Below are 71,772 nucleotides of genomic sequence, written 5' to 3'. Positions count from 1 at the left end.
AGGTAGGACTACAGCTGAATCTTACGAAGACAATGTTTATGAGAAACAGCCTTGTTCCTGACGCCCCATTCGCTCTCAATGGAACGACCATCTCCGAATGCAACAGCTATGTGTACCTAGGTCGAGAGGTCAACATGACAAATGACCTGGCACCCGAGCTGCGCAGGAGGAAGAGAGCGGCTTGGAATGCCTTCAAGAACGTTGAAGAAATAGCTAAGAGGACGAAGAACCTCCGGCTCCGGGCACATCTCTTTGATTCCACTGTTCTTCCTGCATTAACATACGCCTCAGAGACCTGGGCCCTATGCAAACAGGATGAGAACGCCATTCAGGTCTCCCAAAGAAGAATAGAAAGAGCTATGCTTGGAATATCACGTTTCACTCAAATGAGAGAAAGAATCCGGAGTTCTGACATCCGTTGACGATCAAGAATCAGGGACGCTGTCTCATTTGCCAAGGTGTCGAAAATCAGATGGGCTGGTCACGTAATGAGATTTAAAGATGACCGCTGGACTAGAGCTGTTACTGACTGGATTCCACGGGATGTCAAAAGACTGCGTGGCTGCCCACCTACCAGATGGTCAGACTTCTTCGTCAAGATCATGAACGATGGGTTTGAGGCCCTTCATGTTCCCGGAGCGAACAGATACCATTGGGCTACACTAGCACGCGACGGGGGCAAATGGAGACGTTACTGGCGCCCGCTCGAGCAAATCGCCGACTAACGGGAAGTTAAGTGATTAAGTGAACGGCAGACTACCTACTAGGTTGTCAGAACCCTGCTAGGCTGCCAGAGTTAGGGTCTGCTGGGTTCTTTAGCTCAACTTGTGGCTTTGATCAGTGCTCACACTCAAAGCTCTTCATACTTCCTTGGACCAAACTTAGCATAGAAGAATTGTCTTGGTTTAGATAAGTTTAGTGATTTTAGAAATTTTTCGTGTGGCTTTTGGGTTACCTGTGCTCAGGGATTGTTCCTGACTCTGGGCTCAAGAATCACACTTCTAGAAGGGCTATAGCTGGTGCCGTGGATGAACCCAGGGCATCTGCATGCAAGAGAAGTGTTTTACTCTCTGCACCATCTCTCCCGACCATAGGCATTTCCCGTCCACTTATTTATTTATTTTTATATTTTTGGTTTGGGGTCTCCTGTATACAAAGCATAGGTTCAGTCCTTTGAGAAATCTTCCTGTCCTCTTCCTGTCCCTATGCTCCCCATGTGTTAGGGATTAATTTCTTTCTTTTATTTTATTTTTTTTTTTTGCTTTTTTGGGTCACGCCCAGCGATGTTCAGGGGTTACTCCTGGCTCATGCACTCAGGAATTGCTCCTGGCGGTGCTCCGGGGACCATATGGGATGTTAGGAATCCAACCCGGATTGGCTGCGTGCAAGGCAAACGCCCTACCCACTGTGCTATCGCTCCAACCCCTAGGGATTAATTTCTTCCTTATCCCTAAACTACTCCAGGAAGGAGTTGGCTCATCGGCCATTTACCCATACTGCAGGTGTTGAGTAGTTTGTCTCTCAGAAGGCAGCATCGCGCAGTGGTTAGTGTTCAGGACCAGTGTTTCTCAACCATTTTCTGACTGTGGACCCCTTCTGACCTTGTTTTTTTCCCGTGGACCCCCATCCTACCAGTTGGATTGCCTTATCTCATGTTGTGGCCCCACTATTTACGTGATTTTAACTGTGGCCTCCTTGGAATACCCTAGGATCCCATTGGGGGGTCACAAAGCCCTTCACCCTCCAAGCCCCAGGAAACATGGCATCAAAGCCAGACTGTCGAATCCAATTTAACTCATAGGAATACATCCACGGCAGCAGCTTTTCTGTACTTGTTACTCTTTGTACCTCGCTTTCAACTTCTTACTATATTTAATAGTGGTACCAGTAGAATGCCCCGGGTCCCGGGGCTGAGATCTCCAAGCCTACTCAGATCGGGGCTGAGCATCCTCCACCCAGATCCTCCGAATTCCAGTAGGCGGGGGGTCACACCCACCAACTGGCCCCCTGGCGCCGTGTAATCCCATCAGCGGCCAAGACTCAGAGACTATAAAAACCAGCTCCCGGACATCTTATTATGACATCTCATTCCTACTTTGGACAAACTGGCAGGCTACCGAATGTAGCCTGCCCACACGGCAGAGTCTGGCAAACTCCCCATGGCGTACCAAATATGCCAAACACCAGTAACAATGATGGGTCTCATTCTCCTAAAGAGCCTTGAATATAATCTCAGGGCTAGGATGAAGGAGACATTACTGGGGCCTGCTCGAGGTACTCGACCAGCAGAATGTTTGTGCCGAGAGTTTCGCATTCTTGTGGGTTAGTTTATTTCATTTCTATTGGATTGAAGCAGGCAGGCAGATAAGGAAAAGGGACTCCCCCACCCCAAAGCAATGAGTTCTTGGGAAGTAATAAAACCAACAGCCACCCAAGACCCAAGGGCTGGGGGTGAGGATGTACCTTACCTTGTGGACACAGGAACTAAGGCTTCATAAGATCTTTACCTGGCACCACTGCAGGCCCAGAAAAGGCTGGATTTACTACAAGAGAAGCCCCAGCAGGAACAAATCCAGGAAAGGAATATCAAAGAAGGTCATCAATTGTTCCCAACTCTTCCCCTTGGCAACCACCCTAGCAACAGACTCTTACTAGGTAGAAAGCCCCACCTGGGGCAGGTTGGGAGAAACACTATATAAACCAACTTGGAACACACAAGCTGCCCAGGTGTGCTGCCCACACCCATGTGCCGAGAGCACGTGATGCCTGGGTACATCATGCCTGCATGCACATCTCCCCTCTTGAAATGTGCAAACTTCCACACTGGGATGTGTACTGGGGCTCTCTCTCCTCTTTGGAGAAGTCCACGCTCTCTCTTACCTCCCGCTTATTTCCGTTTATTTCTCAATAAACTTGTGATACTTCACTCCTCATCTCCTACTAACTATTTTCCAAGAAGCAAATACGACAGCTCTGAAAGGCATGGGTAGGGGCTAGGACTGACTTTCCTGCATAGAGCAAGGCTCACAGCAGACTCTTTTTATTATTATTATTATTAGTGAAACACCATGAGGTACAGTTGTAGACTTACAAATTTTTGTGCTTGGGTTTCAGTTATACAATGATCAAGTACCCATGCCTCCACCAGCGCCCATCCTCCACCACCACGGGTCCCAGTATCCCTCCCACCCCCCATCCCACCCTGCCTCTGTGGCAGGGATTCCCTTTTGTTCTCTCTCTCTCCTTTTGGGTGTTTTGGTTTTCAAGAGAGGCATTGAGTGAGGTACAGTTGTAGACTTACAAATTTTTGTGCTTGGGTTTCAGTTATACAATGATCAAACACCCATCCCTCCACCAGCGCCCATCCTCCACCACCACGGGTCCCAGCATCCCTCCTACCCCCCATCCACCAAATCCCACCCTGCCTCTGTAGCAGAGCATTCCCTATTGTTCTCTCTCTCTCCTTTTGGGTGCTGTGGTTTGCAAGAGAGGCAATGAGTGGCAAACATGTTTGATCTATAGTCTACTTTCAGCATACTTTTCCCATCCTGGGAGGATCCTCCCAACGCCCTTTATTTGGTGCTCCCTTCTCTATCTGAACTCCCTTTTCCCCCTAGCATGTGTGACTGGCCTCCAAGCCATGGAGCAAAATTCCTGGTACTAATCTCCGCTATTCTTGGATGTTAGTCTCCTATTTTGTTATTTTATGTTCCCCAGATGAATGCAATCTTTCTATGTCAATCCCTCTCTTTCTGACTCATTTCGCTTAGCATGATACTTTCCATGTAGTACCACTTGTATGAAAATTTCACGACTTCATCTTTTCTAACAGCTACATAGTACTCCATTGTGTAGATGAACCAAAGTTCCTTTAACCAGTCATCTGTTCTCGGGCACTCAGGTTTTTTCCAGATTCTGGCTATTGTAAAGAGTGCTGCAATGAACAAACAAGTGCAGATGTCACATACTTTTTTGCGTTTCTGGGATATATTACCAGGAGTGGTGTTGCTGGGTCAAATGGGAGCTCAATTTCTGATTTTTTGAGAATCGTCCATACTGTTTTCCAAAGGGGCTGGACCATTTGGCATTCCCACCAGCAGTGGAGGAGGGTCCCTTTCTCACCACATCCACACCAGCACCGGTTGCTTTTGTTCTTGTGGATGTGGGCCAGTCTCTGTGGTGTCACAGCCGACTCTTATCGGTCCTAGATCTTCCCCTAGATTTTTTCCAGGGTGGCAGTGGTGGACAGAGAAAGTGGCAGATTCCCTTCTCCAGACTGCTGCTCTCTCCTCCCCATTTCACTAAAGTCACCGGGAAACCCCCTAAGGCATGAGGATGGAAATCCCCTCTCCCCCCCACCCTCCCCACCCCCCACCCTGGCATGACGCCTTCAGTCGAAGCATCACTGATTGATGCCTTTAGCCCTAGCTAGGGCTAAAGGCATCACTCCAAGCCCCGTCACTGTGTGATCTTGACAGGGTGCTCTAAATCTCAGTGCTTGCTTCTTCATGTAGAAAGTGGAATTGGAATAATAATACTTTCTTTACAGGCTTTTATGACCACTGCGTGGATGACTGTATGTAAAACACCTGGAATGGCATTGATGTATTAGATTATATTCCTTAATTCTTATCATCTATGCTAGAAATATGCCCTATTTTTTTATTATTGAGGCAACATGGTTGACAATAGTGTTCAGTGCAAAGTTACTGCACCTCTACCATCATCACCAAAATGCCAAAATCCTCCACCAAGGGTCTCTAATCCCTCTGTTCTGCCCTCCCCTTTCCTCCCACTCTTCACTTCTGTCGCTGGCCCTGGGCAAGTTCCTTGTTTTGTTTCTTTATATCCCACTGATGAGTGAGATTATCCAGTATTTGTCCCTTTTCATTTTTTTTTCCTGCTTAACATGACCCCTAGAGAGTTCTACTCAAGTTTAAGCCAAAGGTAAGATTTCATCTTTTATTATTCCATTGTGTACCATGCACAGCGCAGTTTCTTCACGCATGCCTCTGTCTCGAAGCAATTGGGATGTTTCTAGATCTTGGCTATTAGTTTAATATGCTGAGTGAGCCAGTGTGTGCAGACATTATTTCAAACCTTACCTTTAACTGTGAAACAGAGTTATCCCCGGTTGAAAAAAGATCTTAGGTTTTAGGGACAAGCAGAAAATTGCCTTTGTCTTTTGGGGGCCACCCTGGGGTGCTCAGGGCTTATTCCCGACTTTGTGTTTAGGAGTGATGCAGGTCTCTGGGTTGGTCCATAGCTCCCAAGTTCTTTAATACTCTTTTTTTCTTTTCTTTTCTTTTCTTTTCTTTTCTTTTCTTTTCTTTCCTTTCCTTTCCTTTCCTTTTCTTCTCTTCTCTTCTCTTTTCCCTTTCTTTCTTTCTTTCTTTCTTTCTTTCTTTCTTTCTTTCTTTCTTCTTTTTCTTTTTAATTGTTGGGTCTCTCCTAGCTGTGTGCAGGGCTCAGTTCTGCCTCTGCACTCAGGACTCACTCCTCGCTGTGCTTGGAAGACCAAAAGGGGTGCTGGGAATCGAACTTGGGTCGACCACATACAAGGCAAGTACCTTACCCACTGTACTATCATTCCACTCCAGACAGTCCTTTTTACAGAAATTTCATTACCTAATGATTTGGGAATGAAATACATGCCTATGGTTTATAGGCATGATTTTCCTAGATTTAAAGGGAAAACATCCAAATATATACTCTGTTACTTATCATTAGAATTTGACAAATATCTAAATATCTTAATTGAAGTCCCCAATTTTGGGGGGCTTACTTCTGGCTCTGCACCCAGGGATCACTCCTGGTGGGCTCAGGGGACCATGTAGTATGCCAGGGATCGAACCCTAGTCAGATGCATGCAAGGCAAGAGCCCTACCAGGGCTGTACTGTCTCTCCAGCTCCTGAAAGCCTATCTCTAATCTTGCCAGATTCACAAGATCCTATTTGGCTGATAACATAAAATGACTTTTGTTATCTTGTGAGGTAAATAATGCTATCTCAGTATTTAAAATTTCACAGTGAAGTGTTTTTCTATACTTTTTTCTATTTCTGTTTATTTTTAAATTCTATTCATTTCTGTTTTCATTTTAACTTTTATCAAATTATTAACCCTTTATCCTGTTTGCTAAAAATATTTTCCCAGATTCCTTCCTTCCTTCCTTCCTTCCTTCCTTCCTTCCTTCCTTCCTTCCTTCCTTCCTCCCTTCCTTTCTCTCCTTCCTTCCTTCCTCCCTCCCTTCCTTCCTTCCTTCCTTCCTTCCTTCCTTCCTTCCTTCCTTCCTTCCCTCCCTCCCTCCCTCCCTCCCTCCCTCCTCCCTCCCTTCCCTCCCTCCCTCCTTCCCTCCCTCCCTCCCTCCCTCCTCTCTTCCTTCCTTCCTTCCTTCCTTCCTTCCTTCCTTCCTTCCCTCCCTCCCTCCCTCCCTCCCTTCCTTCCTTCCTTCCTTCCTTCCTTCCTTCCTTCCTTCCTTCTTTCCCTCCCTCCCTTCCTCCCCCCTCCCTCCCTCCCTCCCTCCCTTCCTTCTTTCCTTCCTTCCTAGTTCTTATGATAAGGGAGTCAGTTTTGTTGATCTAATAACAGAAGTCAGCAGGTGAGATAACAGAGGAAAGCTGCTCTAGTTTATGTTACTGACTGGTTTACACCTCACTCCTCACTCTGTGTTTAGGGCATCCCCCCCACCCCAGTAACAAGAGTTCACAACATGAAGGAAAACATATAATTTCAACATTTCAGGCAACGTGCCTTGCCCCATGCGATTTAGGAACCAGCAGGCAGAAGAGCGTGAGGGACGCAGGCAAGATGAGCAGCTGGCTTGCTTGCCACAGCGGGCAAGAGAATTTCCTATTAAAATACCTTGGAAAGAACAACCACTTCCGCAGTGAGTGCTGTGGAAAGAGGAAGGAGGGCCTGAGCGTTTCTTAAACTCTGGCTGGCTGGCAGGCATTTAGGGGTTAGCTGGAGCATCTGTGGATGGTAGGGACGTCTATGGTGGCACAGGAGTGCAAATGCATAGCATGAAAGGAGAGAAATTAGCTCTGGAAAGAAGAGGGAGCCATCAGCCAGGTCTTTTTTAGTTGTGTATCTGCAGATAAGAATATGGAAGTTCCAAGAAATCTGGTCAGATCAGCAGGGCCAGCCTCCCTGGGGTTTCCCGCCTGGAATTTCAATCTCTCCTATTTCCCAGGGCCGTTGTGTCCAGAACTGGGCTGGTGCTGGTTGTTGAATAACCATGTGTCCTAACTCACCAATCCTGGGAACTATTGTGCAGGCAGTTCACGTGGGAATCGGGACCATACTAGTTCTCTTACTCAGGGGGCGAGTCCTGTTTTCCTCGTGTTGTTTCAGAAAAACCTGCCATTGCCCTTTCTATGGCCTTATTCCAGGAGCTCTGGTGTGATGTACTTTAGTGCCCCCCAATTACTGCATGGACTAGCATCATTGATCCACAAAGACACTCAGACCCTGTGAGCTGCATCTCCCCTTTCGGTTATGCAGCGAACACCTCGGGCTGAGAGCAGCTACTAATTGTGCAAACAGTCACTGTCACTGTCGCACTGTCCTCCCATTCTTCATCGATTTGCTCGAGCGGGACCAGTAACATTGTGAGACTTGTTGTTACTGTGTTTGGCATATCGAATATATCACGGGTGGCTTGCCAGGCTTTGCCATGTGGGATACTCCGGTAGCTTGCCGGGCTCTCTGAGAGGGGCAGAGGAATTGAACTCAGGTAGACCGGGTGGGCCGTGTGCAAGGCAAACGCCCTACCGCTGTGCTATTGCTCCAGCCGGTGCCAACAGTAATATCAGAAATTAAGAAATTGCTTCCGTGCTCCTATTGGGGCCACATCCGGTAGTGTTCAGAGCTTAATTCTGGCTCTTTGCTCGGGGGATCGCTCCTGTTCTTGTTTGGGGGACCATATGGGGGAAGGGGGATGGAATCTGGTTTGGCTATACGCAAAGTAAGTGCGGTGCTTACGGTACTCTCTGGTCCTGAGAAGTTGCTTACTTTTGAGCTGTTTGAGTGTAGTGTAAAACTCAAAACGGGATAGGAATGCAGAGTTCATGCACAGCAGGCTCTGTGCTATATCCTCTTTGAACCAAGCAGGGTTAATGCCCCATCAGACCTTTCTTACCAATAAAGACCATTTGCCACCCCTGCACACAAGCCGTCAACAGAAAACAACACAGAAGCTGGAGAGACAGTGCAGGGAGAGACACGTGCCTTGCATGTGGCCGACTCCAGTTAGATTCCCGGCATTGCCTGTGGTCCCCCAGTCCCGCCAGGAGTGATGCCTGAGCACAGAGCTAGTGGTCTCTGAGCACTGTTGGAGGGGGCACCCAAAAGAGCAAACAAGCAAACAAACTCAAGCAAGCCTGAATGCCCCATGAAAGGGCAGCGTCAAGGATATTATTGTCAATGTTCCTTTAGGGTGGCAAGCTGGAGAAATAATCCTCCTTTGATTCCTGCCTCTACTTATTTAGTTGTTCTTGATGTGGAGACCACCAAGGTGACTCCCGTTGTTCATTAGGGGATGCTGAGGTGCCAGGAGTGATACCCAGGGCCTGGCACACGCAAGACATGTGTTGTCCTGCTTGAGCTATCAGCTCAACCTGGTTCTTCTCTTTTCAGAGGATGTGTGACTCAGTGCCCCTTGAGTTTCATCTCTCTGAGAGCATCACAGCAGACACTCACGCAGGGTCGCTTTTGAACAGAGGAGTGAAGGCAGCCGTAGAGAGAGAGAGTGGACATGTGCCTTATTTGCTGGTTGCCAAGGTTCTTCTTAGACCCCCAAAAGTCTTTCTGATCCAGCATATTCGCTTAGTAAAGGCTTGGGGTCTTCATTCAAAGATCTTGGCTCCTACCTCTTCACATGGACAATAAAAAAAACATCTATTATCTAATGAACCATTAAATAATAATGGATGCAAACAATTTATGCATCATCGTGAAGGTTGATGGGGCATGGTTCTCCCAATGGGCATCTGGTTCAGATTCATATCATCACCACCTGGGAAAAGATTAGAAACGCCAAGTAGGGCCTGACCAGAAACTATTCTACATGGTCATTCTCGGGGCCTGAGACCTGCCAAATCAGAAATTGTTGAAGTGAGGCCTCGCCATCCACGTTTCCATGTTCTAAGCTGTGTAGGTGATCTGGACACACAAGGAAGTTTCAGATCACACATCCCTGTGGGGTCGGACCTTGTAAAGAAAGGTCTCCAAGGGCTGGAGAGGCGGTGCAGCAGGGGAGGTGATTACATTACATGCGGCCAACCTGGGTTCGAGCCCCGGCATCCCATAGGGTCCCCCAAGCACTGCCAGGAGTAAGTCCTGAGTGCAAAGTCAGGAGTCACTCCTGAGCATCGCTGGGTGTGGCCCCCAAATTAAAAGGAAGAAAGAAAAGTCTTTATTTGGGGTCTGGGCTTGTGACTCAGGTGCAGAGCCGGCCGGCAGAAGGCTGAGAGTTCAATGCTATGTTCTGTCTCCTGTGCTCCGGGCAGCACTAACAGGTGAGCCCTGCCACGACAAAAACACAGTCAGAGGGGGGAGGAAGCCGTGGAAAGAAGCCTCTGTTGTCTATACTAGGATAGAGGCCTGGGAATTCATCCCAGGTCCCATAGGCACAGAGCTGCCCTTTTGGGCCAGGCAGGATGGATTAGAACCCAGAACTTAAGCTCTGCATTGAGATATGAACCAATAGTCCAGAGCAGGGGAGAACGAGAATGAGGTATACGAATGATTTAAACATTTCAAAATTGGGGCTGGAGCGATAGCACAGCGGGTAGGGCATTTGCTTTGCACGCGGCTGACCTGGGTTCGATCCCTGGCATCCCATATGGTCCCCCAAGTACCGCCAGGAGTAATTCTTGAGTGCAGAGCCAGGAGGAAACCCTGAGCATCGCTGGGTGTGACCCAAAAAGCAAAAATAAATAAATAAATAAATAAACATTTCAAAATGGATTTCTGACGAATTTCTTTATTGAATAATCCTAGTTTACAGTACAAGTGAAGTTATGAGCCTGCAGTTGCCAGGTCATAAAATGCATTTTTCATGGATTTTGTTTTTTTCAAGTCAAAAGTTTTTTTTTTTCCTAGGGTCACACCCATTCATGCTCGGGGGACCGTGTGTTGCCTGGAATCATATGCAAAGCATGTGCCTTACCCCCCTGTGCTGTCTCTCTGGCCCCATAAATGTGATCTTCTTTTATTTTAATTCAGATGTGTTTATCCAGCTTGAAACAGTGCCCTGGAGTCTGTTTCTGCCTGCCTGTGAGAATCAGTCGGGAGCGTCTCTTCCCAACTCTGTGCTGTGATGCCGGGTTGGAAGCTTGAAATAGGTGATGGTGGGAATGTTTACACCACAGAGACGCTCAAGCACGCAAATCTGGGATTACCCTTCTCCCTGGCCAGTTGTTACACATTTCTCAGCACCCTACTCCCTACATGTGTGTTTATATTATCTATTGTTAACGGATATTTCATACCAGTTACACAGGCAATTAAAGCCAAGTAGCAGTCATGGACACATTCAAATTTTGCCACACTTGTATAGCTTCTCAAGTCTACAAATTGCTATGACAACATGAATTTCAAATAGAGAAGGAAGCAATTTTTTCTTCTTGAAGTCATCTGGGTTAAAAATATATATATATATATATGCACTAAAAATATACAGGGGAAAGTCAACTCAAACAAAAATAACAGCTTGACTCGCAGTAAACAGCTTAACAAATTCTTAGACAAGGACCTAACAATCTTATGATCAGATATAAGTTTTCACACAAAATTAATTTTTATACATATTAATTTTAACATTGGAACTTTTTCTTCTAATCAGTTTCAACTCTAAAATCGTATTAGCACTGTGGTTTTTGTCTACCTTAAAATAATTTTTAAAAATTTCCTTTAGGGGGGCTGGAGAGATAGCACAGCGGGTAGGGCGTTTGCCTTGCACGCAGCTGACCCAGGTTTGATTCCCAGCATCCCATATGGTCCTCTGAGCACCGCCAGGAGTAACTCCTGAGTGCAGAGCCAGGAATAATCTCTGAGCATAGCCGGGTGTGGCCCAAAAAGCAAAAAAAAAAAAATTCCTGTAAAGGACAGGAGAAACTTCCCATCATAAGGCACTCAGTATGGCACGATGGTACATATGGTTGTCCACTACTAGATTAAGAAAGGTTAAAAACATAGCAAGTATCACAAACCAACCTTTTATTGATTTATTTTCTGATAATTTTATTTGTCATTCTTCTAAGTTTTATGGGACCAAGTAATATGAAATAAATTTGCTATCTGCCTACCAAGGGGACAGGGTGGGAGTTGGTGGGCAGCTGGGGATATTGATGTAGGGAGAGGGATAGTGGTGGAGGGATTGGTGTTGGAACATTGTATTTCTGAAACAACTGGATTACGAACAACTCTGCAAATCAACGTGTCTCAATAAACATTTGTAAAAGAGTGCGCGTGTGTGTGCGTGTGCGTGTGTGTGTGTGTGTGTGTGTGTGTGTGTGTGTAGATCAGTAATAGCCATCTGCCTTGAAGGAACTCCAGTATTCAGACACTGTTGGCACCGTGTTGATGAGTATACTTCGGGCTGAGGTGGGGGTAGAGATCTGGTGGGAAAGTGGGTGAGGTGGAGGGTAGGTTGGGGGTCCCCACCTCTGGGACCTGGCGAGGGTGCGGGAGCGGTGAGGTGGGGGTCTCCCTGCTCCTGGAACAAGGTAATGAATTGAATTGTCAACACAGAGCCTTCCCGGCTGGGTCCCAGAGGGATTCTTGTTGGAACAACTGAGGATTTAAGATTTCAGGCTTCCCAGGCAGGGGAGGGGGGCCTGGGGCTCTCTGTCGTTTCCACACCAGCCCCTAATTCCCTCGCTGTGTTCCACCGCTCACAGGCCGACGGGGTGTCCCTGTCCCAGACGGTATCAGGAATGAATTAGTCCGTTTCCCTCTTGTAAGCGATCTTCCTTTTTCTGAGTAAACATCCCCTGGGTTTCTGGGCTGTGTAACTAATGGAGTGCTAAACTCTCAGGGCTGGTTTAAGACTCAGAGTGCACACGTGTTGCCAATCCATCATGCTCCTAATACTAATTAACATAGCAGGGACACAATAAAGCCACAGATCCTACACACATTACCCGGCTCGGGTTACCCTCTCATAACAATCTTGCTTTTGACCCACCGAGAGCCCACTTTGGGGAAAGGAGCTCCAGCCGCTTCTTCCTGGCCAGATCTGCTGCCCCGAATTACAACCTGCCCCTTGCGTCATCACCGCCCTGGTACCGGCTGTCCACGCAGGGATGCAGCCCAGGGCAGCGCCTGAGTTCACAGAGTTGGGTGGTGGGGACTCCCGGTGTCTGACCTGGGCGGGGCTGGGGGAGGTGGGGGAGGAGGGGCTCAGGAGGGTTGGGGGTTGGAAATCTGTCCCAACACCCGGGCAATACTGTTCTCATGGGGTTTCAGGCCCCATCACTTTCCGCAAACCTCTCAAGAAGGTTGTCTGACTAACACCCAAGAATGGCCAAGATTAGTACCAGGAATTTTACTCCATGGCTTGGAGGCCAGCCACACACGCTAGGGGAAAAGGGAGCTCAGATAGTGAAGGGAGCACCAAATAAAGGGTGTTGGGAGGATCCTCCCAGGATGGGAGAAGCATGCTGAAAGTAGACTATAGACCAAACATGATTGCCACTCAATGCCTCTCTTGCAAACCACAGGACCCAAAAAGAGAGAGAACAAAAGGGAATGCCCTTCGACAGAGGCAGGGTGAGATGGGGGGGATGGGGGTGGGAGGGATACTGGGATCCGTGGTGGTGGGAAATGGGCGCTGGTGTAGGGATGGGTATTTGATCATCGTATAATTGAAACCCAAGCACAAAAATTTTTAAGTCTACAACTGTCCCTCATGATGTCTCACTAATAAAAATTAAAAAAAAAAACAAAGAAAAAAATAACCAGTTGTATCCCCCAAAATAGAAGATTGTCTGAGAACTGACTCATTTGATGTTATTTTTTGATTTGGAGGCCACTCCTGGTGGTACTCAGGGCTAATTCCCGGCTCTATGCTCAGGGAATCACTCCTGGCAGGTACTGGGGATTTAACCGGGGTCTGTTGCATGCAAGGCAAGCGCCCCTAACCTCTGTAAGGCTGTCTCTAACCCCAGAGTGAACTCATTTGCTTCTCTGCAAGAGCACCCCTCTCATCCCAAAGCCAGCTGAACCGGAAAGCATCTATCTATTTTGATTGGACGTTGGTTACACGGGTAAACACATCTATGGAAAAAGTCACTGAATTATTATTGAATCACACACTTTATATCTTTCACTATCTATAAATTTTATCCCAATTAAAGAGTTTTTTTTTAAGGGAACAGAGTGATAGTACAGTGGTTGGGGCACTTACCTTGCTCATGGCTTATCCAGGTTTGATCCCCAGAACCACATGTTTTTTCTCAAACCCACCAGGAGTGATCCCTGATGACAGAGCCAGGAATAAGCCCTGAGTACTGCTGAGTGTGGCTCCTAAAACCAACCCCCCCAAAAAAAATAAAAAATGAAACCATCAAAAAATGGCCCCTTGTAGCTGAAGGAACTGGACCTTCCTTCCTTCCTTCCTTCCTTCCTTCCTTCCTTCCTTCCTTCCTTCCTTTCCTCTCTCACTTCCTTCCTTCCCTCGCTCCTTCCCTCTCTCCCTCCTTCCTTCCTTCCTTCCTTCCTTCCTTCCTTCCTTCCTTCCCTCCTTCTTCCCTTCCCTTCCCTTCCCTTCCCTTCCCTTCCCTTCCCTTCCCTTTCCCTCCTCCCTCCCTTCCTCCCTCCCTCCCTCCCTCCCTTCCTTCCTTCCTTCCTTCCTTCCTTCCTTCCTTCCCTCTCTCCTTCCCTCTCTCCTTCCTTCCTTCCTTCCTTCCTTCCTTCCTTCCTTCCTTGCTTCCTTCCTTCCTTCCTTCCTTCTTCCCTTCCCCCTCCCTCCCTCCCTCCCTCCCTTCCTTCCTTCCTTCCTTCCTTCCTTCCTTCCTTCCTTTCCTTCCCTTCCTTCCCTCCTTTCCCTTCCCTTCCTTCCTTCCTTCCTTCCTTTCCTTCCCTTCCCTCCTTTCCCTTCCCTTTCCCTCCTTCCCTCCCTCCCTCCCTCCCTCCCTCCCTTCCTTCCTTCCTTCCTTCCTTCCTTCCTTCTTTTCCTTCCTTCCCTCCTTTCCCTTCCTTCCTTCCTTCCTTCCTTCCTTCCTTCCTTCTTCCCTTCCCTTTCCCTCCCTCCCTTCCTTCCTTCCTTCCTTCCTTCCTTCCTTCCTTCCTTTCCTTCCTTCCCTCCTTTCCCTTCCTTCCTTCCTTCCTTCCTTCCTTCCTTCCTTCCTTCCTTCCTTCCTTCTTCCCTTCCCTTTCCCTCCCTCCCTCCCTCCCTTCCTTCCTTCCTTCCTTCCTTCCTTCCTTCCTTCCTTCCTTCCTTCCTTCCTTTCCTTCCCTTCCTTCCCTCCTTTCCCTTCCCTTCCTTCCTTCCTTCCTTCCTTCCTTCCTTCCTTTCCTTCCCTTCCCTCCTTTCCCTTCCCTTTCCCTCCCCCCCTCCCTCCCTCCCTCCCTCCCTCCCTCCCTTCCTTCCTTCCTTCCTTCCTTCCTTCCTTTCCTTCCTTCCCTCCTTTCCCTTCCTTCCTTCCTTCCTTCCTTCCTTCCTTCCTTCCTTTCCTTCCCTTCCCTCCTTTCCCTTCCCTCTCCCTCCCTCCCTCCCTTCCTTCCTTCCTTCCTTCCTTCCTTCCTTTCCTTCCCTTCCCTTTCCCTCCCTCCCTCCCTCCCTCCCTTCCTTCCTTCCTTCCTTTCCCTCCCTTCCCTCCTTTCCCTTCCCTTTCCCTCCTTCCCTCCCTCCCTCCCTCCCTCCCTTCCTTCCTTCCTTCCTTCCTTCCTTTCCTTCCTTCCCTCCTTTCCCTCCCTTCCTTCCTTCCTTCCTTCCTTCCTTCCTTTCCTTCCCTTCCCTCCTTTCCCTTCCCTCTCCCTCCCTCCCTCCCTCCCTTCCTTCCTTCCTTCCTTCCTTCCTTCCTTCCTTCCTTCCTTTCCTTCCCTTCCCTTTCCCTCCCTCCCTCCCTCCCTCCCTCCCTCCCTCCCTCCCTCCCTCCCTTCCTTCCTTCCTTCCTTCCTTCCTTCCTTCCTTCCTTCCTTCCCTCCCTTTCTTCTTTTTTTTTTTGCCATACCTACACCTGGCAGTACTCAGGTCTTCCTGCTGGCTCTGCCCTCAGGGATCACTCCTGGCAGGACCCAGGGACCATATATGGTGCTTGGATCTAACCCGGGTTAGAAGGGTGCAAGGCAAGCTCCTTACCCCTTGTACTATCTCTCCGGCCCAGGAGTTTCCTGAACGTTTTACTGTCAAAGCAAGATGTATAAACAGATACTCAGGCTCATGAAAGTAGGTACCAAATGACCTCGACTTCCAAATCTGTACTTGTTATTCTCTAATGACAAGAGCTGCTTTAATGATTACAGATGAAACTTACAAAGTAAATTATTCTCCACTTCCTCCCCCCCACAGAAAAAGCATGATCAAACCCATGAGTGATGAAAATTTTTGCTCCAGAAGCATTAGTGTATAAAGTATTAAAAATTCCTCCTTTCAGACGTCTCGTGAAGGAGTGATCCAAAAGGATTATAAAGCGCCTCTGTTTCGGTGTTGAAATGCTCAGCAAACAAATCCTGCCTCATGTGGTCTCCAGCTAAGCTTCCCTCTTCTCAGAGTCCATGATTTAGTGCCCAGCACTGTGCAAAACTGAGCAGGATGTAGAGAAGTTGACAGGTCCAAAGTGCTTACTCCTGTTTCAATCAAAGTGGCTCAGGATTGAGCTATTTCATATTCAGGTCTTTGAGGATGCTTTCTTGAGTTCGATCACAATCACGATCACGACCATCCTGTTGTTCGTCAATTGCCTCGAGCAGGCCCCAGTAACGTCTCCTTTGTCCTAGCCCTGAGATTTTTTAAAAAGTGCCACATTCAGGGCTCTTTCAGGGTTAGGAGAATGAGACCCATCATTGTTACTGGTATTTGGCATATTGGGTACTCTACAGGGAATTTGCCAGACTCTGCCGTGTGGGCAGGCTACATTTGGTAGCCTGCCAGTTTGTCCAAAGTAAGAATGAGATATTAAGATGTCTCACAGCCGCAAATGCTTTCTTGAGTAGGACAGGTTATTAAGCTACAAGATACCTAACAATCAGTTAGTAAATAATCTCCAAGGTGTCTCCTAGCTCTCAAACAGAATGTTTCTCTCTATCATTCTATAGCATGATTAGGAGATATTTACGTGCATACATATCATCATGTGAGAGGTTTTTAAAAATTATCTTTTCATAATCCTTAAAAATCACTTCCTGTTGAAGTATGCCTAACATGGAATGAAGACAAAATATTCATCATGCACAATCTGCAGCGACGCAACTTTTTTTCTTTGGGTGTTTGTTTTGGGGCCACACCTGGCAATGCTCAGGAGTCCCTCCTGGCTCTGCACTAAGGAATCAATCTTGGTGGTTGCTTGGGGGACCATATGGGATGCCAGGGATTGAATCTGGGCCAGCCGTGTGCTAGTGCCTTCCTTAAATGCTGTACTGATCGCTCCAGATGTGATGTAATATTTAACTATAATATATACTTAGTAGTTCTATGACTCTAGTTCTATGACTCCAGTAGGGCTGGAGCGATAGCACAGTGGTAGGGCATTTGCCTTGCGTGCAGCCAGCCCAGCCGAGCCAGGTTGGATTCCTCTGCCCCTCTCGGAGAGCCCGACAAGCTACCGAGAGTATCTTCCCAAATATACCGAGAGTATACTCAATATGCCAAACACAGTAACACCAAGTCTCACAATGGAGACATTACTGGGCCTGCTTGAGCAAATCGATGAACAACGGGAGGACAGTGCTACAGTTCTATGAAACAAGAAAAGATACACAATCTAGAATATCATACTATTTAAAAAATTTTGAATGACAAATGGTTACATAATAAAGGAGAAAAATAGCGTGAAATTTTATAGAGAGAAAGGTGACCTAGAATGGTTATCCCGCCCCTCCCCCGCAGATATAAACCCAGTGCTGTGCTCAGGCTGTGCTCCTGGGTTTGTGCTCAGAGGCCACACCTGGTGGTGTTTGGGGAACTGAACATTTGCAGGCTCAGCTGCTTGCCAGGCAAATGCCTTATCCAATGTACCATCTCCCTGGCCCAACTTATTTCTTTCACGATGTGGGAGAAGATTGTTTTGTTCACTGTTGTGACTTCTGAGTTTAGAAATGAGCTCAACATACAGTAATTACTGAATTAGTGTCTGGCGACATTGACTCTGGTGTGTACCACTGGTGGCTCACACTTGACTGTGACTTAAAACAGATTTCAGTGCTGGGGCTGGAGAGATAGCACAGTAGGTAGGGCGTTTGCCTTGCACGCAGCCAACATGGCCAACCCTGGTTCGATTCCCAGCATCCCATATGGTCCCCCGAGCACTGCCAGGAGTAATTCCTGAATGCATGAACCAGGAGTAACCCCTGAGAATCGCTGGGTGTGACCCAAAAAGAAAAAAAAAACAGATTTCAGTGCTAGAATCAGCATGTTAAATTAATGAAAAAATGCCATTTATTGGCCACTTGTAAATCAATAGTTTGATCATTTAAACAACATATGTGTAACTAGCCACACATTTCCCTTTAGGCCTAGTTCTATAGAGAGGAATGTAGTTTTTTTTTTAATTAATTTTTTTTTTATTAGTGAAACACCATGAGGTACAGTTGTAGATTTACAATTTTTTGTGCTTGGGTTTCGATTATACAATGATCAAATGCCCATCCCTCCACCAGTGCCCATGTTCCACCACCATGGATAATATCCCTCCCACCCCCATCCCTCCCATCTCACCCTGCCTCTGTGGCAGGGCAATCCCTTGTGTTCTCTCTCTCCTCTTGGATGTTGTGGTCTGCAAAAGAGGCATCGAGTGGCAAACATGTTCAGTCCATAGTCCACTTTCGACATGCATCTCCCCTCCTGGGAGGATCCTCCAAACACCCTTTCTTTGGTGTTCCCTTCTCTATCTGAGCTGCCCTTTGAGAGGAATGTAGTTTCAAGATATGGCCCTTACTCCCAAAGGACCTTAGAGCCTGGAATTGGAAAATAACATGGACCAAATTTATTTAGAAATAAGACAATAGAGGGGCTGGAGCAACAGCACAGCGGGTAGGGTGTTTGCCTTGCACGCGGCCAACACGGGTTCGATTCCCAGCATCCCATATGGTCCCCTGAGCACCGCCAGGGGTAATTCCTGAGAGAAGAGCCAGGAGTAACCCCTGTGCATTACCGGGTGTGATCCAAAAAGCAAAAATAAATAAATAAATAAATAAAGCAATATAGAATGAAATAAAAATACAAGGTTGGGCCAGGGCAGTATACAGTGGGTAGGATGCTTGCCTTGCATGTAGCTGACCGGGTTCAATCCCTGCATTTCATAGAGTCCCTCTGAGCACTGCCAGAAGTAAGCTGTAAGAGCAGAGCCAGAAACAACCCCTGAGCCTCATCGGCCATGCCTCTACCACAATTAAAGAAACACAAGGTGGTGGTGCTGGACAGAGCAGGGATTATTAAGGTGTTCGCTGTGCATGTTTGACTGATCTGGATTTGGTCCCTGGAATCACGTGGTTCCCAAGCAACATTGGGAAAGGTCGGGCTGCCCCGTCCCCCGGCAGCACATTGGGGCACCTTGTATTCCCTGAATTTCAGGACCAGTGAGGCATCACATCCGAGAGGCCTTGCAGGGAGTCAGCCAGGTTGGATGAGAACTGCTGTGGGTGGCCCCTGGGCTTCCTGAACACCACTAGGGAGCACCCACCCCCTCCCCTCCCCCACTGTGCCAATATAAAGTGGTAGCTCGTAAAGAGAATAGACATTGAGACAAATCAAAAGTCAAAAGAGAAAGGACACTCTTTTTTTTTCTTTTTAAACTTTTTTTTATCGAATTACTGTGAGATAGACCCTTACAAAGGTGTTCGTGATTGGATTTCAGTCATACAGAAGTCCAACACCCACCCTCCGCCAGTGCCCATTTCCCAGCACCAGTGTCCCCAGTTGTAGACTTACAGATTTTCGTGCTTGGGTTTCGATTATACAATCATCCAATACCCATCCCTCCACCAGTGCCCATTTCCCAACACCACGGATCCCAGTATCCCTCCCACCCCCCATCCCACCCCAGCCCACCCTGCCTCTGTGGCAGGGCAAGGATTATCCCTTTACCTACTTTTAACACTCAGTTCTTGTTCAGCATGATCACGCCCAGCTATTATAGGAGAAAGGATATTCTTTTTTTTTTTAATTTTCTCTTTTTATTGAACCACTGTGGGATACAGTCACAAAGTTTCCATGATTGAATTTCAGTCTTACAATAATCAAACACCTATCCCTCCACCAGTGTATATTTTCCACCACCAATGTCCCCAGGCTGGAGCGAAAGCACAGCGGGTAGGGCGTCTGCCTTGCACGCAGCCAACATGGCCGACCCGAGTTCGATTCCTCCGCCCCTCTCGGAGAGCCCGGCAAGCTACCGAGAGTATTCGATATGCCAGACACAGTAACAACAAAGTCTCCAATGGAGACGTTACTGGGCCCGCTCGAGCAAATCGATGATCAACGGGAGGGCCTTTACTTACTTACTTTAATGTCCCCAGGAGCCCTCCTGCCCCCCCACCTCACCCCTCCCCCTGCCTCCATGGCAGACAATTCTTTTTTTAAAACTAAAAAAAAATTTATTGAATCACCATGATAGTTACAAGCTTTCATGTTTGGATTGCAATCACACAATGATCAAACACCCATCCCTCCACCAGTGCACGTTCCCCACCACCAATATCCCCGGTATACCCCCCTCCCAACCTCCCTCCCCTGCCTCCATGGCAGACAATATTCTCCATATTCTCTCTCTACGTTTGGGCATTATGGTTGTGAAACAGATACTGACAGGCTATCACGTTTGGTCCTTGATCTACTTTCAGCACACATCTCCCATCCCGACCGATTCCTCCAAACATCATTTTCTTAGTGATCCCTTCTCTATTCCAGCTGCCTTCTCCCCTCTGCTCATGAGGCAGGCTTCCAGCTATGGAGCAATCTTCCTGTCCCCTGTATCTACTATCCTTCGGTGACAGCCTCATGTTATGTTGTTTTATACTCCACAAATGAGTGCAATTCTTCTAGGTCTGCCCCTCTCTTTCTGACTCATTTCACTTAGCTTGATCCTCTCCAAGACAATCCTTCTGACTCTCTCTCTACTTTGGAGTATTGCGGTTTGTAATACAGATAGTGAGAGGCCATCATGTTTGTTCCTTTATCTACTTTCAGCACACATCTCCCATCTGAAGCACTCCCTCTAACCATCATTAACTAAGTGATCCTTCCTCTATTCCATCCGCCTTCTCCCCCAGCTCATGAGGCAGGCTTCCAATAGTGGAGCAATCTTCCTGGCCCTTGTCTCTACTGACCTTGGGTGTTAGACACATATTGAATTATTTTATATTGAAAGGACACCCTTGAATGGGCACGGGAAGAAAATATTTTTCTTTTTCTTTCCTTCTAGTTTTATTTTGGGTGAGGCTGGGGACTGGAACCCATGTCTTCTGAAATGCAAACACTCTAACCTCAAGGAATTTTGTTTGCTTGGGGGCCACACCCAGTGATGCTCAGGGGTTAAGCCTGCCTCTGCACTTGTGAACTTGAATTGGCAGTGCTTGGGAGACCATATGGGGTGGTCTGGGGCTTGAACCTGAGTTAGCCGTGTGCAAGTAGCCTGCTGGACTATTGCTTCACCCACCATAAGACATTTTTTCAGAGAGTTCCTGAACAATCTAGAGTAGCTGGTGGATGTGATCTGAGGTGCTGGTTGGTTACAGAAGATATGTCAATAAAAACCTGTTGGCGAGGTATGGGTGAGAGGGCCTGGGGTGGCCCAGCATGGGGATCCCCACAGGTCATAATGGGAACTGAGGTTGGGGATGGCTTTGCAGTATGTACAGAAATTGGAGCTTGGAACCGGAGTGATAGTGCAGTGGGTAGGGCATGTGGCTGGCCCGAGTTCAATCCCGGCACCTTGTATGGTCCCCTGAGCCCTGTATGGTCACCTGAGCCAGGAGTAAGCCCTGAGCACCTCTGGGTGGGGCCCATCCACACCCTGTCCCTTCCCCCCTTCCAAAAAGCAAAAGAGAGAAAGAAATTGGGGCTGTGATGGAACTGAGGAGTGGGGTGAGAGTGAAGGGGGAACCCCAGAGATGTCTTTAGCTTCTGCTGCATCGTGGGGGAGAAAGGGATTCAGGGCAGCTTGTCCACAGATAAGGCTCTGGGCAGGAAAGTAGAAGCCTTATACCAGAGACAAAGGCTGGCCTTTAAGAATAAACCCTTAGGGGCTGGATCGATAGCACAGCAGGTAGGGCGTCTGCCTTGCACGCGGCCAACCGGGGCTTGATTCCCAGCATCCCATATTGTCCCTCGAGCACTGCCAGGAGTAATTCCTGAGTGCAGAGCCAGGAGTAACCCCTGTGCATCGCAGGGTGTGACCCCCCCGCAAAAAAGCAAAATTAAAAAAAAAGAATAAACCCTTAAACGGCTAGAGAGATAGTACAGCAGGTAGAGCACTTTCCTTGCATGCTACCAACCTGGGGTTCAATCCCCAGCACCCCATATCCTCCCCCAGGCGCCACCAGGAGTGGTCTCTAAGTGTAATTGTAACCATAGTAACCAGGAGTAAGTACTGAGCACCATGAAATGTAACAGCCCCCCTCCCCCTCCCTGCAAATAGAAAGAGGAGGAGGAGGAGGAGGAGGAGGAGGAGGAGGAGGAGAGGAAGAAGAAGAAGAAGAAGAAGAAGAAGAAGAAGAAGAAGAAGAAGAAGAAGAAGAAGAAGAGGAAGAGGAAGAAGAAGAAGAAGAAGAAGAAGAAGAAGAAGAAGAAGAAGAAGAAGAAGAAGAAGAAGAAGAAGAAGAAGAAGAAGAAGAAATGAAATCTTGAGTGTTCAGGAACTTGCTAGAGATTTTGAGAATTCTGAGGCTTGTTTTTGCTTTTTATCTTTCTTAGTTAGGGTTTTGGGGATCATTTTATAGGCCATTACCTTCCTTAGCCAGATAAGTCTTTTTGTATATTTGGGTCTGGATTCGTGTAAACATTTAACAAGTAAACAATATCGCTGTCTGGTTCAGACTCTGTGGGAAACAGTGTGGAGATTTCTCAAAAAAAATGTAAGAATAGGGGGACCAGAGTGACAGTACAGTGGGAAGGGTGCTTGCCTTGCACATGGTTGACCTGGGTTCGATTCCCTGCATCCCATATATTCCCCTGAGCCTCTCTACAAGTGATTCCTGAGTGCAGAGCCAAGAATAAGCCCTGAGAACAGCTGGGTTTGGCCTAAAACACAAACACAGACCAAAACAGAAAAAGGAGTGTTAGAACCAGGCCAGAGACATAGTATTAGGGATAAAGTGCTTGCCTTGCAAGTGGCCTAAAGATTTGATCCCTGTCCTGCAACTGTATATGGTCCCCTGAGCAGCAGCAGGTGTGATCTCTGAGCACAGAGCCAGGAGTAAGCCCTGAGAGCCTCTAGGGATGGCCAAAAATCATAAATAAATAAAATCATATGTACACACACACACATGCACTCATGCACACAATGGAATACTATGCCGCTATAAGAGAAAATTGAAATTTTGCAATTCACTGCAAGAGTGGAGGGCATCATTTAAAGTGAAATGAGTCAGATGGCGAGGGCAAATACTAGATGATCCTACTCATCTGTGGTACACAGAGGACCAAAACAAGGGCCTGAAAGTATTGAGTGGCGACACACCCTTGACCTTGGGTTAGAAACTAGATCACCAAGCAGTGGGGCGAGTTGAGTGGAGGGAATAAAGAGATGGACTAGAGGTGACATGGGACATTGATAAAGGTCTTCAGCACTTTGTTGGTAAAGGTCCCATAATTCTGTACATTGAAACCTTAAACATTGACATTATGTAACTATGTTACCTAAACAATAATATAATTAAAAAATAAAGATGACTGGATTAAAAAAAATGTGTCGTATATACCAAATGGAATACTACTCAGCTATAAAAAAGATGAAATGAAAACGTTTGCAATGGCACAGAAGAGGAGAGGGCATTAGGCTTAATGAAATAAAAAGCCAGAGGAGAAAAATAAAAATTTAAAGTAACTTGAATGTGTTATAACATTTCATAATGTTTTATTATTTATTTTAAGTTTTTGGGCCACAGCCAGTGAGTGATTCTCAGGGGCTCCTCTTGGCTCTGTGCTCAGGAATTACTCCTGGTGCGCTTGGGAGACCATGTGGAATACCAGGAATCGAACCCCGGTCAGCTGTGCAAGGCAATCGCCCTACCGGCTGTACTGTCTCTCCAGCTCCTCATAATGTTTTAGTTATACCTGGCTGCAGGTTTAGCAGAGTAAGCTCCTCTCCTGCCCATCCGTGCCCCAAGTGCTCAGAGGTGAAGATGAAGGTTTCTTCCGTGAAGTCTCAGCCGTGTGACAGCAGTGCTTACAAGTATGTTTTGCTTAAGGCGTAACAATGGTGTTTAAACAAACGCTTTGCTGGTCTCTGAGGCCCTATCATGTCAACGGACTACTGTGTATGCCTGTTAGAATGTGTTCACATCTGTTTGGAGCCATGACTTACTCTCTAAAACCCAAACGATAGGGACAGAGTACTTGGAGTCTATGAATTCTATCCCTGCTGCCTCTCTTGTTTTCTGTGTGATCTTTTGAAGCAGCTTTTAGTGATGGATGAGAGTTCAATTTCTCAAACACCTGTTCTAATTCTAGTTCCAGTTAGGACTTGAAATTTCATCTTAACTATGATTTGTAAATATCTTTCCATGTTATGCACAGTTGAATTTTTGAAATTCATTGTGAACAAAGAAAGGACCTTCTTTCAAGGTTTTTCTCTCTTTAATAGACTGAGGTAGGAAGAACACAAGAAGAAATGGGAAAAATGTGCTCCGAGGTGAGTCTTCTCAGTCCACTCAAGTCTGCTTTCACAAAAGCAGTGAATGCTAGTTTACAATGAGAGATTCCCCTGCCCACCGCCACCCTGTCTTTCTGGAAGCAGCTACTTCAGTTTCAACATGACGTTGCTACTGGAACTTAGGAGGCCTGACTGGATGGAGATGAATGACTTCTGCATCGGATGAGACTCCCATGAAGACGGAGAAGGGAACCAGTTGACAACTGTGGAAGTTTATCAAATAACACAGCACCACTTAAGCAAGTGCTTCATGTGCACTCTCTCTCATCTGTCACTACTGAACATTGGAGTGTACTTGATTAATGATTCGCTAAGGTCCTTTGCTAAAATTTTGGAATTATTGAATAAGTGTTTGATTATTTTGGACCAGGGACCAGGGATAACTCAGTGATAGAATATTTGTCTTGCATGTGTGAGGACATATGTTCCATGCCTGGCACACACACAATATTTATAATATTAATATCAAATATTATTATATTATAATATTATTATATTATATTATATTATATTATATTATTAAGGGCTGGAGTGATAGCACAGTGGTAGGGCGTTTGCCTTGCACACAGCCAGCCCTGCTGAGCCGGGTTCGGTCTTCCGCCCCTCTCAGAGAGTATCTCGCCCACTTGGCAAAGCCTGGCAAGCTCCCCGTGATGTATTCGATATGCCAAACACAGTAACAACAAAGTCTCCAATGGAGACGTTACTGGGCCCGCTCGAGCAAATCGATGAACAACGGGAGGACATCCTTATTATATTATTATATAATATAAAGTATATATTATTTTAATATAAATAAAAACACATACATGTATATTATATATGTGTGTATATAATATACGTCAGGGGCTGAATATAGAATTCAACAGGGTGGAGCACTTACTGTGCGTGCAAGGGCCTCAGCTTGATCCTTGGCATCTTATGGTCCTCTGAGCACCACCAGAACCTGGGCACAAGACCATGATAGACCCTGAACACTACTGGGTATGGTCCTAATTTTATCTATCTATCTATCTATCTATCTATCTATCTATCTATCTATCTATTTTCATCTCACCCGGTGATGCTCAGGGGTTCCTCCTGGCTCTGCACTCAGGAATCACTCCTGGCGGTGCTCAGGGGACCATATGGGATGCTGGGGATCGAACCTGGGTCGGCCCTGTGCAAGGCAAAGGCCCTACCCGCTGTGCTATCGCTCCAGCTCCGCAAATTTTATTTTTAAAGATGTCATTTTGGGGCAGAAAAAAAATTGTATAGCAGATGGGGCATTTGTCTTGCATGGAGCTGACCTGGGTTCGATCCTCGAGATTCCATATGGTCCCCCGAGGACAGCCAGGAATAATTCCTGAGTGCAGAGCCAGGAGTAATCCCTGAATATTGCTTGGTGTGACCCCCTCTCCAAAAACATTTTTCAGAGAAAGAGGTCATTTTGCTATTTTCATTAAAATAATTGCAAACATTAGTTAAGAAGAGAAGTGGATAAAAAAAAATAAAAAATAAAAAAATAAAAAAAAATTAAATTAAATTAAAAAAAATTTAAAAAAAAGAAGAGAAGTGGAAACTAACTAGATGTCTTCCTGGCCACAAACTTTGTATTTTTTTTGTATCAATTCGATTCCTTGGGGAAAACTATTATTACAACAAAAGTAAAATTTAATTATGCTTTTATCAGATTAAGTATGAAAATGTTATTAATAAAACTTTAATGCTATACAAACATCATATAAATTTATAGAAATACAGAAATAAAATTTAACATTTAGGAATAAAATCTTTTCACAAAGTATCCTTTAGACAAAATGTGACTGTTTAAGCGAGTGGTCTAAAATTTCCTGATTTTTATTTGTTTTTCTGTGCATAGTACATTATAATTACTTTCTTTTACTCCTGTGCTTAAAAAAAAATAGAGGATTTGTTTTGTTTCGTTTTTCTTTTTGGGTCACACCCAGCGATGCATAGGGGTTAGTCCTGGCTCTGCACTCAGGAATTATCCCTGGCGGTGCTCAGGGGACCATATGGGATGCTGGGAATCGAACCCGGGTCGGCTGCATGCGAGACAAATGCCCTACCCGCTGTATTATCGCTCTAGCCCAGGATTTTTTTATAAATAATAGCGGCAAGTTTTTCTGTAGTAGTTGTAACAAAATTTGTTATTTACTTAGCCTGCTTAATATGTATGCCTCTGAAGCAGAATGCTTATAATTCTGGAAGCTTAGAAAAACGAACTTCTATTTTCGCAAACATTTATTAATGTTGTAGAATCTATAGCCTAAAATATTTTCAAGCCACGTCTGCTCTGGCTAAAACTTGGTAGCGTCCAAAAACACTCAAGAATATTTTACTGGTTTTCCTCTTCTTCCAATTTTTCAATTATCAACATGCTTAAATCTGGGTTTAAAAAGAATGCATTGTTATCTCCCTCAAATAACTAAGAATTAGTTTTCTCAAATTTTCTTTTTTAAAAAAAAGTCACGCATTGAGCTAGATTTATGCGTGAAAAATTTCACCCCGAAGAATAATATTTTTGGAAAGGAGTGAAAACAAAACTTTGAATAGAGGCGGGGGTGTCACTGTAAGTGAAGGCAAAATGGTTGTAATTGCCAGATCTCTTCTGTGGAGCCAAAGTCACCGTTACACTCAATTAGGCAGCCCCTTTTCTGGTGTCTTCACTTGAATAATATCAGAAATTCAGAAACCGGATCCTGTAGCCAGAAAGGAAAACTAAAACACGTGTAAAGCAAGGACATTCAATGTTAAAAAAAAGTTTTATCTTCAGTCAGGAACAGATATCTTTGAATGGCTTTCTTAAAAAATGTTTTTAAAAACACCAACAATCCACTGGGACAAATTAAAAATAAGGGAGGAGGTGTGTGGGAACACTGAAATGAAACATTACATCTGGTTGACATTTAAATGAAGCTGCCAGAGTACAAACGAATTTTAGGATGACAACGCTAGCGACATGTCTTTAAACGAAAGTGAGGCGGAAGAAATTGGCCAAGCAAATCTTCACACCATATGGAAGGGAATCATCAATATTTATTGCATTATAGGTTTGCCAAGTGACGCAGAACATTTGGGAATCCCACAGGGAATGCCATAACTGGAACATGATTTTGTGCTTTCATATAGTGGATGTGTACCAAAGCCAGATATAGTTCTTTTGGAAGTAAACAAACTAAATCTACTGACTTTGTAAGTTTAAGTAGATGAAAGTTTAAATGTGCACATGTGCATGTCCCGGGCAAACTGGGACAGAGAAACACTGCAGAAAACAAAACTAAACTTAAGAGCAGCACTCTTCCGTGAGCGACTAGGAAGACATCTGTTGATAGGTGCAGTGAAGAAGTCGGAGGCTGGGCTCATTGTGTGATTTTATTTCAGGTCAACGAATAAAATTCTGTGAGTGGGAGGAACTTTACCAATAGGTTAGACCCAGGGCTGAGGCAAGGTCTTTGCTCCAAGAAATAATTCCAGGTCCCTATAGTATATCAATCCTAAACCGTGCAACAAGAGAATAGATAATATCTAACGGAAACAGAGTCTCAACAGAACTGACTTTCCAAGGTGCGGGATGAGAACAGGGAAGGATTTTAGGGACTGTGATTTAAATATTGGCACATTGATGGTGGGTGTGGTGTGGCCATGTGGTATCCCTAAACATTTAAAGATTTACACTCTTGTAAAACAAGGAGACCTCAATTGAAGAAAGATTTTTAAAAACACAACGTTAAATTGTGCATTAGAGGAAGTTTCCCAAGTTGGGTGGAAAAGCAGGTAACAACCTAGAACCGTGGTTCACTTCTGCCTCCTGCGTCCAATTCACTGGCATTAAGAGAAGTAACCAAATAATGAGTGTTTTGTCGAGATGATCTAGCACAAGGTTTGAACTCTAGGAATCATCAGATCTGAGCCTCAGAAATCCCATTCCGTTGACATAATACAATCTTAGCAACTTGGTTAATGTGCAAATTATAAGAATTACAATTTTTTGATGCGTTCTTATGAACGGGAAGGGCCAGAAAGAATGGCCAAGACAGCAGTTGAATCTGGCTAATAGACCAGAGCTAATATTAGAAAAGTGGACAATATACTAGTTAACCCACTTTTGTATACTATAAAAATTTTGCATTGTTTAATGTGTAAATAAAAGAAAATTGGTTGAGTGCAGGGGACACTGGTTGAGGGTATGGTGTTGGAATTTTATATGTGTGAAAATTTATCACCAACTGTAAATCACAGTGCCTACATTTTTAAAAAGGAAAAAAAAAAGAAAGAAAATAAGCTTTTTAAGTGGAAAACCATCCTTCATCAACTGAGACAAGAGAACTCATCATGATCCTGTCCTTTCCAGCCCAGTAAGTTTCTCTGGAAGTGAATGAAAAACATTTGGATGAATCTATTTGTTTAGCAAGATTTTATTACCTTTCTACATCTCTCTTTTTCAAAGTGACAGTAATCTTTTTTTTTTTTCGTGAGGTTTCCTTAGAAATCAATAAGAAATCTCTGTAAACATGCTGAGCTCTGTTCCCTGATAGCTACAAGGGCTATTACACACTAGATCTTTTTTATTTACGAAGGAACGTAATGACACGGCATTTGAGAGAAAGGCATTGCTTGAACAATCATTAACAGAAACCAGTATTTCCCTCTGTGACTGCTGGCAAGGATCAGCTTACTAGATTTTATAAACTTGCTATTCAGTGCATGATGTTCCCAATTTGAAAGTTAACAAAATAAGCTAAAAGGGACTTGATACCATATGTTCAAAATGATTAGTGATTATTCAAAGAATTCTTTCAAATTTTACCTTGAGGAGCTGCAGCAGGTAAGGTGCTGGTCTTCCTCGGAGGCCGACCTGATTTAGACCCCTGGCATCCCATGTGGTCCCCTGAGAACTGGCAGGAGTAATCCCTGAGCACCCCTGGGTATGAATAAAAATACATATATATGTATGTTTTGAATTTGGAATGTTACTGGTATAAACAATGAATAATATCTGCTACTTCTACTTTACAGACGACCTACTGAGGCTTGGAGAGGCGGAGTTGTCCAAATTTTTTCAGGGACCCCAGAAATAATTTGGGAGTCTTCTGTGTTTTCAGAGCCCAGGATGGATAGTCTGTGTGACTTTCGGAGATCTCTGTATTATGTGGGTTTCCCGTTGGGTCATTTCCCTATAGTCTTACCGGCTACAAAGTGAAATTGTGAAAATCTGTTCCCCAGTGAAGGTGGCCTTCATTAAAATAATTGCAAACATTAGTTAAGAAGAGAAGCGGGTAAAAAAAAATAATAAAAAAATAAAAATAAAAATAAAAAATGCTCCTCTGGGCGTGGTGTGCGTGCAGAGACCCGCCAAGGAGAGACTGCAGTGGGGAGTCTGCACGTGGACCCGGAACAGAGGGCAGGACCAAGTATGGATGTGAAGAGTTTGGCCCGGGCAGATCCACAGAGTTCCTTGGGGTAGTGAAACTTCAAGTCTTGGGACAGTCCTCAGCTTTTTTCCCTGCAGCAGGGTCCCAGCTCCGCGGTGGCATGTGGGAAACGCGCTGGAATGACTTCCCATTCAGAACCCCTAATGGTCCCAAGGTCCTGTGCCCTGAGCTGGGCAGTCTCTGGGAACGTGCTGCTTTAATCGTGCAATGGCCAAAGGCCAAGTTGGAAGCAGCTGGCACCGAATGTGACAAACGGTGAGTAGGTCGGTAATAACTGTGGCCCCCCCATCTCCTCCCCATCAACCCTGACACAGTCAACCCTGGAAAGGACCCTTCTCCTTGCAAGGAGAAACTTTTTTGTTTTGTTTTGGTTTTGTGGGTCACACCTGGCGATGCACAGGGGTTACGCCTGGCACTGCACTCAGGAGTTACTTTTTGGGTCACACCTGGCGATGTACAGGAGTTACTCCTGGCTTTGCACTCAGGAGTTACTCCTTGCGGTGCTCAGGGGACCATATAGGATGCTGGGAATCGAACCCTTACCCGCTGTGCTCCAGCCCCACAAGGAGAAACTTCAAAGGCTGGGCGGGAGCAAGAGCCACGGGTTCTGCCCCCAAAGCAGCGGACCCCCAACAATTCCTCTTTCTGGCGCCAGCCCGAGGGCTCTGCAAACTTCTAAGTCATTGCATTCTTCAGAGCGGCGATTCTGGGTGCAGAAGCGGGTCCCGGGAGGGGGCCAAGACTCAAGACCTCGGGTACCGCTGGGTCCCTTAGTCCCGGGATGGGGGTCTCGGTGGTCCCAGGCTGAGCTGCCCCACAGCGCCCCCGCGCGGCCTGTACTCGAAGGGCGGGCGCACCCGCAGTGCGTTCCCGGGGGTCCAGGCTTGTGACCGCTGCTGCGACCCCCGCCCGGGCTGTTGCTGGCTGGACGCAAGGCACGCGGCTGCGGACCACTGGGCACTGGAGGAGGATCAAAGCATTCTTGCGCAGCCTGAAGCGTCCAGGGTTGCAGTTTTGTTAGCCTGGCCTCACCTCGCCAATAAATTTTCTGGGCAAGACGGGGCTAGGGTGGAAGGCTAAGGGATTTGGTAGCCAGAGGAGGAGGAGTCGGGGGAGAAGAGGAGGAAGGAGAGGAGGAGGAGGAGGAGGAGGACGCGAGTTCCCCGCACCTGCGCTCCCGCCGCGTTCAATTGGCGTGAAACAAGGGACATCTCCCCCCTGGCTTGCCCTCAAATTTGTATGATGATTTGGTTTCACTGAAAGTCCATTTTGCGGAGTGGTCCCTCGAAGCCCCAAAGAGTGACTGATCGTGAGTCAAGGGGTTCAAGGTCAAAGTTCCTTTAGTTGGCAGAAAACAGTGATAGAACCTAGAGGGAAAAAAAAAATTCCCTAGAGTCGTACTATTTTGTCCACTGCTTATTTAATAGAGTGAAAGAACTCCAGAATTCTGTCTTGCACAGGTCAACTACTTTGGAGGGGTGGCTGTTTATCTGCCAACTGGTTTCAGGGTGCAAGATCACATCCAGTCACTTAGATATATGGGTAGTGGCTCTTTCTCCATGTGAAAGTAAAGACAGAGCCAAGTACAGTTTGAGCCTCTTTCCCCTACTCCCTGCCTACCCCTGATCCATCTAAACTCTCCTCTGTGCTTTGTATCTCCTTCGTGGAGCCTTCTCTCAAGCTAGGGTAAAACTTGAATATAGGATGCTCCTGGTGAAAAAAAAAAAAGAGAGACCAATCCCTTGGGCTAGGAAGGATCTTTTCAGAAAGATTTCCTAGGGCTCACAGGAGAGGACAAATTTTGGTCTTTTAAATGTTTGAGAACTCAAGGTCTGACCCCAAGGGAGCATCTCATACAGGACAGGCGGCCCCAAGGAGGTGTGTTGAAATGACCGGGTAAATTTTAGCTTAGAAATCTTCGCCAGAGGGGCCAGAGTGATAGTACTTTGAATAGAAGATTTGTCTTGCACAGAGCTAACTTGAGTTCCCATATCCCTGGACTCCCATATGGTCCCCTGAGCATCAGCATCAAAAAAAAAAAAATCTATCTAGAATGCACCTAATTTAGAAGTCACTGGATTATGGAAATGTTGTGAATGTTCTTTGACACCTGAATGACTCCCTACTGACTCTGAACTGTCCAGTGAAGTGACTCCATGTTCTCCTCTTTCAATAGTTCACAGTGTTTTGGGCTTTGTTTTCACACTATAACAGGCTCAATCTCAGAGGCAGGAGAAAAGTTTAAAAAAAAAAAAGAAAGAAGGGCTGGAGCAATAGCACAGTGGGTAGGGCATTTACCTTGCACGTGGCTGACCCAGGTTCGATTCCCAGCATCCCATATGGTCCCCTGAGCACTGCCAGGAAGAATTCCTGAGTGCAGACCCAGGTGTAACCCCTGTGAATTGCCAGGTGGACCCAAAAAGCAAAAAAAAAAAAAAAAAAAAGAAGACATAGTTGTCCGTTTCTCATTCTTTTCTCCTCCTGTTTGAATTTTCTTGTTCTTTATCAGTTTTATCTGAGCCATAAATCTACTAAGGGATACATTTTATTATCTTTTATTTAATATAGCCGTTTTAAACTTTGGAGCAAAAATTTCGAAATGACTGTATTTTACTCCTTCACATTAGAGTCAAGGAACATGATGCCAGAAAGCTCTGTCCAATAGCTCCTGCCTATGAATAAAAGCATGTGGTCACTTTTGTGCTTCTGCACCAATGCTTTGCTCCCTCCCCCCATTTTAATAGATTGTTGAGAACCCATGGAGAGTTGTTTGTGTATAGCTTAAAATCTGCACCTTAGCTGTTAGAAGAGATGGAATCATGAAATTCGCCTTTTAGTGGAGATTATCATGCTAAGTGGAATTAGTCAGAAAGAGAAGGACAGACATAGAATGACTGCACTCATTTGTGATGGCATAATATGAGACTAACACCCAGGATCGTAGAGATAAGGGCCAGGAGGGTCACGCCACGGATTGGAAGCCAGCCCCACGTGCTGGGGGGCAAAGGCAGTTGGGACGGAGAAGGGACCACTAAGTGAATGATGATTGGAGGGACCGCCTGGGATGGGAGATGTGTGCTGAAAGTAGACCAAGGATCAAACACAATGGCCTCTGGGTATCTGTATTGCAAACCATGTCACTGTCACTGTCCTCTCGTTGTTCATCAATTTGCTTGAGAAGGCCCAGTAACGTTTCCATTTTGAGACTTGTTGTTACTGTGTTTGGCATATTGAATACACCATGGGGAGCTTGCCAGGCTTTGCCGTGCAGGCGAGATGCTCTCCGTAGCTTGCCAGAGAGGCTCTCCGAGAGGGGTGGAGGAATCAAACCCGGCTCAGCCAGGCTGGCTGGGCGCAAGGCAAACGCCTTACCACTGTGCTATCGCTCCAGCCCATAATGCCCAAATTTAGAGAGAGAGTAAGAAAGATGGTACCTGCCACAGACGCAGGGGGTGAGGTGGGGTGAGGATGGCGGGTGGGGCACTGGGAACAAAGGTGGTGGGAAATGTGCACTGGTGGAAGGATGGGTGCTGGAGCATTGTGTGACTGAAATGTAATCATGCAAGTTTGTAACTGTATCTCACGGGGATCCAATACAACTCCTTAAAAAAAATAAATAAAATCTGCACCCTAGAAATGTCAACCCCAGTATGGATCGGGCATGGGAGTGGAAAGTTTTCAGGGTTAAGGTTTAGTCTTTCCGTTAGTCATGAGGCCCCCTAGGGGCCGCAGGAGGCGTGGAGCCTGGGTGCACTGTGCTGAGCCAGGCCTTGGGACGTGGCACCAGGCCACAGGCCCTCTGATGTCCGCCTTTCACGTTACAAGCTCCATCTGGCTTCCCCTGATGACCACTTGGAATGGGTACTGAGAAGTCAAGGAGGCCTGCAGTTCCCAGGCGACTTCACTTTCCCGACTTGGAGGGTGCCAGCTGCCCTGGGTTGGGACAGAAAGGCTGGCAGATTCTTCAGATACTAAGGCAGCCCAGGATTGCATCAGAGTGTGGGCATCTGACTTCTCCCACTGGAGAAGGGCACATTCAGTAACACGTATGAAGACGTTTGTTCTGACGGGTGGTCACTGCATGCTGAACAGACATGCGAGTTACCAGGGTGTCCTCCCAGGCAAGTCCCAACTTTTCCGAACCTCAAATTCTTTCTCCTTGAGTGAAATGAGGGACACGAACCAAGCGCATCCCTTTTGGTTTTAAATGTCTATGATTTAAAACCGGCTTCCATGGAGACAATTCTTTCTGCTTTGGCACTGGTGAGAGCTTGGGGTATGTTGTCCCTTTGGTTCAATGTGTGTGTGTGTGTGTGTGTGTGTGTTGTTTTTTTTTTTATTGCAGAGAAGGAAAAGGGGCGAATTCTAATAGCCTCTCTCAGTTATCTCCCGCAAGCAAGCAAACTCACCACCCTCCACCCTCCACTCCTGTTGCTTGTGACAGGTCGTATATTTGATTATGCAAAGCAAATTGGGAAATCATATCTCCGCAATTCCATCTGGGATTATTTATTTCGCTGTGTCCACAGCCGGTCAAAGTTGTGAGAAGACACAATGTTAAGTGTAGCTGTCCGGAGAGGAGGTGGACTCGAGGTCATCTCTGCAGAAGGCGGAGTCGTAACCAGCCAGAACAAGGCTCTTCTGCGATGCCCAGAGGTTTCCAAAAAATCAATCACTGGCCCCGGGCGCTTGTGGCAGGCTGATTTAGTGTGGCCTCTCTGCTTGGAGTTCTCCAGGACTTCCGTCCCATCTGGACAGCAGGGAAGGGGGACCCTCGGAATTAAATCAGACTCAAATTTCCACGTTCTGAGTTCCTAGCAAGCCAGCGCACTGAGTTTAAACAACAAATGAATCCACATAACAACTCCCTAGCACTGATGTTCGGTAGTGGGTTGTTGCTGTGCTGGGGTGGGATGAGGGATGTTTAAAGCCCTTTTCTTTATTTTATTTTTTTTTTCTTTTTTTCCCCTTTATTTTATTTTTTTTTTAAAGTTGTAGATTTACAATTTTTTGTGCTTTGGTTTCAATTATACAATGATCAGATACCCATCCCTCCACCAGTGCCCATTTTCCACCACCATGGATAATATCCCTCCCACCCCCATCCCCCCATCCCCCCGTCTCTGTGGCAGGGCAATCCCCTGTGTTCTCTCTCTCCTTTTGGGTGTTGTGGTCTGCAAAAGAGGCATTGAGTGGCAAACATGTTCAGTCCATAGTCTACTTTCGACATGCATCTCCCCTCCTGGGAGGATCCTCCAAACATCCTTTATTTGGTGCTCCCTTCTCTATCTGAATAGCCCTTTCCTCTAGGATACCCGGCTGGCCTCTAAGTTATGGAGTAATCCTCCTGGTGCTGATCTCAGCTATTCTTGGGTATTAATCTCATACTTTGTTACTTTATATCCCCCAGATGAATGCAATCTTTCTATGTCTATCCCTCTCTTTCTGACTCATTTCGCTTAGCATGATACTTTCCATATTGTACCACTTGTATGTAAATTTCATGACTTCATCTTTTCTAAGAGCTACATAGTACTCCATTGTGTAGATGTACCAAAGTTTCTTTAACCAGTCATCTGTTCTTGTAAAGCCCTTTTCTTTAGGGTTCATTTAACTTTGCAACTGAGAAACGGTGAGCAAGGGAGATTCAGAAGTCTCCTTAAGAACCCCCAACCAAGGATGGGCTGGGTGGGCTTTTCACAGGGGGCTCCCACCTTACCCTCTAGATCTACTTCCAAAGCCAGGAGCCTGCCTGGGCACAACAAAGCCCCCAAGAGCCCCACCAGGCCTGGCCTGCTCAGTCCCGATGGAAGCAGGGTGGCTGGGAGAACCTGCCAGGATTCAGGCCAAGAGAAAAGTGGGACCGCGAAATTCATTTTGCTTCTTTTTGGACGCGGGACGGAGAGAGAAAGGGTAATTGTGGATTAAAAAACAATAATAAAACAAAACAAAATGGAAACAAAACCCCCTTTTTGGGGGCCAGAACAAGGATTTAGGTGCTGACCTTGCATTCTGCTAAGTTCCAATCCCCCTGTGCTGCCTATGGTCCCCTGTGTACCACCCACCAGGGGTCAGTCCTGAGTACAGAGCCGGGAACAGCCCCTGGAATAGCCCCTGCATGTGGACCCCAAACCAAAACAGAAGAAAGAAAAAAAAGAATCCTCTAAAGCCTTTTCAAGAACCATCCCCTACCAATACCTCCTCCCGGGCTCCTTTGATTCAGGTTTCTTTGCTAGACTTGCTCCAGGGCGCTCTGAGCTGCGGAGGGCCTGCGTGGGGACGGGAAAGGGTGCGGGGTGGGGATGGGAGCGATTGAGGGAAAAGGGAACAGGAAGCCGGGCGAGAGAAAAAAGATTCCCACGGCCGGCCGCGAGCGCGCGGGGAGGCGCCAGGGCAGAGTCCGAGCAACCCCGGGGCTTTGTAGTTTACAAGAGCGACTCCAGATTGTGCTTTATAATTTGGTGTCGGTTTACAAGCCCAAAGGACTTTTGTTTCTTCACCTAACAAGTCCTTAGTCACGGCCTGACCCCTTTTAACCGAGAGACCCCGGGCTGGTGCTAGACCCTTGCCTTCTAATTCAAAACGAGAACGTGGCAATCTGCTGGCCCCTCCCGGGGCGACTAGCTACTCCCCGCCTCGAGATCTAAGCGAACCTTTATTGAGCTCCTATTACGTGGAAACTTCGATACTAGTTTAGAATCTTCCCAACTGCGCGGCCAAGGAAGGTGACTCTTCCCACTTGCAGAAAAGGCAACCCAGGAGCAGGAAGAGCGAATGCACCGAGGTCGGGAGGAACCAGCCGCTCAGAGTCCAGGTTTGGACTCTCAATGCCTTGGAATATTTAGTGCATTGACCCGTTAGTGCAGCCTGGGGTTCCTCAGAGTTCTTGGAAACCGGTCGCTAGAGGAGAATTTATTTCCCTTTTTCTCCCAGCGGTCCTCACCTCTCAGCAATGGGTGGGACAGTGATTCTTAGGAGGGCTGGCGGGGCATTTTGGGTCCAGAAATGGAACAATTAAGCTGCATCACTTTTGCTGTCCCAGTCCCCCAAGTAGCGTTGATGGGACGCTGGGAGGGTCGAGGAGAGAGGAGAAGGGAGCACTGTGGAGGCAGCTTGCCAAACAGTGCAGGACCCACCCACGGGGCTCCCTCCCTCCCACCTGCTTCCTGGAGGAAGCACTGGAGTTTCTTCTACCTGGGGATGGACGCTGCGTGGGCAGGGCTGAAGTTCTCTGACTCTGATCCTACCTGCTCAGGGCCTTACTCTTACTTCCGAGGCCCTGGGGACCAGTGCCCCGGACCTCAGCCTAACTGAGGTCTCAGACCTCAGGGTTCACTCTCCCGAAATTCCCTTCGTTTCCACTTTACAAAGCTGTCTGGAAAACTCGTTTCTAGGACAGTACAACTTCTATATTCTAGGTAGGAAAAGTGTCTGTCGTTCAGTGGCCCTTCTGACTCTCCTCTCCTTTCCAGGGATCCTTTCCCCTCCATCTAATAGCCTGCAGTTAACAAACGGAGGTGCCTGATTTTTTCCTCAATGTTCAGGAGGGTGAAGGGCCAATACGCTCATTGCCCTCAGCCCACCAAAAACTGATACACTGAAAGCCCAACGTGCCAACGGTAGCGCTCACTCCCAGCGGCGGTGGGGTTCATCTCTGCCTTGCTCTCGAGGAAGCGCCGAAATGCCTATTTACAAAGGCAAGAAAAAAAAAGAAAAAGAAAAAGCAACAAAACACAATGAGATGATGAAACTGGGCCAGTGTTCTGTTACAGGCTTGCAGGAGGGGTGCTTATCATGTCGGATGCCCAACCCAGAAGGGTGTTCAGGGGGATAGAAATAAAAATTATTAGCGCAGACTGCGGGCATTCTGGGTGGAAACTAGGGGGCTCAGCGAAGTTACTGTGTCTTCTCCCATGGAGGTGCACTCCAGCCTCACGGTTCCCCTTCCCCTCCCCTCCCTCCACCCATTGAGAGAGCCCTTAGAAGCGCAGTTTCCTCTTAGGCAAAAAATCGGAAGAATGCATGTTTCTGCTTTGGTTAGGAATTCAAATGCTCTAAAGCAGATTAATAGGTGAGGTTTGCCGCGGAAGGGAAATAGCAAAAAAAGGTGAAACTCACTGATTCTGAGCTAGTGACCAGCAAGAGGCAGTGAAGGTGTTCAGGGCCCTGGGGTGCCATGTCTGAGAGTGTGCAAGCTCCCAGGTCGGCACTTAGTCTCCTAGAGCCCTGAGTGACTTGGGCAGCGAGAGCAGTAAGCAGGACCATCCCACTCCTTTCTTCCTAGGACATCACAATGGGCTCCGGTGCTTGGGGGAACAGCACCCCCATGAAGAGAAATTCTGAGCACTGCCAGATGTGCCCGCCCCCCCCAACAAAACAAAACAAAACGAAACAAAAACAAAAACAATTCTGGTGTCTGGTCCTCAGAAAAAACCACCCACCCTCACCAAGCTCTTATTTATTTATTTATTAATTATTTTATGGAACTCACCAAACTCTTGAGAATACCTGCGCTTCCGACTGTCAGAATCTGTTTCCTCGCCGCTTTGTTCCCACTTCTCTGAGAACTGGACTAATTTATCCTTTCTGCTGGAGTCTCGAAAAAACAACGTTAGAATCAACTCAGCAAGTGCCTTTATTTTAGCAAATACTCATTTCAGGCCCACTGTGTGCTGGGTACAAGCACAGCCAATTTCCTAGTCTAATTTTTTAAATCGATCTCGAGAAACTCTAATTATTTACAGGGGAAAAGCATCGAAGTAACTTTAAATGTAGTTAAATAGAGCGCAAGAGTCGAATTCAGGGGCTAATTCCTTCTTCGGTATGCTGGAATTTAACTTTTGTGAAAGTTCCATGAAGGAATTTTTGAGAGAAACTGGAGACGGTTTACTTTTCCCTCTTTATAAACACAGTCATTCACACTTAAAAAAGCATTTAAAAATAAAAGAGCTTTCTTAAGAAATACGCCCGGAGTATACAAAAACCTATATTTTAATACCATAGATTTCCTTTCTCCCCCATAATTGTAAAAGCAATCCACATAGAAAAAAAAAGCAAGTGACGTAGAAGTCCTGGCGACACGCCTGTCTCGCGGGCACGGTGAAGGTTAACGAGGAACTGCTTTGCATTTCGGGGATGAGCCAGCCGTCGCCACGAGAGTATCCCCGGATTACTTTGAGGCTACCTGGCCGCAAGGAAACCGCGGATTTAATCTCGCAGGTCGGATGCCTCTCTGGGCACCCCTTAAGGAGGGAGGCCTCATTAACGCGCCCAACTCCCGGTGAACGATCGAATCACGTACATCTCAGGGATGTGGATACAACAGCGATACACAGTAGCCTTTCCGATGTGTTACCTTCGGTTGCGGGCAACGCGATTCGTAAGAATGTATCTCTGCTTGTTTCCTAGTCCGTGAGAGTAACGGAGCCTTGAGTCCCGCAGACTGCCCGCACCCTTGAGGTTTAGATCTGGGATAAAGTCACCCGGCTACACCGAAGGGCCCGCCGGCAGGAGGCTCCTCGCCGAACGCTGCTGGGAGGAGCGCGGCAGCCGGGAGGAGGAGGAGGAGGAGGAGGAGGTGGAGGAGGAGGAGGAGGAAAGCGCCGAGCTGATGCTCCTCGGCCAATCAGCGTGCACACCGCCTGACAACCGGCCAATCAGCGGGCGCAGATCTCGGGGACCCGAGCGGATAATACCGGGGAAGGGAGCCCAGGCTGGCGACTGCAGCCAGGGGCGCTGCGCCGCCCGCAGCTGCGCGCGCCCGCCCGCTTTTCCCCGGAGCCGGCGATCTGATCCGGGCCAGGACGGCCCAAACCTTCTCGCCCAACTTGGGTCCGAGGAAGCCGAAAGCCGTTTGGAGGAGGTGAAGTGCCCGGGGCGGCCAAGGATCGAGCAAACCTTGGCTGAGTCCGAGATGTGCGTGGCGAGGCCACTGAGGACTTGATTCACCTTCTCCGGTGAATCCAGTGGTGAATCCTCCCGGCTTCCAGCTGTCTGCCCCCGTTTTTTTGTGGTAGGGTGTGACGGCCGCCCCCCGATTTCTGTGTGCGAGCACAGCCTGCGGTCCAAGAGCCAGTTCCCAAGGCTGGATAGCTTTTGCCTCGGCTCCTAGCCCGGGCTTCCAGAATCTTGGTGAGTGCAGTGATGTCGCTCGGGCGGTTGCAGGGAGGGCAAAGGGCTCGAGTCACCTTTCATTTCGTTTTGTTCCCCTTGGGAGTTTTGCCTCAAAGATGCAAACCAAGACCCACCGACCTCCAGAGGGTGCTTAAAACCTGCGCGGCCTAGCCCCACCTGGCTCAAAGCTCTGTTGCTGCCGGGCGAGCCTCTGCATTCAGTCCAGTGACTCTGATGACACTTAACTTGGGTTTTTCGTTGCCGGTGTGTGAGGGTTGCAGTGTGCCAAGTGGCAGCCTTCTGCAAGCGAGGCAGATGCGAGACACGAGAGAGGTGCAGGGTGCCAACCTCTCTGGGATCTCCGAGGTCCCTGGGACCACTAGGAGATCATTCTTCCCATCTATGTTAATGTCTTTCTCTTATTAGTTGGGGGAAGACTGACAGATCGCCTCAGCCGGTGTTCAGTGGCCACAAAACGTGTGTCTCTGTGCTGAGTGCGTTACCTTTTACTTGTCCCCGAAAACGCAGGCACAGCCTCTTTGAAAGGCCTGGGCTAAAAGGTCAGATGCTCGCAGAGCACTTAACGTTCATTGATGGAAACCTCGGTCGGGTTGGTGCATCCCTGGGGGGACCTTCAAGCGATCAGAAAGGCACGTATGCGTGAAAGTAAGGGATGTGCAGAGACCAGACCTTTCCCCGGCCGGGGAGGTGGGCCTGTGGATGCAAGACCCCGGGGCTGCGGTGGGCAAGTGGATGCAAGACCCCGGGGCTGCGGTGGGCAACTGGATGCAAGACCCGGGGGGCCTGATCCTTTGCGCCTTTTCGTGTCCTCCCCAGGGCGCGGGCGACTGACCGGCGGTGGGTCCCCGCGAGGCTCCGCTGTGCCATGGCCGAGCGGCAGGGGGACTGGGAGATCGACGTGGAGAGCCTGGAGCTGGACGAGGACGCCCGCGGGGCGCCGCCGCTGCCCCCCACGCCGCCCGGGTCCAGCCCGCCGCGCCCCGACGGGGACGGCGAGGATGAGGACGAGGACGAGGACGAGGACGTGGACGAGGAGGACGACGACGACGACGCGGAGGACGCGGGCGCGTGCCCGGGGGCCCCTGGCCGGCCCGAGCTGCCCGGGGCGCGGCCGCCCAGGGCGCTGCCCGCGGCCACTCCGCAGGCCTCGCCGGCCCCCGCGGGGCTCCCGGAGCGCGGCGCGAACGCGGGCGGCGGCGGCGGCGCGGAGCCGCGCAAACTGAGCCGCACGCCCAAGTGCGCGCGCTGCCGCAACCACGGCGTGGTGTCCTGCCTCAAGGGCCACAAGCGCTTCTGCCGCTGGCGCGACTGCCAGTGTGCCAACTGCCTGCTGGTGGTGGAGCGGCAGCGGGTCATGGCAGCGCAGGTGGCGCTCCGGAGGCAGCAGGCCACCGAGGTGCGTACGGCCGGCCGCGACGCCGCGCATCGGGGCCCAGCGCGGGGCCCTTGGGGGGTGGAGGGGAGGGGGGGCGGGGACTCCCTTCTCCCTCTCATCCCCCCTCTTGGGCGTGCATGGTTCGGGGAGGAAGCCCTGGGCATCCCTGGAGGGAGGGGGAGAGAGAGAGAGAGAATCGCTCCCAGAATTTGGTGGGGTGGGTTCGGTGCGGACGACCCGGCAGTGATGCGGCTCCTCGGAGATCTAGAACGAGGTTTGGAGCGGGAGGGGGTCGCACCTGCCTGTTCCGGGGGCCGGAGGGTAGGGGGGATGCTCAGGGATCCTCCCGCAGTCAGACAACACAGCAGCGCTTTTAGGGCTCGCCTTCCTCCCACCCCCACCGGCAATTCAGATTGGAAAGTTGATTTTTTTTATTAGCTTTTTGGGTCGCACCCTGCGATGCACAGGGGTTCCTCCTGGCTCATGCACTCAGGAATTAACTCCTGGCGGTGCTCCAGGGGGGACCCTATGGGATGCTGGGAATCAAACCCGGGTCGGCCGCGTGCAAGGCAAACGCCCTCCCCGCTGTGCTATCGCTCCAGCCCCCGAGGATCCACTTCTGACTCCTGCATGCAAATAGATGCTCTGGACCCCTGAGCTATCTCTCAGCCCTGAGTTTTAATTTTCATTTATTTACTTGTATTATTATTATTTTGCTTTTTTGGGTCACACCTGGCGATGCACAGGGGTTACTCCTGGCTCATGCACTCAGGAATGACTCCTGGTGGTGCTCCAGGGGCGACCCTTTGGGATGCTGGGAATCAAACCCGGGTCAGCCGCGTGCGTGCAAGGCAAACGCCCTACTCGCTGTGCTATCGCTCCATCCAGCCCCTGGAAAGTTAATTTGGGTGGTGGCCCGGGTTGGGGGTGCAGAAAGAAGCCCGCGGCGCTTCCTTGGCCAGGCCCGGGGCTGCCACGGTTACAGCGCGCACGCAGTTGGCAAGGAAGAACCAGGCCTTGCGCAGGGTCCAAGGCGCTTTCCCTGGGCTGGCACGACCGGGTGAAGTCCGGCCGAAAGTGCTGTCCCTCGGGCCAAGGTCATGCCACCGGGAGCTTCGGCGTCTTAGAAATTTCCCCAGAACCCCCTCGGCCACCCCAGAGGCTTCTTGAATTCGCCTTTTCTGGTGCCGCAGCATTGGGTGAACTCAGCAGAGACGCCTCGAGGGGCTAATCCCAGATTTTCCATTTTACATATTGGTGGGGAGGGGGCCGGAGCGTGGCCCACCGTTGCGAACAGGGCGCAGACCCCGAAGGAAGATTCCCCTTTGCCCACGGTCCCAAAGCCTGTGATTGCCCGGGGGAATCCAGGTGTTCCCGACCTGCCCGAGGCCTCGGCCCGGGGTCAGCGCTTCTCCGCGCGCTTGGAGCAGGCGGCCCGCGGCTCGCGGGGCCGGTGCGGGCACGGGAAGGCCCAGAGCCCCACAGACAGGTGACCACGGGATGAGACCGGGTTTCCCTGCATTCAGACTCCCTTGGCTTCCCAGGGTTTTTGCTTTTTTTACTCTCCCCGGTCGGGTTGCGCATTGAACGATAAAGTTTTCGCTCAGTACGGAATGCGGTGGGGAGTGGGACCATCTATGGGTTGGGAAGACTCACACCCCTCACCGGTCGGGGTGTGTGTGTGGGGGGGAGTCTTGTCTGGATCTCACCCCCTTTAAAGTGTCTCAGATTAATTTTAGCAGAGAGGCCCCAGAGAATCTCCTCATTGCGCCCGGGCTTCCAGCTCTTTTTGCTTTGCAGTTCAGGGGTGCTGATGTCGATTCACAGGGAATCACAGGAGGTGGAAAGGGAATGCATTTAGACCCCAGAGGTCACCACCTTCTTCCTGATCTCTCCCTTCCCCACACCCCACTCCCCAGTTTCCCTTCCAGCCCTATTGATTCAGTCTCTTGCATTTCCAGGACAAGAAGGGGGTTTCCGGGAAACAGAATAACCTGGAGCGCAAAGCTGTGTATCAGAGACAAGTCAGGGCTCCCAGTTTGCTGGCCAAAAGCATTCTAGAAGGTAAACCAACACGAAACTCTCCCCTTTAGCCCTTTAAGCCAAGTTCTGTGTGGGTCAAGCACGTTCCTTTTTCTTTTCTTTTTTCTTTTTTTTTTTTTTAATTCGTGTGAAGGAGCAATCTGAGGGAGGTTTTATTAGATGGGTATTCATCAAGGAAGGAAGTCAGAATGTGGGAAAATGAATCTCTCAGATATCCTGAGGTTTTTGGTCACCTAGTTTTATTGTCAATAATTAATGGACTAGCATGGATCGTATATGAAATTTGTCCCACTGAGATAACACTGCTAGTGATTTCCGAGCAGATATTTTGAAAGAAAAGGAATGAAGTACAAAAAAAAAAAAAACCCGCTTTAGTCATAATTGGAGCTAACTAGAATAGGACAAGTGAGGGGCTTAATTAATTAATACTCACAGGCACCAGTAAAGACCTTTCTGATAAAGGACCCAACCTTTAATCTGACTCTTTTTCACTGTCCTATTTTTCCTTCCTGGATTATCTACGTAATTCTTGCTATTTCACCCTTTATCTCGACATTCATGACAAATGAGATGGTAGAATCTGGAAAAAATTTTGAATCAAACAAGAGAAGTGGAGGTTGAGCTTGAACAATGTGAATTCCTAACTACTCTGTTTCCATTTTTACTAAAGCCTGAGGATATATTAATTTTCACTGATTTTTTTTTTTGAGGGGGGTATTCTGGGTGTTGAACTCAGGCCTCAGACATGTGAAGTATCTGTTCTGTCATACCTCAGTCACTAAATATTCCTGATATATTAAAGACTCTGAGATACTTTGATCTGATAAATAACATATTAACTATTGTTTTTGCCGTTTAAAGAAAAGAAAAATTTTATTTGCCCTAATCGTCTCCTCCGAATCATGAGATTCAGACTGAAAGGCAGATTTTAAAAGCAGATCATTGAATTCTGTTGTTTCTCACGGGGCTCCCACATTGAGTTGGTTCTGGATAGGTTTTAAAATATGTTTTCACCCTCTGCTCTGTACTTCTGACCTCAGTGTGGCTTTTCATATGCTAAAAGTGAATTTGGTTATAGACTAGGCAAACAGATTCATGAGGATCCGAACCACAAGGATAAGTTGAAATTGTGTCAGAGCAATTTGAGAAGTGGAAGGACTAAATGGAATAGTAAATTCAAGCAAATAACTTCCTGGCCAAGACCTACCATGGAAATGGAAACATCAATTTTCAAATTTTATTTTATTTGCAAATGAGTATGATGGGTTTCTCGCTATGTAAACACAAACATTGCAAGAGAGCCCTCAAACAAATTTGATAGTGGTGAGCTTGGACATGATGAAATACTCAAAATATTTTATGCCACCAGGAATTCTGTGCGTATTACATTAAGCTTTGCTTTGGACTTTGTCCCTGTTCATAAAACTGTGATGAGTTAATCTGTGCTCTAATGATTGCTTGTTCAACCGTTTTGGTGTCTGGTCAACATGATTAGGGCTTGGGAAAACGTTATTAAAATGTTAGTTTCAATACAGCAGGGAATCTCCTCTTCCACCCCTCTTTTATTTGTTTGTTTGTACCGGTCGTCAAGGGGAGAGGCTTTGGCTTAATTGTCCACCCCTGAGTCTGTTTAACTAGTTAACAGCTCTTTCCCGTTCCTGAGCTGCTCTGTCTCCTGAAGTCTCTCCTCTTTTTTTCTCCTCACTAATCTGCTTTAACTTTCTCTTTTTTCCTAGTTCACCTTGGATTATTCTACACCTGTAACAGTGGGTACATAATCAGCCATCTTTAGGAAATAAAAGTGACCTCAGCCCTAGGTAGAGATATCTTTTTCAATAATGTATAAAAAGATGACGTGAATAGTCATAACCTATCAACTGGAGCCAGAGGAGTGGTCTTGCTTCCTGACAGATAGTAGTCCGAGAAGCCTATTAACATTTCACCAGCAATATATGACGGTGAATAATTGTTTTGCTGATTGGTAGTGCTTCCCTTGCTTTGTAGGTTTCCATATTTCCCTTCTCGAGATGTTTATCTCTCTTGTATGCAATACTTACTCATTTTAGGCTACCGACCCATTCCAGCAGACACTTATGTAGGAGGGAGCTTACCTCTGCCTCCTCCAGTAAGTGACCGGATGAGGAAAAGGCGGGCCTTTGCTGATAAAGAATTGGAGAACATTATGCTGGAAAGAGAATATAAGGAGAGGGAGATGTTGGAAGCTTCCCAAGCTGCTGCCTTGTTCCTGCCCAACCGCGTGGTCCATGGACCTGAATACAGCTCCTACAAAAGTGCCTACAGCCCCACCCCGGTGGAACCACCGAGCAAAGACTTCTGTAATTTCCTACCCACGTGCCTTGATCTAACCATGCAGTACTCTGGGTCTGGGAATATGGAACTAATTTCTTCCAACGTCAGTGTGGCCACAACTTACCGACAATATCCCTTGCCTTCAAGATTTTTAGTTTGGCCCAAGTGTGGCCCCATCAGCGACACCGTTCTCTACCAGCAGTGCCTTCTGAACGCCACCACCTCAGTTCAGGCCTTGAAGCCCGGGGCCGGCTGGGAACTGAAGGGGGTGCGAGTCCAGGATGGACTTGGTGCAGAGCAGGACCTGATGCCACCCAAACTGGAAGCTTCTCTGGTGCTGCCCCCTCCTCCCGAGGTCCAGACCTTGAGAAATGACCTGCAAGGTCACCAGGCCATCCCAGAGAGGTCCGCATTCTCCCCACCCCGACGGAATTTCTCTCCGGTTGTTGAAATGGACTCTTTGGCAGCTCAAGGGCACGTCTTAACGAAGATCAGCAAAGAAAGCACCAGGCACCCTCTGCCACTTAAACATAATCCATTCCACTCATTATTCCAGCAAACGCTCAATGACAAATCAGGTCCCGAGTTGAAAACACCATTTGTCAAAGAGGCCTTTGAAGAGGGCCCCAAGAAACACAGAGAGTATTTAGTCAAGGAGAACCAGAAGTACACGTTCACAATAGATAGATGTGCAAAGGACCTTTTCGTCGCCAAACAAGTTGGAACGAAACTTTCAGTGAATGAACCGCTGTCATTTTCTGTTGAGTCGATTCTTAAGAGGCCTTCGTCTGCCATCACTCACGTCTCTCAGTGAAAGACTGCTTGAATGGAGCTGGATTTTCTGCAGACTCAGAGAGTTCTTAAACCACTAATCTTTTTTTTTGAGGAAAAAGTTTAAGATGTGTGTATAAAGAAATTTTTAATGTAAATGATGATTTCACAAATTCTCTAGGTTCATATGCATGTACTTTTCCCACGACGTAAATATATTTAAACTTAAAGATGAAAATTGCCTAGGAGCAAATTGTAAAGGTCCAGGCTTTGCACAACATTTCAAAAAGCAATAAAATTGACACTGTCTTCTAAAAAAAAAAAGCCCAGTTTTTGTTGAAGTAAATAGTTGTCTCTGTCCAGGCGATAAAGTGAGTCTTCATAAAATGTGTTATTTATTATTCTGTGATTCTGTGTGCTTTCAGATGATCCTAAATCATCCTAGGGGACCGTAGGAGGACTCGTGTAATGCTTTGGCTTTGAATTTTAGAAACCATGTCCATTTATTTGTTCATAACTGAGATAACAAAGAGCTTTAAAGAAAACATAGGGCAGATTGCCTGTAGAATCTTATTTTACGTGATTGAACAAAGTTGAATTAATTTAAAGAGAATTCAAGTGAAATACCTCATTTATTTATGGACCTGGGTTCTTGGACTCCATCTCTCGGGGTCCCAGTTTCTTCTGTGTTGGACATGTTCATGTAGGGTCTTAAGCATCCATTCTGGGTTGAATAGTCTGTGATTTTCAGCTTGCTGGGAATCACAGAACAGATTCCCTTGTCAAATGCGGTCGGTTCAAGCTATGATGGTCCATGACAACCCCCCACTTAGCTCATGTGTTACTTTGCTGTACACTCTGTAAGGACAGTCATGGCAAGGCCTTAGAGATACATCCAGTCAGAACTCTCAGCCGGTCTGGGAATATCAGCTTTGTGGATCCCACATTTTTTCACCAGTGTCAAAGGGTGTCAGTGTAGTTCTTTACTGAGATAAAAACATTTTCTATTCAAATTGTTTCAACTGCCGTTTGCTGAAGTCTGCAGATGTTTATCGCAGCCAGATGGTGACTTCTTGATTCTGTTTTTGGTTTTGTTTTTCCAATTTTGATTCTTTTTTTGGCGGGAGGAGGGGCATTCTTGGTGATGTTCAGAGCTTACTCCTGACTCTGCACTCAGGAATTACTCCTGGTGGTGCTTGGGGGACCATAGGGGATAGTACTAGGATCAGACCCATGTCAGCCATGTGCAAGGCAAGTGCCCTCCCCTTTATAAATATCTCTCTGGCCCCTACATTAAAAATTTTTTTTTGGCACACTTAACCCAATGCTCAGGACGTACTCCCGGCACTCTGATCGCTCAGGGGTTACTCTGGGTGGGGCCTGGGGACCGTATGTGGTACAAGGGTTGACTGTGTGTAAGGCAACTGCCTTAACTCCAGCCTCAGTTTCTTGATTCTTTATTTGTTTTATTTGTTTTTGTTTTTTTGGGGTCTCACTCAGCGATGCTCAGGAGTTACCCCTGGCTCTGCACTCAGGAATTCCTCCTGGCGTTGCTCGGGGGACCATATGGGATGCTGGGAATCGAACCTGGGTCGGCCACGTGCAAGGCAAATGTCCTACCCGCTGTGCTATTGCTCCAGCCTCAGTTTCTTGATTCTTAACCTTTATTTCTCTTTTTTAAATTTCTCTCTCTTTTTATCTTTTGCTTTCCTTAACAAAATGTTAAATGTTGTTTTGTATATTAAGTGAGAGTAATACATTTATGAGAGTATCGAATTTATCCCTGAAGAGCTTGACTGTAGACGTCCAGTTCTAAGATATGTCATTGTCATTTCAAGATGGAAAATCAAGATCCAAACACCTTTAATTTTGCCATGGAGTAGGTTTTTGCCTCCAGCTCTGCTTTCATTTGGGTAACATGACCGTTAGGTGGGTGTGTTAAATGTGCCAAGAAATTTGGCAGTTTAAAGAGTGTCTTTGTCTGGAAAACATTTAAAACTTAAAAATAATTTTGCTACTGATGAACTGATATAAACCTCCAGGGGTTCTCTGAATTGTTTCTTAAAATCAGCATCAATTTCAAAGACAACAAGCCAAACCTTAGATTGATTTTCGGTTTGTACTTGTGAAATAATCCTTGGTTTTGTAGAGTCAAATTTATTTATTTTCACTATTGCAGAAGCCAAACCAAGTGGAAGTTTGCCAGAGAAGAAGGAAAAAAAAAAAGCAGGCAAAAATCCCAATAACTGTTGACGATTATCATGAAGTAAAACATGTTTTCTAGCCCTGAGTCTAATGGCATGGCTAGCAATACTTTTTGTTGCCTTTTCAGATATTGTATCTGATTTATTTCTACATTACTTCATTACTCGAGCGGGCCCAGTAACGTCTCCATTGGAGACTTTGCTGTTACTGTGTCTGGCATATCGAATACTCTCGGTAGCTTGCCGGGCTCTCCGAGAGGGGCGGAGGAATCGAACTCGGGTCGGCCATTACGAATACAATACTAATTACTATCTTCCTATCAGGAATCTATTTTTTTTAATCAAAGAATTTTATTCATTTAATTATTTTTGGCTCGGGGGCCACATTTAGCTGTCCCGTGGCTTGCTCCTGGCACTGCACTCAGGAATCACTCCTGGCAGGGTCAGGGGTGGGGGTGGGGGACCATGTGTGGTCCAGGGATGGAGCCCTGGTTGGCCGCTTGCAAGGCAAGTGCCCTCCCACTGTTTTATCACTCCAGCCCAGGAATCTATTTTTTTTTTTGTGTCAAATGCTAAGTGAACCTTAGCACGGACGCTATCGAGTAGCTAAGGATGCAATGTGAGAACACACATAGAATAAGCTCGGAAATCTCAATGAAAAATCTTTATGCATCGCTCTCTCTCTCTCTCTCTCTCTCTCTCTCTCTCCCCCTCTTCTCACCTTCCCTCCCTCCTTTCCTGTCCTCCGTCCTTTCTTACCCTGTTTTAATATTTGGAGCATTAATTGTTCATTTTCCCATTTTTGTTGCTTAATGAACAATTGAGACTTCTTTTCATTCTTCTATGCAAAACATTTTATTTTGTGTTTTGTTTTTTGGGTCACACCTGGCTGTTCTTAGGGTTCACTGCTGGTAGTGTGCTCAGGGATCACTTCTGGCAGTGCTCACGGGACTGTATATGGTGCTGGGTATTGACGCTGTGTGGGCCGTGTACAAGGCAACCACCCTGCCTGCTTTATTGTATCTCTAGCCTTTTATTAATATTTTAATATCACTAAATGAATTCAGTTGTTATTGGTTTTAATGTTTTTTCTTACATTACTAATGACCCAAGATTTTTTTTTATTGTTCTTGAACATTTATGAGGGTGATTACTATGAAGATTTCTTGTCACACTGTACATTAGCTCTGCTGTAAAGATAAATTCTTTGGGGGAATTTCACACTTACAAAATCTGCCATTATTCACTCAATGAGAGGATTGAACTTAGCTATTTGCACCTTTTAATCATTTCACTTCCATAAAAGTTACTATCTGACTGTACAGTCAAAGACCATTGCCATCATAATAGTAAACTAAACTGAGGTTTTATTTAAGCATTTCCAATGTTCAAGGTAATACATGGATTTGCTTGAATAACTTTTACAAATGTGTAGTCAAATATAGACCTCTGCAATTTAATTCACAATGTCATTCAACGTTAATGACATGTTTTCCTTCCCTCTTAACTGATTACACTGTTATTATTTTGCTCATTTTCCAGTTCTGAATAGTTATCAACACGGTTTCTCAGTCTTTTTGTTTTTGATTTTCGGGTCTCAGCCTGTGGTTCTCAGGGACTCCTGGTTCTGTGCTTCAGGCTTGTTCTGGGCTGCACTTGAGGGACACTGTGGTCCCAGGGACGGAGCCTGGACTCCTGCATGCCAAACATGTGCTCAGCCTGCTGAGCTATCTTCCCAGTCTTAAATGGCTCGGTCCCCCATGAATCCCAATAAATGCAGATTCTGCTGTGGGGGCCTGTGGGGACCTGAGAGTCTGTATTTCTAATAGTTCTGGGTTGTGCTGGTGCTTGTGGTCTTTAAGCTGCACCTGGGGTAGTGAATGTTCACAGCATTTTGGCCATTTTATTTATTTTGATTTTGATTTTTTGCTTTTTGGGTCACACTCGGAGATGCACAGAGGTTATTCCTGGGTCTGCATTCGGGAATTACTCCTGGTGGTACTCAGGGGACCATGTGGGATGCAGGAATCGAACCTGGGTCGGCCACGTGCAAGGCAAACAGATGCCCTACCTGCTGTACTGTTGATCCAGCCCCTATTTTTTATTTTTTAAAAATTTTTATTAGTGAGACACCATGAGGTACAGTTGTAGACTTACAAATTGTTGTGCTTGGGTTTCGATTATACAATGATCAAATACCCATCTCTCCACCAGTGCCCATTTCCCACCACCATGGATCCCAGCATCCCTCCCACCCCCCACCCCCCCATCCCACCCTGCCTCTGTGGCAGGGCATTCCCTTTTGTTCTCTCTCTCCTTTTGGGTGTTGTGGTCTGCAAAAGAGCCAACCCCTATTTTTATTTTTTGTTTTGGGGTCCCACCTGGCAATGCTCAGGGTTTGCTCCTGGCTCTGCACTCAGAAATCACTCCTAATGGTACTCAGGAGGAACATATGGAATGCTGGGGATTAAACCCACGTCAACCCACGCACGGCGAATTCTCTACCTGCTGTGCTATTGCTCCACCCATATTTTTGTCATTTTAACGCATACTTTGAGTACTTTTATTTGGGTTCTCAGTTATAGTGCAATGGAATTAGTATAAATATTTTAGTATGTATGAATAATTAAAAAAATCTCTCAAAATCCAGAAAATATACATCAAGAGTGAGCCATAATGTATGCTATTGGTGATTGTGATATGTCAATGAAGGGTCGTCAATTATAACAGACTTTTTGGTGGGTGTCGTTCATTATAGGGAGGGTATACATGAGTCAGGGAGGTGCGGATCTGGGAAATCTACGTACCTTCCTCTCAATTTTATGGTGAATATGCAACTATTGCGAAAAATAAATTATTAAAACCTTTTTCTCTTCTGGGAATTTGGTGGCAAAAGTAGGATTGGACCGAGACAGAATACACAAGATGCTTTTATTTTTAAAACTTAGAAATTGTCTTAGTTTGGGGCTGGAGCAATAGCATAGCAGGTAGGGCGTTTGCCTTGCACGTGGCCGACCCCGGGCTCGATTCCCAGCATCCCATATGGTCCCCTGAGCTCTGCCAGGAGTGATTCCTGAGTGCAGAGCCAAGAATAACCCCTGTGCATTGCGGGGTGTGACCCAAAAAAGCAAAAAAAAAAAAAAAGAAATTGTCTTAGTTTGCTTAAAATAGAATATACACACATATTTATAAATCTTGTGTTATATTTATAATATATGATGCTGGATCTTGCATTGTATTTATAATATATGATGCTGAATCTTGCGTTATATTTATAATATATGATGCTGAATCTTGCATTATATTTATAATATATGATGCTGAATCTTGCATTATATTTATAATATTACATATGTAAGTATGTATGTGTATTTGATCTCTCTGGCTGGTATTATTTCATTGAATCACCACGAGAAGATACACAGTCACAAAGTTGTTCGTTATTGGGGTTTTAGTCACAGCGTTCCAACACTCATCCCATTCCCGGTGTCCGCAGTTACCCTCCCCTCCAGCCCTCATCCCTCACCTCTGTGGCAGGCACTTTTCTTCTCTCTCTCTTTCTCTCTCCCTCTCTCTTGTCCTCCCTCCCTGCCCGTTTCTCCCCGCCTCTCTCTCTCCCCCCACCCCCGTTTCTCCCTCTCTTCCTCTCCCTTCTCTGGGGAATTATGGCTTGCATTACACATACTGAAAGGTTATCAAGAATATCCCTTTGCCTACTTTCAGCCCTCAGTTCTTGTTCAGAGGGATTTTAATTGTGGCTAAATACACATAGAATTTGCCTTCGCACAGTTCAGTGGTATGAAGTACATTCGCAGTGTTGTGCAACCATCACTTATCATCCATCTCTAGAATTTTTTCTTCTTGCAAAACTGAACTCTGTACTCATTAAACAATAACTCCCTTCTCCCAGCCAATAAAAACCACCATCCTACTTTCTATTTTTATGGATTTGACTCTTTCAAATGCTTCATGTACTGTATTTGTTCTTTTGTGACTAACTTTTTGGACTTAGAATAATGTCCCGGAGCTTCATTCATACTGTAGCTTGTGTCAAAATCTCCTTCCTTTGTTGTGCTGAGTGGTTTTCATTGTATGCATATACTGCATTTTAAAAAAATTCTGCTGGTGGATGCTTGTGTGGCTTTTGGGTGATGTGAATAATGATCCTGTTAAGACGGATATATAGATGTCTCTGAACTCAGTTCCTGGCTTCTTGATTTCACTTTCTTCTCTAGGAAATAAGCTTCTTTCTTTCTTTCTTTCTCTTTCTTTCTTTCTTTCTTTCTTTCTTTCTTTCTTCCTCTCTTTCCCTTCCTTCCTTCCTTCCTTCCTTCCTTCCTTCCTTCCTTCCTTCCTTCCTTCCTTTCTTTCTTTCTTTCTTTCTTTCTTTCTTTCTTTCTTTCTTTCTTTCTTTCTTTCTTCCTCTCTTTCTTTCCCTTCCTTTCTTTCTTTCTTTCTTTCTTTCTTCTTTCTTTCTTTCTTTCTTCTTTCCCTTTTTCTCTCTCCCCTCCCTCTCTCCCTCTCTCCCTCTCTCCCCCTCTCTTTCTGTCTTTCTTTCTTTCTTTCTTTCTTTCTTTCTTTCTTTCTTTCTCTCTCTCTCTCTCTCTCCCTCCCTCCTTCCCTCCTTCCTTCTTTCTTTCTTTCTTTCTTTCTTTCTTTCTTTCTTTCTTTCTTTCTTTCTTTCTTTCTTTCTTTCCCTCCCTCCCTCTCTCTCTTTCTTTCTTTCTTTCTTTCTTTCTTTCTTTCTTTCTTTCTATCTTTTTCTCTCTCCCTCTCCCTCCCTTCCTTCCTTCCTCCCTCCCTCCCTCCCTCCCTCCCTCCCTTCTTTCTTTCTTTCTTCTTTCTTTCTTTCCTTTCTTTCTTTCTTTCTTTCTTTCTTCTTTCCCTTTTTCTCTCTCCCCTCCCTCTCTCCCTCTCTCCCCCTCTCCCCCTTTCTTTCTTTCTTTCTTTCTTTCTTTCTTTCTTTCTTTCTTTCTTTCTTTCTTTCTTTCTCTCTTTCTTTCTCCCTCTCTTCCTCCCTTCCTCTTCCTTCCTTCCTTCCTTCCTTCCTTCCTTCCTTCCTTCCTTCCTTCCTTCCTTCCCTCCCCTCCCTCCCTCCCTCCCTCCCTCCCTGCCTCTTTCTTTCTTTCTTTCTTTCTTTCTTTCTTTCTTCTTTCTTTCTTTCTTTCTTTCTTTCTTTCCCTCCCTCCCTCCCCCCTCCCTCCCTCCCTTTCTTTCTTTCTTTCTTTCTTTCTTCTTTCTTTCTTTCTTTCTTTCTTTCTTTCTTCCCTCCCTCCCTCCCTCCCTCCCTCCCTCCCTCCCTCCCTCCCTCCCTCCCTCCCTCCCTCTTTCTTTCTTTCTTCTCTTCTCTTTCTTTCTTTCTTTCTTTCTTCCTGATAAACAAAGTTGTTCATGATTGTTGAAGAGCGCTTCCTTCCCACAGTGAAGCATAATGGAAAGTGACCTGTATCCACTTCAGTGGAATCCTGCCACTGTACCCAGAGAGGCTCCATTGTGAGTGTGTTCCTTCTAATGTAAGTATAAGAGTGTGTGATCCTATTATCTGCATTTAAAAATTTAATGCAGTGGAAGGACAGGCTTGTATTTGTTGCATTCTGAAAACTTCTGGAATTCCTTCTGGAAGATCTCTGTGGAGCTAAAGGCACAGACACGGCTGAAGGTCAAGATGAAGAAAGTAGGAGAATCCCAATTCCCAGTAGGATAATCAATCGTTTTGTATCAAGGCTGGGTTTTCAATCAGAAACAAAATTTAAGGACTAGAACAGTCTAATTTTTGGTATTTGCAAATTCATTTTCTTCATTTCTTTTCTAGTACTCTAAGCTTAAGCATGTTTCTGTCTGGGACCCAATTTGTAGTGCTGATAGTTCTTGAGGTAGTTGAACCCTGCATTGTATAAACTATTGTCTATGGATTCCACTTATATTTATTTTAGTGATTGTGCTAAGTTGATCACATTCTATAACCCTTTTTTGGTCACACCCAGCAATACTCAAACTTATTTCTGGCTTTTTGCTTAGGGATCATTCGTGGCAGGTGCGGGGGACCGTATGGAGTGCCAGGAATTGAACTTGGATCAGCCATGAACAAGGCCACTGTCCTGCCCAGTGTAGTATCTCTCCTGCCCCTAATCTTAGTTATTTTTAATTCATGATACCTAAATACATTTAGGGCATGCTAGATAGAAATACCTGGAAATGGGTTGCCATTTGGTTCATAAATAATAATTAACCTGTCTAGTGTCTGCTGGTTTACCATCCACACTCACATCATTTCTTTCGTCCCTTACATAAAAAAGTCCTTATAAAATTGGGAAAATGCCATATCAAAGGGAATCTAACACACGTGTGTTTGTATATGCGAATGTGGATTTTTTAAAAGCAGCGCATAAATGACTTTGCATGCTTAATTTAGTACTAACATTTTGATTGTAGTAAGTCTTCCACGTTTCAAATGTATATTCATGCACATAGTGTTTCATAGTACTGCCTCTTTGACTGTGTTTTTCTGCATAGACATATATGCATATCCATCCTCACCTCATTAAGTAACACTCACCTATACACACACACAATGTTATTGGGTTGTGAGAACAAGCGAGATAAAATAGGAGGAGAGAACGTAGTAGGGAGCATAGTAGATGGTTGCTTGTTAGCTAATCTGCCCCTGGATCCACAATGGTGTTCAGGCTCACACTTCACTTGCCCTGAGATGCTTTTAGCAAATGATTGAGTAGAGAAAGTTTGCTAGAAACAAACCATTTTATATCTTAATAACCGGATTTTTTAAAATATGTACCTTTGGATTATGACATTAGAGGGTCTTAAAAACTAGTACCTCCGCTCCATGCTTGGTGTAGTGACCCAACCAATAAATAAAAGACACTATTTGGAGATGAAAATCTCTTGCATACTTATATATTTATTACTGCATGTACGTTTGCATAAGTGAATGATATATCCAGGAGCAAGAGAAGTTCTTGTATTGCTCTCCAAAACAAATGCCTAAAATTGATGTCTATTTCTACCTCTGAAATTAAATAGATGTCCTCACCCAGAGACAGCACTGGTACCCCACACTTCTAAGCATTCGGAGTGTTTGTCTCTCTGTATGTAGGTTGGTTCTTAAAAGTAGGCTGGACTGGATAGAGATATCTGCACTCTGTGTTTATAGCTTTGACTGTCTTATGTGAAGTACTGTTATATTCATTCTTTGAGACATTTTCCACTCGGATAAAACTCTTCTAGCCCACCAATTAAGTAAACCACACTCTTATCTACCCATTGATCTAATGTATATTTATGTTATTGTGTTTTGAATTGAGATGCAACCAAAGGTCCTCTGTCCTTGGACTACATGACTTTGGAAGAATTTGTTACTGCTGAAGAATTTGTCACAAGGCTGAAGGTGTGAGCTTGGGGGAGAGGGAAGGTGGGATTACTTATTAACTGGATAACTACACTGAAGACTGTGTAGCTTTTTCAGAATGGAGAGGAAAACTGAGGAGATGACTTCATTTGCCCCAGATGGAACAAGAACATTGAGTTATAAAATGCTGGCTAGCATAGAAGTATCATTTCACTGATGAGAACATCGTATTATCAAGTAGCAGGACCCAAGGGGATTCTGTGCTATCAGTCATCACCAAATTGTGTTTGAGGCCTATTATTCTAAGAACTTATCATAGGAAGTTAACTGAGATGTGAAGTTCTGAAGCCAAGCTAATGTTACTCCCTTGGGGTGACTGAAGAGGCATCAGGGGATGGCCATAAACAAGATCTGACTCATGGGTCAGAGAATAACTCAGAGGGCTGGCGCTCATAATTTACATGTAGGAAACCTTGATTTAGTCCCTGGCACTGAGCACAGTTGGAAGAAGCCCCAGAGCACTTATAGGTGTGGCTACTCTCATGCCTCTAACAAAGATATATGTCTCAGTTCAGCAAAATAACAGTCTCTTGTGATTGAAATTTTTCTTTGGGTGGGGACTGGGGGGGGGTGCATACCTGGTAGTGCTCAAGGACCACTCCAGACGACTACTCCTGGTTTCATGTGCAGGGATCATGTAGAGCTGGGGATAGCACCCAGGTTTGCAGCATAGAAACACGTACAGCCTGTTGCACTCGCCTCAGTTCCACAATAAGAAGGTTTAGTATGCACAGTGGGCTGGAGCGATAGCACAGCGGGTAGAATGTTTGCCCTGCATGCCGCCGACCCGGGTTTGATTCCTCTGTCCCTCTCGGAGAGCCCAGCAAGCTACCGTGAGTATCCCACCCTCATGGCAGAGCCTGGCAAGCTCCCTGTAGCGTATTAGATATGCCCCAAAAAACCAGTAACAAGTCTCACAGTGGAGATGTTACTGGTGCCGGCTTGAGCAAATTGAACAATGGGAGGACAGTGCGACAGTGTGACAGTATGCACAGTGAAATCAGGTGGGTTTGTAATTACTTGAATAGTTACTTTCAAAAGGCATTGAGTAAGACATCAGTGCAGTTTCAAGGAAGGATGTTAGTGTTATCTCACATGTTTTTTTTTTAACTGCAAGGAATACTTTATACTGAAGTTAAAGAATACGAGGATAGGATGCATTTAGATAGCATGTGCTGTAAAAGATTACATTTTTTTAGTACCATAAGAGGAAATGTAAGTTACTCATGAATTATCAATCTACTCACGCTGGGTTCATCAAAATAATGGTATTTCAAAATACAAAAGTCCATCCTCTTTTTTTATTTATTAAAATTTTTTTTAATAGTGAGACATCATGAGGTACAGTTGCAGACTTACACATTTTTGTGCTTGGGTTTCAAGTATACAATGATCAAATACCCATCCCTCCACCAGTGCCCACTTTCCACCACCATGGGTCCCAGTATCCCTCCCACACCCCATCCCCCCATCTCACCCTGCCTCTGTGGCAGGGCATTCCCTTTTGTTCTCTCTCTCTCTTATTGGGTGCTGTGGTTTGCAAAAGAGGCAATGGGTGACAATCCTGTTTGGTCTATAGTCTACTTTCAGCATGCTTCTCCCATCCTGGGAGGATCCTCCCAACACCTTTATTTGGTGTTCCCCTCTTTATCTGAGCTCCCTTTTTCCTAGTATGTGTGGTTGGCCTCCAAGCCATGGCGTAAAATTCCTGGTACTAATCTCGGCCAATCTTGGGTGTTAGTCTCCTATTGTGTTACTTTATGTTCCCCAGATGAATGCAATCTTTCTATGTCTATCCCTCTCTTTCTGAGTCATTTCGCTTAGCATGATACTTTCCATGTAGTACCACTTGTACGTAAATTTCGTGTAAAGTAAAGTCCATCTTCTTATACTCCCTGGTCCACTACTCCTTGGGCCATGCTTTTGACATGATCTTGCATCTTTTTAAAAAATTTTTATTAGTGAAACACCATGAGGTACAGTTGTAGACTTACAAATTTTTGTCCTTGGGTTTCGATTATACAATTGTCAAATACCCATCCCTCCACCAGTGCCCGTTTCCCACCACCACGGATCCCAGTATCCCTCTATCTCTCAGGTTTTACTAGGGCATATACGGGGTAGCAAATGGACATAATGGAGGAGTGCCATAAATCTGTGATGACATTGCATTGGGAGATCTGACCACTATTGTTGATGTCAAAGGAAAACCTTATATTTGGAGTTTGAAAACATCTGCCACCCAAGTATGAAATTATATAAAGGGAAATTTGACTTGACATTTGTTTATGTGAAAATGATCTGGCAGTCCTAGGGGATCACGAGGCTAAAAAGTAACCAAGAATGATCATGGCTGTAAGAAATCACTAATGCAAACTTGGGGTTTTATTAGCAGAGACTTCACATCAAGGGTAACACTAACTAGTGCGTTTTCTCCCCTTCTCTGTCACAGATAACATCTGGGAACTTAATGTACAGCTTTGGGAATTGCATTTTTTTTTTATGAGGACATTGATTGACCTGGTTACATAGGAGGAATGGAACTAAGGTTGACGGTGGTGAAAGGTCTTCATTTCTAACTACTGACAGTTGAGGGTATTGGGATTATGATCTGGAGAAGAAACCGTAAGAGAAAGGACTTGATTGTGTCTTCATACATTGGAAATGTCATTTCAAAGAAGAAATTAAGGTCCCTTGGAAATGTCTAGAAGAAACAGGGCCAAGAAGAGGATGTTATAAGGGTTGAGATATAATGAAATAAAGGGAGGCCATCTTTCAGTTTGGGTTATCCTTAAGTGGATTGTCTTGCCTTCTGAGAATGCATTTTGGAGGTTTCATGTGAAACACAGAAAGAAACCTTGCAGTAGGCATGAGATTGAATTAGCAAGCAGAAACTCTGTTTCATTTATCTCTGCATCCCAGAAATAAATGTATTCTGCATCTCTGTGATGGAACACACAACTGCATCAAGAAATGTTTTCTGGATGGCAATATTTTTCAACTCTAATAACTTCTGATTTTGTGACACATGACCCGTGGGAAGAATTAGATGAAATATTTTTTTCCTTCCAGCCAAACTTGAGAAAGTCACCACTGATTTTTCTTTCCACTGAAAGTATGACACAAACTAGTCAATAACGTAAATTAGATATAACTGTAAATAAAAATACTGCAGTTTAAAAAAAATAAAACCAGGGTCCATACCAAATTTATGGATGAAGTAGGAATCAAACAGTCACTCCTTAAACTAAAGGCTTGAAGATGGAGATGTGTTAAGCCTTAGCCCAGCAGTATTCAGAGGATACAGTGGTGCTGGGAATCAAACTCATGGTCTCCTGTCTGCTATCCTGTATTGTTTGAACTATTTTTTCCAATCTGTTTATCAGAATAATACAGATTTAAGTATGGAGATTCTCAAGAATGTCTAGCTTTGACAAATTCCCACTATTGTTAATTTTTCCAATGTTGAAGTTTTGTGATATGATATATCCTATTATATTTGAGTATTTGATTAAATTTTTGGGTAAAATTAATCTTACACATGAATTACGACGATTAGATAGTTTAAAAGTATTATCTATGCTAAAATGAATTTATTTATTTTTTTATTATTTAAAAAAATTTTATTAGTGAAACACCATGAGGTACAGTTGTAGACTTACAAATTTTTGTGCTTGAGTTTCAGTTATACAATGATTGAGCACCCATCCCTACACCAGTGCCTATTCTCCACCTCCAGTGCTCCCAGTATCCCTCCCACCCCCCACTCCCCATCCCACCCCACCCCTGTGGCAGGGCATTTCCTTTTGTTCTCTCTCTCCTTTTGGGTGCTGTGGTTTGCAAAAGAGGCATTGAGTGGCAATCATGTTCGGTCTATAGTCTACTTTCACATGCATCTCTCATCCTGGAAGGGTCCTCCCAACACCCTTTATTTGGTGCTCCCTTCTCTATCTGAGCTTCCTTTTCCCCTAGCATGTGTGGCTGGCCTCCAAGCCATGGAGTGAACCTCCTGGTACTTATCTCGGCTATTCTTGGGTGATAGTCTCCCATTTTTTTACTTTATATTCCCCAGATGAATGCAACCTTTCTATGTCAGTCCCTCTCTTTCTGACTCATTTCACTTATGCTAAAATGAATTTAAAATGACTTCTCTGTTTTAGCTACTTCAGTAACAACAAGACTCACAATGGAGACGTTACTGGTGCCCGCTCGAGCAAATGATGAACAATGGAGGACAGTGCTACAGTGCAGTGCATTATTAAACTGGCCAATTTTGATTGACCTTTATATTGTATATGGGCAAAAAAAATACCTCCCCCCAATTCAAAACAGAGCTAACTGAGGTTACTGAATGAGATAAATCCTGAACCTATTAAAGATAGTGAAGTTGAAATTCACTTGAGTTACACTTTCTGTTGTTTAGATAAACCCATAATCTCGTTCTTTAGATTTATATTACTATTTTTATTTAATTCACTGAACATGTATTATGTACCACTTGCGAATTGAATAATGGAACACTTAGAGGTGAAGACAACTAAGATATGGTGTTCTATATTTATTAACTGGGAGTTTAATCTAGATTACATTAATTTTCTCTCTAATATGCCTTGTGAGTGTATACAACTCTTTTGTTTCCTAACTTCTTGGAGAGAGTCCATAGTTATTTCTTGCGTGTATTATTTGGATTTGTCCCAGTTCTATTTCAGTTTCTCTCTGACTATTTTAACAATTTTTGAACAGAAATTTAAAAATGAAAATTGTAGATTCGGGAGTTTCATGAAGGAAAGTAGTGGATTTATCCTCAGTTGCCCCAGTTGGACATGAAACTCAAGATTGGTGACAATGGTTATAAAAATGAGACAGGAACACTATTTTCAACTTATGACAGCAACAAAGAATTAGGTGTGACTCACAAGTCACCAAGCACCAGAACTCTAGCTTTCATGGAATTTTTGCAATGAAATACTAGCAGACTCTCAGTGGAAACAAATACAACAATCCCAGCACCATTTAAAAAATTATTTATTTATTTAATTTATTTTTTGGGGGGTGTCATACCCGGTGATGCTCAGGGGTTCCTCCTGGCTCTGTACTCAGGAATCAGTCCTGGCGGTGCTCAGGGGACCATATGGGATGCTGGGAATCGAACCCGGGTCGGCCGCATGCAAGGCAAACGTCCTACCTGCTGTGCTATCGCTCCAGCCCCAATCCCAGCACCATTTTTAAGGTGCATTTGAAGACTCTAAACAGGCAGAGTCATGTGGATAAACAATATAAGTGTGTGATTGTTCATGGAATTCAGTTTAGTTTGATAATAGCTTATTGTGAAACTTCTGTGTTTGAGACATATGTTGATAATTGAGCCCGTGTTATTCTTTTCAAAATTTATTATTGACTTTCCACTGGTTTATTAAGTAACATTTTGGAGATTGAGATTCACACCTATATTTATTTATTATATATATATTTTAATTTTTAAAAAGTTTTTATTGAATCACCGTGAGCTAGTTACAATGCTTTCATGATTGAGTTTAAGTCATACAGTGATCGAACATCCATCTCTCTACCAGTGTACATTTCCCCCACCAATGTTCCCAATATCCCCCCTGCCACCTCCAACCCAATCCACCCTCTGCCTCTATGACGGGCAATTTCCTTCTGACTCTCTCTCTATTTCTGTCTACTTTGGGGCATTATGGTTTGCGTAGGATAATGTTGGCTTGCTCTTCTTCCCTGGCTGCTGGGAGCTAGTGTTTGTTGATTGACCCTCAACCTGTCAATTACCTTTGTCTCTTGATCAGACTCTGACTTGTAAATATTGTCTTTCTCTTCTCCTTAATGTCCTTTGCCTGGTTAGCTATTTCAGAGCAATTGCTTTTTGTGTGGATACAGGAAGACAGTTAAAAAGACAAGCCTGTGGCTTGGGAGTTGATTGAATCCAGATATTATTACCTCTTGGACATCTGCTCTCTTGACTTAAGCCTCAGTTGCTCTTACTTCCTAGATCCCCCAAAACAGGGTCCCGACAAGGGACTGGATGGACCCAGGGCAAGCGGTGAGCTCTGAACTACCCTGGTATCAAAATGGATCTGGCCAAAGGGCCCTAATGCTTAACTATAAGTTAAGAGCTTGATCATGGACAGATTCTATCATGATTTAAAAGTAACAACTAGATTTGGACCCTGCTGGGATTAGGAATGATTGATCCATCCTGAGCACTGTAGTCTGAGTCTGCAGTGATATGTCCCCAGGAGAGTCACCCTATAAGCCTAAAAGTGTCTATTACTGTGTCCATACAAAATGGTAAATATTAGGAAGGAGAATCAAAGATGTTAATCAAGTTGCAGGTTTAAGGAGAGGAGAAACACACCTTAAGGGCTGTTTTGTCCTTGTGGGCTGCAGGTGGTCGGGAAGACTGGAAAAACATTTTTGATCATGCTTCCCATGGGGAGGCGTGGTTGGGGAGGTGTGGTGAGAGGAGAAAAAAGTGGCTGCAACCTTTTGGAAAACAGTATGGACGATTCTAAAAGAATTAGAAATCGAGCTCCCATTTGACCCAGCAATACCACTCCTGGGAATATATCCCAGAGAGGCAAAAATGTATAGTCGAAGTGACATCTGCACTTGTTTGTTCATTGCAGCACTCTTTACAATAGCCAGAAACTGGAAGAAACCTGAATGCCCACGAACAGATGACTGGTTAAAGAAACTTTGGTACATCTACACAATGGAGTACTATGTAGCTCTTAGAAAAGATGAAGTCATGAAATTTACATACAAGTGGTACAACATGGAAAGTATCATGCTAAGCGAAATGAGTCAGAAAGAGAGGGATAAACATAGAAAGATTGCATTCATCTGGGGGTTATAAAATAATAAAATATGAGATTAATACCCAAGAATAGCTGAGAGCAACACCAGGAGAATTACTCCATAACTTAGAGGCCAGCTGGGTATTCTAGGGGAAAGGACAATTCAGATAGAAAGGGGAACACCAAGTGGAGGGTGTTTGGAGGATCCTCCCAGGATGGGAGAAGCATGCTAAAAGTAGACTATAGACCGAACATGATCGTCACCCGTTGCCTCTTTTGCAAACCACAGCACCCAAAAGGAGAGAGACAGAGAGAACAAAAGGGAATGCCTTGCCACAGAGGCAGGGTGGGATGGGGGGGTTGGGGGTGGGAGGGATACTGGGATCCGTGGTGGTGGGAAATGGGCACTGGTGGAGGGATGGGTATCTGATCATTGTATAATAGAAACCCAAGCACAAAAATGTGTAAGTCTACAACTGTACCTCATGGTGTCTCACTAATTAAAAAAAAAGTGGCTGCAAGGAGAAAGGGGAGATTTGAAGGAGATAGGGAGATTGAGAGAGAAAGGAGAGAAGAGGAGATAGATGAGAGAGAGAGAGATAGAGGAGACGGATACAGAGGGAAGAAAGAATTTCGCGGTTAGAGAGAGACACAGAGGGAGAGAGACAAAAGGGTTGGAGAGAGCTGGGAGAGACGAGAGGGCAACAGCCATCTCGGGTGGAGAAGAGGCTTGAGAGCATCGGGTGCGGGTGGCCAGGGAGCCGCCCAGAGAGCCCACGAACATCTCTTAACGGGTAATCCCCGTGTGAGAGGGGTTTGCACAACTCCGGCGTGAGTGGGGACTTAACACAGGTTTGCAATACAGATACTGCGAGGCCATCATGTTGGGTCTTTTGTCTATTTTCAGCACACATCTCCCATCCCAAGCGATCCCTCCACCTATCATTGACTAAGTGATAGTCAATCACTAAGTCAATCACTTCTCTCTTCCAGCTGCCTTCTCCCCAGCTCATGAGGCAGTCTTCCAAGCATGGAGCAATCTTTCTGCCCCTTGTCTCTACTCTCCTTGAGACATACCTCTATATTATATTGCACGGCTAAAATGTCATTGACTGCTTATTACCAAAAAGACTCCACTACTAATTGCTCCCAACCCTCCCCCCTTTCTCTCTGCAGTCACCATAGTTTTCACTGAGTATGGGAGTTAGTTATTTTTTTCCTTTTCTAGTTTCTGTAGTTATTTGCATTCTACATTGTAGAAAAACCACCCACTAGTTGTCTTTTATTTCTCTACTTATTTCACTAAGCACAATCATGTCAAGATCCACCCATTTAGTTTCCTAAGGTAAAATTTCACCCTTTAAATGGCATAGTAGTATTCCACTGAGTATATACACCACAGCCTCTTTATCCAGTCACCTGTTGGTGGGCATTTAGGTTGATTTCATGTTTTGACTCTTGTGATTGGTGATGCAATGAGTGAAGAAGTGCAAATAACTTTTAGAAGTACTGTTTTGTATTTTTGCATATTTGCCTGTGAGTGATAGGAGTGGTATTACTGAATCATATGTATTTTTTTATTGTACTTAAAAAAATTCACATTGTTTTTCATAGAGCTACATCAACTTATATTCAGAGTATTTAGTTTGTTTTAGTAGTGGTTTGATACATTTATTTTAAAATATATTTTGTTTTGGGCTGGAGCGATAGCACAGCAGTAGGGCGGTTGCCTTGCAAGCGGCCAACATGGCTGACCCGAGTTCGATTCCTCCGCCCCTCTCGGAGAGCCCGGCAAGTTACCGAGAGTCTCTCGCCCACATGGCAGAGCCTGGTAAGCTACCAGTGACATATTCAGTACGCCAAACACAGTAACAGTTGTCACAATGGAGACGTTACTGGGCCCGCTTGAGAAAATCGATGAACAATGGGAGGACAGTGACAGTGATTTTGTTCTGAGAAAAGATGAGGAAGTATGAAAGAAGGAAATCTTGACACTTAGCAAGTTTCACAAAGACTGAAACACAGGCTGCATATGGGGCCATGGTTCAGCCCAGGTCTAGCTATCTTACTTCTGTATTTTTCTCTCGGGAGCTAAGTGAACATCAGGAAGAGAGTACCAGAAACTACAGGTGCCTCAGTATCCATTTTCCTCCTCTCAGTAGTAAGAGAACATGAGTTTTATTTGGAATGGTGACGTGCCCAGCAAAAAGGCAACATTTGCCAGCTTGATTTGCATCTACGTGTGCTATGAAGATAATGGTGGACGTCTGTTGGTGGAACTTCTGGAAATCTCTCTAAAGCAACAGGGAAGAGTTCTTCTGGGTGTTTTCTCATTTTCCCCCTCCTTTCATCCTGGAATTTGGAACTCCTGTGGCATCTCATGACCTTGAGGTTGGCAGCCATGTTCAAAGGAGATTGGAGGAGAACAATCAAAGGAGCCTGGGTGTCTGTTCACTTTGAGGATCAGTTATTCAAAGTCCAGATTGCTTTCTTCTGTTCATTCATCTTTTATGGGAAATAATAACTCTTATATGCATGAACCATTGTCATTGGGTCTGGGTTACAAACAGCTGAATGTAATTTCTCCTGATAAAGGAGAGTTCCTCCATTCTGAGGAAGCATCTGCTGATTGTATTAGCTTCTCTGTTTCCCACTTTTATTCTCCTTCTTATCATGCCATTTCTTTCCTGTTATTGCTATGTGCATCTTTTTCCTTCTTTCTCTACCACCTATAGTCCCTTCATACTCTAAGTCCTTTATTCAAACCTTGCTAGATTAGGAAATGATAAATTTAATTCTTGTTTTCTTCTTTGAACCAAGCCTTGCAGGGAAGGTAGTTGTCTTGGTCTCTATCATGAGTCATGTGACCTAAGTCATAGCACTTTCCCACATCAAACCCCTCATAGGAGTCTTTGATATAATAAATTCCTTCCTCAAAGTTAATTTCATGGATGACTAAGATATGATACCCTTCCTCTAGGAATTCTTGTCTCTTGAAAGAATTAAATCTATATTTAATTTCTAAAAAATCATTTTCAGTTCTGTTGTGTAATAATACTAAAATGGGTGACATTAATTATAGATTTTTTTCTGACACTTCGCATTCCTTATGCAACTTAATACACACAAAATTTGTTTAGCTATGGAAGCCGGTATTGTTGTTATCTTCATTTTTGGATAAGTGCTCAGGCTTAGAGAAGTGATACTACTTGCCCAATATCATGCTTCTGGGAAATGACTGAGTAGAGAATTCAAAGTCATTGGAGTTTAAGGACTTGTATTTGTAACTGTTCTAACCAAGATGTCTCACATCATCTCCCAGAAAAATGATGTCAACAGTTTTATGCCAACACCTTGGTATTGGAGGAATGATGTAGGTTAGGTGAGAACTCTAAGTCTTACCGAACACTTCCTTTATCAGTCTTTTAGCATCTCTGGTTCTCAGACTTTTCCCTCCCTTTGTAGAACAAGTGCTCTTTAACAGTCTACCAGATTGAACTGTTCCAAGGCCCGAGTTTTAATTCTGCCTGGGCCAAATGCCGGTCATGTGTCAGGAAGACCCAACAGAACCAGTCAGTTGTGGTTTCTCGTTTACCAACCTATTCAGCTTGGGTTCCATTTGGATTGATTTTCTGGGACGTCTCTCTTTAAAAAATCTACTTCACATAGAATAAAGCTAAATTGTCCAGGGGAACATCTTGAGGCATGAGCTAGAGGATGTGTTTTAAGAAGCTTATCCTGATGCTGAAAAGTCTACAACAGGAAACAGACAAGGCCTATAGTAACTAAGTCAGCTCTAGTTCAACTTTTATATGGCATTTCCCCTCCTTTCCCCACTCACTTAAATGACCAATATTCTTAATGTGAACCTGTTCTCTTAGATTACTTCCAGGAGGCAGCGTGGCAAACTGGAATGCATATGGACTTGGAGTTTGAATCTCAGTTATTCCTTTACAAGTCATCTCGTGTCTCTGGGCTTCCTGTTTCTTTCCTGTGCAACAGAGATGATGATAACGCAGCGAATTATTTTAAGGATTAAATGAATAATGTATGGAAAGTGCTTAATCCATCATTTAGTGGCCCTCCTAACCTTTGACCCATAGTATTCCCTAGATGGTATTTCCTTCTTACCAATTGCCTGTAACTTAAAATAACCTCAAGGAGAGCAGAATGGTCTTAAGGACTAATTGGTGGAAAAGTTAGATGTCAGATTCTACAGAACTGTACCTTGTAACATTTGATTTCCAATTCATAATAAGTATAAACACATTATAAAAATAAACTACATGTAAGTAAAAGTATATATACGATCACATAAAATAGTCATTATGAACCTATGTGTATTGTGACCTTCTTTTTCAGATTTTATTGTTATTATTATTATTTTTGTTGTTTTTGGACCACACATGGCCATGCTCTGGATTTACTCCTGATTTTGTGCTCAGGGATTATTCCTGGAGGTGCATGGGGGCTATATGAGGTATCAGGGATTGAACCCAGTGCCTTAGCATTATAATTAAATTTAGTAAAAGTAGGTCTGTCCTTCTATTTCATATTCTCTCTCCAGTGGCAAATTACTTTTGATTTATACACATATATATCCCCAGAGAGAACTAGTACTACTGATGCACGTGGTCTGTATCACTTCTTTCCTTTTAGTACTATATATATATATTTTTAAAAGTTTTTGGGCCATACCTGGCTGAGCTCAGGACATACTCCTCGCTCTGAACTCAGTAAACACACCCGGCAAGGCTTGGGGGACCAGATGGGGTGCCAAGAAGGAAACCTGGGTCGGCTACATGCAAGGCAAGCATCATGTTCACTGTACTATCTCTCCATTCCCAGTACTATACTCACTTTTTTCTTTTGTAGGAGTATTGCTATTTATTCAGCCATTGATTAGGCTGATTGAATTGGGCATGAACTCCACCTTACTTTCTTTTTTCCTTTTTTTTATAATTTTATTTATTGAGTCATCGTGAGAGCAGATACAAAGCTTTCAGGTTTAAGTCTCGTTCATAGAATGAAACACCCGTCCCTTCACCAGTGCCCATTTTCTACCACCCAAAACCCCAGTATACCCCCATCCCACATCCTCCCCCTACCTGTGGGGCAGATGATTTCCACATTACTCTCTCTGTACTTTGAATATATTCAATATTTTGACACCAGGCCCACCATTATTATTTGGAATTTTATCCCAACACTCAGATCTGCAGAAAAGTCAACAGTAGACAATTTGTTTGATTATGAATAATACATGATGTCGTGTGGCTGCAGTAGTGAGCTCGCAATTTTGAAATTCCAAGATTGTAACAATTAAATCTGGAGGCATTTCTGCCCAAACCTCCTGGGTACCGAGATTTGTTCCTGAGTCTCTTGGATCATGGCTGTTAAGCAGCTTGATCATGAGCCAGGGAGGACGTTCTTGGGTGGCGACTCAGGGTCTCGTTGGGGCGGCAAGGAAAGGGCTGGCTCCACCCCCATCCCGTGAGGCCCTGTGGGCCCAAACCTGACTGTCCAATGACCTTTGGAGGATGGAGGCCACCAAGCCTCCAAGGGGGAGCAGGCAGAGGGATAGCACCCTCTCCTCCCCTGGCGTGGCCCGATGCCAGTAACCTACTATGGGGACCAGATGCATTTCTGCCAAAAGCACTGGGTTCCGAGATTTGTCTCTGAGTCTCTGGGATCATGGCCGTTGAGCAGTTTGATCAGGAACCAGAGAGGCCTTGCCTCCAATTATAGAGCTGGAGGTGGTTTGTGGGTGTGTCTCCCACATACCTAACTTTTGGCTGTTTACTTTCTTGGTAAACTTTTCCCTAAGTTTTTGGGGTCTAGCCAAATGCATAGCAGCAATTTGGGGGTATCTGGAAGTCTGAATGTACCATCAAGCTGCTGATTCACTCATCTCAAAGGTACAGATTGACCTGCTGGCAGCATCACACCCCCTCCCAGAACTGTATTTTTGAGTGTAGTCCAAGCCCATTTCTAAAGAGCTGCATTAATCCGGACAGTGGGTTCTGCATGTTGGACAGGTTCTTAGAGATAACCTATTACAGTCTGTCATTGGCTAGATTAGGAGACTGTGACCCAGAGAAAGGGTGTGAGATATTCAAGGTTGTAGATTGTTGGTTTTAATTCCAGTGAACTTTCTGTTTCATCAAGTTGCCTGTGTACACAAATAAGTGAGTAAGTTTCTTGGGCAATGAGTTCACTAATATTTATTTGTTCCTTAAGATGAATTTTATTTAAAAGTATGCAAATTATTATAGATATAGTTGAGGGAAATTGGCCTTGAAAAATTAAATTATTTGCTCAAGATTTCTGGTTCCCTCTGACTACAAACATTTTTATATTGTGCTTTCTTTCCTTCCATCCTCTTTTACTGTTTATAAGGAATGGATTGACATAAAGAATACAAAACGGTGTAATGAAATAATGTAATTCACTGCAACTTGGGTGGAACTGGAGGATATTATGTTAAGTAAGTCAGAAGACGGAGGACAAACACAAGATGATCTCACTTATCAGTGATACACAGAATAATGGATGAGGGAATGCAAGGTACTCAAGGGGCGGGGTGTTACCTTTAATGATCCCAGAGTATTTAAACAGTCTGCTACTGATGGTTGTAGAAAATGATGGTGTCATTTTCTGGGCAATCAATATAGTCTTCAGTAACTTGGTTGAACCCCAGTTGGTGGTGTCCTTATGTTCCACAATGGAATCAACATCACATTTTATTTTTGATGATTATTTGCAATTCAGGATGTAGATAGAGCTTCAATAGGGGTGCTTGATGAGCTAAACTGAAATAAATAATGAGTTTTTGGCCAGAGAGATAGCCCAATGGGCTGGAGTGCATACTTTTTAGTCAGGAGACCTGGTTCTATCCTTGGCACTGCTTGGAGCCACCCCTGATCACTGAGCCAGGAAGCTTAGTACATTTCTGTTGAACCAAATCAAAGACAAACTTTTCAAGAGTAACAGGTCAATTGAGGTTATTTTTCTTTTTTCTCCTCTATCTTCCTCAAAAGAAATGCCAGTTATCCTCTGAGGTAGAATCACTGGGTTGTAGAGAAAACTCAGGTAATATTACAAAATCTAGGCTCTCTAATTTGTCCTTCCATAATTAGATATTGTGGCTATTAAAAACTCAATTATGGGGCCTAGAGTGATAGTCTAAGGTTAAAGCACTTACTTTACATGTAACCATTTCTGGTTCGATCCTCGACAACCCACACATCTGGTATACTGAGCACTGCCGGAAGTGATCTTGAAGTACAGAACCAGGAGCAAACCCTGAACAAAGCTGGTGTGGCCCCCAAACACACAAGCACCCCCCCAAATGAACCAATCATATTTAATTATAGCATTTAATTAATCTCTAAACTGAGATTCTCATCAACTTTCACTGCCTTCCCCCATATTGGAAAACTACTGTTCATAGGTTTACCTTCAAACCTGTGTTTATCTTTTGGCTCATCTGTTACCAGGCAGGGGTGGTTATCTTTGGTTTTATGGATCATGTAGCTACTGAGAACATAGATTACCATGTTTTCCATTTAACAAAAAGAACCAAGCTAACTATGTGAACACTTCTCATAGGATGCACACATTTCTTTCTGTATGATTTTGTGAAAGTTACTCATATTTTCTGCCCTTTGTTATGGTCTGTAAAGTGGAAGTACTTATATGCAACATCATAAGCCAGTAATACTAATTAAATTAGGTCCTGCATGTGCACCTATGATACACCCAGTAGCTTTTAATAGTTACTATTTTGTATGTCAGTAATTTCACAAAAAGTGAAACAATCTTACTTGGTAGCGTTAGTTTATGTTTTAACCTTCCCTTTCTGTTTGTGGAATATCAGTAAGCTTGCAGCCCACTTTTGTGTTCAAGTGAGTTTTTTTTAAATAACACAAAATGCTCATAACTAATATGTTCCCAGCTCACTTCCAAACATAGTACTGATTTTTGTTGTTGTTGCTATTTCGGTGGTGACAGCTTCTATCTCTGAAACTAATGACTTTTCTAGTGGAAAATTATGGGAATGAACTGACTGGTTAGGCTTGGAGAAAGCACCAGCTCTTCACCAATCAACCCTGGTTCAGGAAGATGAATACACCGGCATTTACAAGGCTATTGGCGATAAGAAGAGAGACTCCTGAGTCAGTGGACCTTTATTTGGTGCTCATCACAGTGTGTCAGTGTGTCACACTGGTATCAGTATATCATACTGGTATGCTTGTATGTCTCCAGGTATCAGGCATCTCTGCATTTACTGCAAAAACTCTTGTGCACTTGATATACCTCTGTGTGCTGTCTAGGTGCTGAAACCTGGAAAAACTCTGGGTGACTTTCTTGGATATAAATCTCCTTCTCCAGGGAAGAGATTGCCTTGGCTGAAGGAGAAAGTGTGAGAAAGGTGCAGAGAAAATTATTGTGCCATGCATCCTAAAGGAACACACTTTTTTGCACCTGGGAATATATATCATCACTTGGATACTTTCTGTTCCCCATGAAAAGACATGTCAAACACTAGCCCATTCATTCAGTTTACTACCTTTGAAAATACTCCTCCTACCTCGCCTGTTTGAGATACTAAATGGAGACAATCACTAGGATTTTACATCACAAATAATTTGTTCTTTTGGATGAAAGTACTTGCTGAAGCGGCAGATTCCCCTGATTGAGTCTTTATTTGTGCATTAAAATATAATAGGTCTGCAGTTTTAATCTTGAACCAGAAGGAACATAAAAGGCGTTTGATCTCTGTTCAGGATGAAGCCCCTCAAGTCTTGGATAGATTATTTCTGAATAGGTGCCCTTTGCCTAGAATTCCAGGGAGTATTCCAGGGTCAAAGATAAACTGTGTATCCAGAGATGAAAGGACAGTTGTTTCCCTACAAAGCCCCATAAATCAGTTCCAATATCATTCCTGTTTTATTTTATTTTTTCTGGCACCACAACATCGAGAAGTTTGATGCATTTAACGGGAAGTATTTGTATGGGGCCATTTAGTTTTTATTTTGCGTTGAAAAGTGTTACCTAAGGAAAAAAATTCAAGAAAGACTCCCCCATCCCAAAATATCCCACCCCCCCCAACCCAAATGAACTGATAAACTGAGAGGCAAAGTGAACATCCACCCAGTCACAGTCTCTGAGAGTCCAACATCTGATTGTACTTAGTGGGGAGGAAACTTAAAAAAAAAAA

The 71,772-nt window shown here is 45.1% G+C and overlaps 1 protein-coding gene across 1 annotated transcript; it reads left to right on the top strand.

Moving 5' to 3' along the window:
* Window positions 1-40,470: 40,470 nt before the first annotated feature.
* On the top strand, window positions 40,471-46,191 carry DMRT2 (doublesex and mab-3 related transcription factor 2). Its single transcript, XM_056106931.1, has 3 exons — window positions 40,471-41,001; window positions 42,942-43,044; window positions 45,090-46,191. The coding sequence occupies exons 1-3, from the start codon at window positions 40,471-40,473 to the stop codon at window positions 46,145-46,147; spliced, it is 1,692 nt and encodes a 563-aa protein (XP_055962906.1). The 3' UTR covers window positions 46,148-46,191.
* The last annotated feature ends 25,581 nt before the right edge of the window (window positions 46,192-71,772 follow it).

Source organism: Sorex fumeus, unplaced genomic scaffold, assembly GCF_029834395.1.
Source record: "Sorex fumeus unplaced genomic scaffold, SorFum_2.1 ptg000149l, whole genome shotgun sequence".
In the NCBI taxonomy this organism is placed as follows: Eukaryota; Metazoa; Chordata; class Mammalia; order Eulipotyphla; family Soricidae; genus Sorex; species Sorex fumeus.
The sequence above is the reverse complement of the archived record's forward strand: the minus strand, read 5'-3'. Positions and strand labels throughout refer to the sequence as shown.

What these genes read in the sequence shown, in the direction of transcription:
- DMRT2 (XM_056106931.1), top strand. Translation starts at nt 40,471, where the DNA reads ATGGCCGAGCGGCAGGGGGACTGGGAGATCGACGTGGAGAGCCTGGAG. An exon ending in GGAGGCAGCAGGCCACCGAG is followed by an intron (nt 41,002 to 42,941) that starts GTGCGTACGGCC and finishes TTGCATTTCCAG; the next exon opens with GACAAGAAGGGGGTTTCCGG. An exon ending in GGCCAAAAGCATTCTAGAAG is followed by an intron (nt 43,045 to 45,089) that starts GTAAACCAACAC and finishes TACTCATTTTAG; the next exon opens with GCTACCGACCCATTCCAGCA.